At 42.2% G+C, this 53,086-nt stretch overlaps 2 protein-coding genes across 6 annotated transcripts; both read right to left on the minus strand.

Moving 5' to 3' along the window:
• Positions 1–1,396: 1,396 nt before the first annotated feature.
• ACTG2 (actin gamma 2, smooth muscle) lies at positions 1,397–28,686 on the minus strand. 5 transcript variants are annotated; one of them, XM_033838390.2, is made up of 9 exons: positions 28,576–28,686; positions 18,818–18,987; positions 18,302–18,430; positions 12,605–12,715; positions 10,015–10,099; positions 7,177–7,338; positions 6,176–6,367; positions 4,273–4,454; positions 1,397–1,618 (listed from the first exon to the last, which is right to left on the minus strand). In XM_033838390.2, exons 2-9 carry the CDS (start codon positions 18,941–18,943, stop codon positions 1,475–1,477), a joined length of 1,131 nt encoding a protein of 376 aa, XP_033694281.1. In that variant the 5' UTR covers positions 18,944–18,987; positions 28,576–28,686; the 3' UTR covers positions 1,397–1,474. The 5 variants fall into 5 exon arrangements, with proteins under 5 accessions (XP_033694281.1, XP_033694280.1, XP_073647334.1 ...); XM_033838389.2 differs by lacking the exon at positions 28,576–28,686 and adding an exon at positions 28,406–28,545; XM_073791233.1 differs by lacking the exon at positions 18,818–18,987 and having other exon boundaries at positions 28,576–28,648.
• Positions 28,687–37,289: 8,603 nt separating this feature from the next.
• Positions 37,290–37,683, minus strand: LOC117307855 (large ribosomal subunit protein eL42-like). The gene has a single exon (XM_033838379.2). The coding sequence runs from the start codon at positions 37,669–37,671 to the stop codon at positions 37,351–37,353; it is 321 nt and encodes a 106-aa protein (XP_033694270.1). The 5' UTR covers positions 37,672–37,683; the 3' UTR covers positions 37,290–37,350.
• Between the last annotated feature and the right edge of the window lie 15,403 nt (positions 37,684–53,086).

Raw genomic sequence — 53,086 nt, forward strand, 5'->3', positions numbered from 1 at the left:
GGCTCCACTGTCTCCAAATGGGTGTGTCTGGGAAGACCAGGTGGGTTCTGTTCAGGAGCATCAAGGATGGGACCTGGCCAGGTGGCAGGAGCAAAGGGCACACCAGGCAGAAGTAAGGACTTAGTTCTGCCAATAACTAGCTGGGAAATCTAGTTAACTAGTGAACTAGCTATAAAATGAGAATGACACTAGTACCTGCCTCATAGGGCTGTGGTGAGGATTAAATGAGAAAATCCATGGAAGCTCTTAACCTAGTGCCTGGCATATTATAAGCATTCAGTCAATGTTAGCTGTTATTATTATCCCGTATTTTCTCATAGTATTTTGTGAGGGCTTCTATTTCACCTCAAATCATTGTCTTATATGTATGTGTCTGTCTCCCCCTTTATGCAGTGTGACCTTGATGGGCAGGAATCATCTTTGTGGGGTACATAAATCCCATTTGGCCTCATCCAGTAATTGCAGATGCCAAAAATTCAGTAAATACTTGTGAAATTAAACAGACTTGACCAAGGGCAGGGAGTGGGTAGCAAGTAATGAGAGAGAGACAGAGACAGAGAGAAAAGGAGAAGAGAGAGGGGGAACAGGAGTGCAGGAAGAGAAAATATTCTTCCTTGGGATGCTGCTCCTTTCTTGATTAGCTTTTGGGACAAAATACAACTTAGTCCTCAATGACAAAGGACCTCATAGAGATTTTAAGCCCACTACGACCATCCTTCACCTAAGTTTAAATAACATTGTGTTTGAACCACTCACATGTTACAGCTTATAAGCCCTGCGTTTCCCTTTCTGTTCACAGTCTCTAGTGTATCACCCTTGAGTACAAGGACTTACATCTATGAAAGCCCTTGTTTCTTTCTTTCTTTTCTATTTTTTTTTTTTTTTTTTTTTGCGGTACGCGGGCCTCTCACTGCCGCGGCCTCTCCCGTCGCGGAGCACAGGCTCCGGACGCGCAGGCTCAGCGGCCATGGCTCACGGGCCCAGCTGCTCCGCGGTATGCAGGATCTTGCCGGACCGGGGCACGAACCCGTGTCCCCTGCATCGGCAGGCGGACTCTCAACCACTGCGCCACCAGGGAAGCCCAAAGCCCTTGTTTCTTAACCGTCCTCCCTCCAAGAGTCATCTAGTCCTCATTCTTACTAATGTTCAAGATAAAGGAAATAAGGTGGTATAGCAGAAGAAGCACTAGGTTTTAGCATCACATACACTTGGATTTCAACCCTGGCTCTGTGTGATCTTCAGCAAGGTGTTAACTTCTATAAGCCTCAATTTCCTCATCTGTAATAATAGAACCTACCTCTCAGGGTCATTGTGTGGACTAGAAATAGGTGTGAAAAGCCTTTAGCATTGTGTGTGAGAGTCAGCCCAGGAAAATAAAGAGTCCCACACAGAGAAGTAAGGCTTGTAGGTTTTACTGTTTCATGATTGTTAACAGAGCAGTCTCAAGGAGACCCCCAGAGAATCTGTTCTGACTTTAGAAGCACTTCCTGTGGACGATGGAGGGCCCTGCCTCATCATACTCTGGCTTGCTGATCCACATCTGCTGGAAGGTGGAGAGAGAGGCCAGGATGGAGCCTCCGATCCAGACTGAGTACTTCCGCTCTGGGGGAGCAATAATCTGCAAAGAGCAAATGTGGTGAATCATGATCGGTCGCCAAGGAATAGGGAAGGTGGTCCAGGAATCATCTCACCACACTGCCAGACTGTCCTGGAAAAGAACAGCCTCTGTGGTCAGAGAGGAACAGGAGAAACCTTGTGGTAGATTAGACTATTGCTCAGATTGTCACTCTTCCTCCCACCCCATCCCCCTGCCCCTCCATGAGAAGAGTTCAGTGTTCTACCCTGTGACTTCGGGCTGGGCCCTGTATTTGCTTTGGCCAGTGGGATGTCAGCAGACTTGACACAGGGGCTAGAAAAGTGTTTCAGGCATGAAGGTAGGCACACTCTCTTGTGTCTCTGCCGTCTTCATGAGAAGAATTTCCCTTGAAGAGCTACTGGACCTTCAGCCTGGGCCCCACAGTGAGAGATGTGCCCCTGACCTGAGTTGGCTGGGCCTGCAGAGCTATCTAGCCAAGCTTGACCTAGATCAGCTGACTCCCAGCTGACCTGCAGATACATGAGCAATAAATGCTTATTATTACGTGCCCTGAAATTTCATAGTTGCTGTTACCCAGCAATAGCTAACCAATACAAACATCTGTAAGGGGAGTGCTGTTCTGTTCTTGCCTAGAGTTTGGATGCGTGGGCAGCTTGGGCTGGGATTCCTCCATCCCTGAGTCTAAGCCAGTCTACTCAATAGTCTCTTGTATCTGAGAAGTTCTCAAATTCATACATGCCACTGGGATTCCTGAGCTTGGCCTTTAGAAATTGGTTGTCATGTCAGACAACTTTGAACTCCACCTAAAAGTATATCTCAAAGGACCATGACTCTTCAACTAATTCCTGTTTCTGAAGGGACTAAGAATTTAGTGCTAGAACAAACCAGACATGAAATAGATTTTTTTGTCTCCTAAGAATCTCCCTACATATTTCCTAAATTGCAGAGATCATGGAATAGCTAAATAAGTAGGGTCTTTAGAAGTTATCTTATTCAGGCAGACAAAAGTCACCCCATTGCTCCTTTGACAGATACCTCAGGGACTGGCACAGCCATTAAGCAGGTAACAGATTTTACTGCTGGGTAGTTCTAGTTGTGAGAAAACTCTGGGTTGTCTTGGGCTGGAGGCCCTAAATCTCAGCCCCATTCCCACCGTACTCCATATCCTTCCACACTTGCATATCCTGGAACTTGCCTCACCTCCCCTAGTCCAACATGGCTGGGGTGTTTGTACCTGCACACATCCCCGGCCATCTTTGCTTACTCACTCTGTTTCCCCTGCCTGCAGTGTGCTTTCCCCTCCTCTGGTCTTATTTAAGCTGTTCTTCCATTGATCATGTCTACAGATCAGATCTTAAACTCCTGGAAGGCCGGCAATGTTATTGAACTCAGGGCAGTGGCTCATAAATTGGAATATGCATCAAATCATTGGTGTCCATTTGTAAGTGTAAGTGGTGGGGGCACCCCAGACCTGCTGAATCAGAATCAGGTGTGGTATCCTGACACGTCATCCTAGTAAAAAGCCGCTGCCCCAGGCCTGGCACGTTGCCCCCCATGCGGCAGACCTCGGTAAGCGTGGCTGCTCCAATGGGCTCTGGGTGAGAAGAGCCCGCTGCTCACCTGTTTTCTGGTGGCCTGCTCTGCTTCCCTGTGCCAAGCACCATCTGCTAGGCAGGGGGAAAGCCTTTGTGAAGAAGGTTCTTAGAATACTGACATAGAGAATACACTTCCTCAGATCAGGCCTACTCCCCAGAGACCAACTTTATTGTGACTTTATTGTGACTTTCAACCTATCTGTTATCTCTATTTTACTCCTAACTCTTTCTAATCCTGTAGTAGCAAAGTTCCTAGAAGCCCTAAAAGTGTCTGTCTGATTGCTTGGGGACCAGAGGCTGGGGAGAAGTGGTAAGACAGGTGGGCTCCCGTTCTGTTGAGGCCTATGCAGTGAGAAGCATTGTGTGGGAGGACTGTGACCAAGATGAGACAGCACATCAGAGGCTGTCCAGGAATCAAGGAATGTTCCTGTGAGTTTGAACCAGCAGCCTGTCCTATAGCCAACATTCTCTCTTTGGAACTTTCACCCTCCTCTGGGGTGACACCCAAGTCCTTTTTTTTTTTTTTTTTTTGGCGGTACACGGGCCTCTCACTGTTGTGGCCTCTCCCGCTGCGGAGCACAGGCTCCGGACGCGCAGGCTCAACGGCCATGGCTCACGGGCCCAGCCACTCCGCGGCATGTGGGATCTTCCCGGACCGGGGCACGAACCCGCGTCCCCTGCATCGTCAGGCGGACTCTCAACCACTGCGCCACCAGGGAAGCCCCACCCAAGTCCTTTTTAAAGTTTAAAGATGGTGTGGCGTTGTCTCCTTCTTTTCTTTCCCTCTTTCCCTCCTCATTTCCTCCTCAAGCCCCTCAACTTCTCTCCATTCCAAATTCTTTCACCTCCTTCTCATATGGGGTCCATGAAATTGTGTTTGAGAGCCCAGGCTAAATGTGTCTCCTGCTTATGAGGGCCCAAAGAACATAATCCCCCAAGGTGAAATCTGTCTCGGGCCAGAATGATGGAGCACCCAGGAGGCCACCAAGCTGTAAGCCTGGCAGCCCGACTCGGAGCATCTCCCAAGTACACAGGTCTTTGTACAAAGAACAGGATGGAGGGAGCCAGGGCAGGACCCACCTTGATCTTCATGGTACTGGGGGCCAGGGCTGTGATCTCCTTCTGCATTCTGTCAGCAATGCCGGGGTACATGGTTGTACCCCCAGAGAGGACATTGTTGGCGTATAAATCCTTGCGGATGTCAATGTCACACTTCATGATGGAATTATAGGTTGTTTCATGAATTCCAGCTGACTCCATGCCTAGTAGAGATCGCAGTAGCTAGTCAGCATCCACCATGTCACACCTACAGCTCCTCAGGTGACCTTTCTGTTGATGCAGCTACCCTGGTTCGCCTCAGTCACCTCCCTAATGGATTATAAGATCAGACTCTCTAACTGGTCATCGCCCTGCCTTGAGTTTCCCCCAGTTCTGACTGATCTTTCACACTGTTCCCTGATGAATATTTCTAAAGGAATACTTTCATTGTATCACTTTTTTCACAGATTTATTGAGATATAATTCATGTACCATAATATTCACCCCTTTAAAGTGTATAGTTCACTAGTTTTTAGTGTATTCACAGAGTTGTGCAACCATCACCACAATCTAATTTTAGAACATGTTTAATCCTCCCCAAATAAACTCCATGCCCATCAGCAGACACTCTCCATTTTCCCCTGCACTCCTTCCCCAGCCTTAGGCAACCACTAATCTATTTTCTGTCTCTATAGATTTGCCTATTCTGGACATCTCATATAAATGGAACCATACAATATTTGTTCTTTTGTGTCTGGCTCCTTTCACGTAGCATAAGGTTTGCAAGGCCCATCCATGTTACAGTCTGTTATAGCCAAGTAATATTCCATTGTATGGATATACCCATCATATCATCTTTGCCTATTGGTTGACATCTAGCTACCTTAGTCTGGAACCAAGATCTTCCAGAGTAAAAGGCCCTGCCTGCCATACCAGCTCATGCCCACTTACCTGGGGTCCCCCATCTCCAGTCTTTTTTCCATGTGATATAATTCCACACTGTAGATAGAGGAATCTTCCTAAAGTGAAATACTGACTTTGCTACTCTGCTGTCTAAAAACTTCCAGGGGCTCTACATTGCTGATATGATTAACCCCCATGCTCTTTGTGTGGTCCAGTGGCTCTCTCGTTTCCTCTGTGTGCAAACACACAGACACACAGACACACACACCTCACCCATCATGGCCCAAATAGAATATGACTTGTCACTCCTCCACACTTTGCACATACCTTTCCATTTGCCTTGCACGCCATTCCCTACTCTGCACTCCTTCCATTCCCAGATACCATAAAATGACACTCATTCTTCAAGGTTCTATTCAAATATTCACCTTCTCTGAGAAGCCTTCCTTGATTTCTTAGGCCTATAGCGCTTTGTCCAGTTTGCTATTTACCACTACACTATATGTCAACATTTGCTTACAGGCCTTTCTCTTCTCTTTCTCTCTTCTCAAGAAAGTAGTTATCCTTGTATTAAATATTATCTTATTTCATCCTTGTGGCAACCCTATCTAGTAGGTACTATCATAATTTCCACTTTATAGATAAGAAAACTGAGTTTTGAAGAAGGTAACATGTCCAAGGTACAGCACTTGAACGAGCAGAATCAGGATTTAAAACCAGGTCTGATCCCCAAACTCACCCTGTTTACTGCTATAGGTTTCAGACCCCATGATTTAAATGTTGAGGGATCCAAGAAATATTTTATGTTTTAATCTTATTCTTAGTTTCATGTTTATATTCCCATCCCACTTTTCCTTTATTTTGATTTCCTTACCCTTATATTTAAAATTAGATTTTAATCTAGTTGTATTGTTTATGTATTTTTGGTCCTTCCTGGAAAAATATAGGCTAAGTATAAACAATAAACAGTGTGAGTGACTCCTGGTGTTTCTCTTTCCATCCCTGCCCTCCTAATTGGCCAGGACGACAGGCCGAGCCTCACCAATGAAGGAGGGTTGGAAGAGGGTCTCGGGGCAGCGGAAGCGCTCATTGCCAATAGTGATGACCTGCCCATCTGGCAGCTCGTAGCTCTTCTCCAGGGAGGAAGAGGAGGCTGCCGTGGCCATCTCATTCTCAAAGTCCAGGGCCACATAGCACAGCTTCTCCTTGATGTCTCGCACGATTTCTCGCTCGGCTAGAAAGAGTAGAAATGACGGAGAGTAGATACACAGCTCTGTTAGTTTGTTTGTCCTATTTTGATCTCCATGAAAACTTCTTCCTTCTCTTTTGGGTTCAGTCTCAAGATGAATGTTAATGTTTTCATTCCTCTTTCTAAAGTGAAAGTTCAAAATCTCGATTCCCAAGCAAAGCTTTTTATGTGCTTTTGTCTTGCTCTCATCACTCAGCCCTGACAAAGCTGCAGGCCTTCCTGAGGGCCTTTCAGGACACATTTCCCATCTAGATGGAGGCTTATATGCTGGGAGTGTACAGAATCTAGGAAGACTCCTACCCAAAACTTCTTCCTGCCCAGGGGGCCACTTTCCCTTAGAAATTCAGACCTTACTTATTCCATTTGTCCTCAGACAAACCATAAACCCCCTAGGTAATGAAATGTGCCACCAGATTCTTACCAACATTCTGCCGAATAAAAACTAGCTCTGATTCTGGTGTGGACATGGACAGAGGTAGCAGGTCCCTGGGGAGCGAAGGAGTGCTGTGAAAGCACACTTAAAAGAGGGAAAAGCCAAGCGCTTCTTAGGATGAGTAGGTCTAAGCCTTGTCTCCCTCCCCAAGGTGTCTTGGTTGGGAACATTCCTCCTTAAATAAGGCTGCCCTGACTATCTGGTCTGGTCTAGGGGCCCAGCCCCAGCCTAGGGCCTCCCTGTTTACCCTAAAAGAGTTTGAGGACACAGGGCCACTGACTTCTCATTAGTCATGAGAATTTCTGGTCCTAGATCAGATTTGGTTCTGAGCTCAAGTCAAGTCCAGAAAGAGGCTGGGTACCTGTGGTCACAAAAGAATAGCCTCTCTCTGTGAGGATCTTCATGAGGTAGTCTGTGAGGTCGCGGCCAGCCAGATCAAGGCGCATGATGGCATGGGGCAGTGCATAGCCCTCGTAGATCGGGACATTGTGGGTGACACCGTCCCCTGAATCCAGGACAATGCCTAAGGACAGAGAGGATAAGACCTATGAAAACCTTTAGTATTTTCTTTCATCTGTCTCTTTCTGGGACCTGTTACCAAAAGATCTTCAACTACCATATTTTTCTTTAGCAGCTAGAAAATTCACCCATGGTGAGAATTATCAATCATATGTTTTGTGTACATCAATTTTTGTGTATGTCGGTTTGTTTTCCCAAATGAGACTAGAAGGCAAGTAAAATGTCTCCTCTTCTTATATTCTTTGAAACACTTTCACAAAAATGCACACGTCAATTGGCATCTAGGCTGCACGTCCTTTAGTGAGACTGGATAATGTGCATATCCTTCAGGCATCAAACTAACACATGTGTAGTGCTAAAAGGACTATAGAAACCAGCTTGAAAAAAAATAATGTCCTTTACTGATGAAACTTTTAGTAAACCATGAAAGGAAATAAGTTTTCTCAATGTGATAAGAAATCTCTCCTGATCCAACAGCCACATAATTGATGGGGAAACACTACAATATTGCTACTATATTATTATTATTTAATATTGTCCTGGATGCTCTAGCCAATGCAGTATGACAGAAAATACACATAAGAGGTACTATCATCAAAAGGGAACAGAATCATCATTATTTGCAGATAACGTGGTTGTATACTTAGAAGACCTAAGAGAACCAACTGAGAAATGACTAGAGTTAATCAGATGATTCAGTAAGAGCCAGATCCAAAATAAATATCCAGGGATCAGCAGCTTACTCTTATACAAGGAGGTTGGTCACAACATATTTTATAATAAAAAATAAAAATTGGAGACAACCTAAAGGTCCTGCAATAGAGAAATGGTAAAATCAAGCAATCAATCATGGAACCATCACACAATGACTACCGTGTGGCCACTGAACATGACGTTCACAGCATAAAACCAAGCACAAAGCACGGGATACAGAACTGCATATACCTATATTTCCCCATCACCATCCTTATCACCTGCAGTGAAATTATCCTTTACTTTTATCTCTCCTCCACTAGGCTGTTAGCTCCATAATGGCTGGTCTGTCTTGTTTGACAGTGTGTGCCCATGGCCTGTAGTGTTTGGCACATGGTAGGGAGTAATGGAAAATATTTGAATGAATGAATAAATGGACAAATCAATGAATACATGAATGAATGTTTGAAAGATGTTCAGAAGCAACTGACAAAGGATTAATCTCCAAAATTTACAAGCAGCTCATGCAGCTCAATAACAAAAAAACAAACAACCCAATCCAAAAATGGGCAGAAGACCTAAATAGACATTTCTGCAAAGAAGATATGCAGACTGCCAACAAACACATGAAAGAATGCTCAACATCATTAATCATTAGAGAAAGGCAAATCAAAACTACAATGAGATATCATCTCACACTGGTCAGAATGGCCATCATCAAAAAATCTAGAAACAATAAATGCTGGAGAGGGTGTGGAGAAAAGGGAACCCTCTTGCACTGCTGGTGGGAATGTGAATTGGTTCAGCCACTATGGAGAACAGTATGGAGGTTCCTTAAAAAACTACAAATAGAACTACCATATGACCCAGCAATCCCACTACTGGGCATATACCCTGAGAAAACCATAATTCAAAAAGAGTCATGTACCAAAATGTTCATTGTAGCTCTATTTACAATAGTCTGGAGATGGAAACAACCTAAGTGTCCATCATCGGATGAATGGATAAAGAAGATGTGGCACATATATACAATGGAATATTACTCAGCCATAAAAAGAAACGAAATTGAGCTATTTGTAATGAGGTGAATAGACCTAGAGTCTGTCATGCAGAGTGAAGTAAGTCAGAAAGAGAAAGACAAATACTGTATGCTAACACATATATATGGAATTTAAGAAAAAAAATGTCATGAAGAACCTAGGGGTAAGATGGGAATAAAGACACAGACCTACTAGAGAATGGACTTGAGGATATGGGGAGGGGGAAGGGTAAGCTGTGACAAAGTGAGAGAGAGGCATGGACATATATACACTACCAAACGTAAGGTAGATAGCTAATGGGAAGCAGCCGCATAGCACAGGGAGATCAGCTCAGTGCTTTGTGACCACCTGGAGGGGTGGGATAGGGAGGGTGGGAGGGAGGGAGACGCAAGAGGGAAGAGATATGGGAACATATGTATATGTATAACTGATTCACTTTGTTATAAAGCAGAAACTAACACACCATTGTAAAGCAATTATACCCAAATAAAGATGTAAAAAAAGAAAGATGTTCATGCAAGCTGTCAAGCCCCTATTAAAAATCACTTTATTTTGAAGTTCCCTCTGTTTCCCTGAGCTCCTTTCTATACCAAGGCCACATCGTACTTACACATCCAACATCATTGGTTCTGCCATTGCTGCTTCATGAGCAGAAACATTCTAGCATTGTTGGAAAGAGTGTACAAGCTCCCAGACTAACTACTGGTGAGGGAAATGGCCCTTGCAGGTTGTACTAGTCATGGTTTGTTCATGTAAATTCTTTCCAGCTATACTGGGTACTCTCGCATTTGCATTTTACATGCGCTTCCCTTCTGTTATCCCCAACCAAGGTTTTCCTTGGACTTTGACTGTCCCACTGATTCTTCTGAACAGGAATCTCTGCAAGAGCCCAGCTTTCCCTTCCTCCCTCTCAAGTCAGAAAGGGAACGGGTTACAGGGCTACTCACCTGTCGTGCGGCCAGAAGCATAGAGGGAGAGCACAGCTTGAATGGCGACGTACATGGCAGGGACATTGAAGGTTTCAAACATGATCTGAAAGAACAATGCAGGATAGAAGACTATCTGGCAGAAATCACAGCACCTCTTGGTCCACAAAATGGTTTGTAATATTATTAAGGGTAGGAACTGTACTTATTTACCCCACTCCCACCTCCCTTACGTTCTGGCATGGACTACAAACAGAGCAATTCTCAAAAAAATTCTGTTGCCACTCTCACCACTGTTATTCAACATAGTTTTGGAAGTTTTAGCCACAGCAATCAGAGAAGAAAAGGAAATAAAAGGAATCCAAATCGGAAAAGAAGAAGTAAAGCTGTCACTGTTTGCAGATGACATGATACTATACATAGAGAATACTAAAGATGCTACCAGAAAACTACTAGAGCTAATCAAAGAATTTGGTAAAGTAGCAGGGTACAAAATCAATTCACAGAAATCTCTGGCATTCCTATACACTAATGATGAAAAATCTGAAATTGAAATCAAGAAAACATTCCCATTTACCATTGCAACAAAAAGAATAAAATATCTAGGAATAAACTTACCTAAGGAGACAAAAGACCTGTAAGCAGAAAATTATAAGACACTGATGAAAGAAATTAAAGATGATACAAATAGATGGAGAGATATACCATATTCTTGGGTTGGAAGAATCAACATTGTGAAAATGACTATACTACCCAAAGCAATCTACAGATTCAGTGCATTCCCTATCAAACTACCACTGGCATTTTTCACAGAACTAGAACAAAAAATTTTGCAAAAAAAAAAAAAAATTTTGCAATTTGTATGGAAACACAAAAGACCCCGAATAGCAAAAGCAATCTTGAGAACGAAAAAAGGAGCTGGAGGAATCAGGCTCCCTGACTTCAGACTATACTATAAAGCTACAGTAATCAAGACACTATGGTACTGGCACAAAAAAAGAAAGATAGATCAATGGAACAGAATAGAAAGCCCAGAGATAAACCCACGCACATATGGACACCTTATCTTTGATAAAGGTGGCAGGAATGTACAGTGGAGAAAGGACAGCCTCTTCAATAAGTGGTGCTGGGAAAACTGGACAGATACATGTAAAAGTATGAGATTAGATCACTCCCGAACACCATACACAAAAATAAGCTCAAAATGGATTAAAGACCTAAATGTAAGGCCAGAAACTATCAAACTCTTAGAGGAAAACATAGGCAGAACACTCTATGACATAAATCACAGCAAGATCCTTTCTGACCCACCTCCTAGAGTAATGGAAATAAAAACAAAAATAAACAAATGGGACCTAATGAAACTTCAAAGCTTTTGCACAGCAAAGGAAACCATAAACAAGACCTAAAGACAACCCTCAGAATGGGAGAAAATATTTGCAAATGAAGCAACTGACAAAGGATTAACCTCCAAAATTTAAAAGCAGCTCATGCAGCTCAATAACAAAAAAACAAACAACCCAATCCAAAAATGGGCAGAAGACCTAAATAGACATTTCTCCAAAGAAGATATACAGACTGCCAACAAACACATGAAAGAATGCTCAACATCATTAATCATTAGAGAAATGCAAATCAAAACTACAATGAGATATCATCTCACACTGGTCAGAATGGCCATCATCAAAAAATCTAGAAACAATAAATGCTGGAGAGGGTGTGGAGAAAAGGGAACCCTCTTGCACTGCTGGTGGGAATGTGAATTGGTTCAGCCACTATGGAGAACAGTATGGAGGTTCCTTAAAAAACTACAAATAGAACTACCATATGACCCAGCAATCCCACTACTGGGCATATACCCTGAGAAAACCATAATTCAAAAAGAGTCATGTACCAAAATGTTCATTGTAGCTCTATTTACAATAGTCCGGAGATGGAAACAACCTAAGTGTCCATCATCGGATGAATGGATAAAGAAGATGTGGCACATATATACAATGGAATATTACTCAGCCATAAAAAGAAACATAATTGAGCTATTTGTAATGAGGTGGATGGACCTACAGTCTGTCATACAGAGTGAAGTAAGTCAGAAAGAAAAAGACAAAAACCGTATGCTAACACATATATATGGAATTTAAGAAGAAAAAAAATGTCATGAAGAACCTAGGGGTAAGACTGGAATAAAGACACAGTCCTACTGGAGAATGGACTTGAGGATATGGGGAGGGGGAAGGATGAGCTGTGACAGGGTGAGAGAGAGTCATGGACATATACACACTAACAAACGTAAGGTAGATAGCTAGTGGGAAGCAGCCACGTGGCACAGGGATATCGACTCGGTGCTTTGTGACCACCTGGAGGGGTGGGATAGGGAGGGTGGGAGGGAGAGAGACGCAAGAGGGAAGAGATATGGGAACATATGTATATGTATAACTGATTCACTTTGTTATAAAGCAGAAACTAACACACCATTGTAAAGCAATTATACCCCAATAAAGATGTTAAAAAAAAAAAATCTGTTTCATTGATGCATGAATGGGAGGAAGAATCTGGCCAAGCAGCCATGTTGTGTTCTTGTGCCAGTGCTCAAGTCTTCCTGGCCTCTTACCTGGGTCATCTTCTCCCTGTTGGCCTTGGGATTTAGCGGGGCCTCCGTGAGCAAGGTGGGGTGCTCCTCAGGTGCTACCCGCAGCTCATTGTAGAAGGAGTGGTGCCAGATCTGGTTGGGACAAAATTCAGATGAGTCCAGCAGACTCCCAGTGGGCTGGAGACTTCCTATGGACATGCCCATGCTGGGGGAGGATGGCACAATGTTCTCAGAATGGACTGGATCTGGAGGCCTGTCAGCCATGGGAATTGATTGCTCTTTAGAGGTTATATTCCCTCTCAATAAGGCCCCAGACAGGACTCAGACCTGGGGCCAATATACTTAGTGTGTTGATTATTTCTGTCTGACCTTGGCTCCTATTTACACCTCTCCCTTGTCTCCCCTGCTTTGTGCCCTGAGGGACAAGGCCCTCTGCAGCTCTCTGGCTTCTGGCTGTGCTTGGCTGAGAGAAGATACCAGCAAGAGGTTGGAGAGTGGGAGGGGGGAGAAGGGCAGGGTGATTTTCCGGCAACACTGTGGCCTCCCTGAGCACAGCTCCTGTTGCGCAGCCCCTCCTCAGGCTCCAGCTCTCACTGAGCTCTAGTCACGCTGCTCTTGCTCTTCAGCCTTCCAGCTGGAAGAGCTTCCCTCTGTTGCTGGTACTTGAGCGCCTCTGCATCCCTTTCCGGTTCCCTAACCCTGCTCACATCTGTAAGTAGTCCTTCCTTAAATTAATTTCAGAACCCCAGCTGAGTGTATACTGTCTCCTGCTGAAGGCTGACAGATATGCATTAACTGTCAATGTCTATTATTGACCAGGCTGTTCTTTAAAGCAGGGTTTCTCAACCTCAGCGCTTTGACATTTTAAGTTCAATAATTCTTTATTGTGGGGGGCTGAAGTTTAGCAGCATCTCTGTGTTCCACCCACTAGATGCCAGTAGCACTTCTCCAGCTGTGAGGGGCAAAAATGTCTCCAGACATTGCCAAATGCCCCTGGGAGACAAAATCGCCCCGGTTGAGAATCACTGATTTAGAGGAAGTTACTTCTTCCCGCTGTGCACTGTTCCCTCTTTAGTGATCCAGGACAGCAAACAGGAGGCTTTATTTCAGAGGAATTTGGCAAAGAGTGGCAGGGACACAGGGCTTTGATTTCTTCAGAGGTGAGGCACAGGGTCCTCTGATTCCATTGTACCCATGTATTTAGGGACCCCTGGCTTTGTACTAGGATGGTGCTAAATGTGATCTTAGTTTCAAAGTCTGGAAGGGAGAAAGGCAGTCAAAAAGACAAAATACAAGACACGTCCATATTTTAATGAAGGAAGAGGCAGGAGAAGTTCGTTTTCCAGGAGATTTGAGAAGGCCCTGAAAGCAAAGGAAGGTCTCCAGAGACTGAGCAGGGCATCTGAGGCAGAGCAAATGGCACAAGCAGAGGCCCTGGGCTATAGAGGTGTCACAGGAGACATGAAGGAGATGGCAATTAGGCTTAATAATGTGATGTCAGTATTTCCTCAAATGTGGGCCCCGGATGCTTTGGGATAATTGTTATAGGTGCAGGTTCCTAGGCTGTATCCCAGGCTCACACGTCAGAATCTTTGGGTGGGAAGGGAAAGCTGGGAAGAAGTGAGAGAGTGGCATGGACATATATACACTACCAAATGTGAAATAGATAGCTAGTGGGAAGCAGCCGCATAGCACAGGGAGATCAGCTCGGTGCTTTGTGACCACCGAGAGGGGTAAGATAGGGAGGGTGGGAGGGAGACTCAAAAGGGAGGGGATATGGGGCTATATGTATATTTATAGCTGCTTCAGTTTGGTGTACAGCAGAAACTAACACACCATTGTAAAGCAATTATACTCCAATAAATATGTAAAAAAAAAAAAAGAATCTTTGGGTGTTGGGCCCAAGCATCTGCACTTCATCTTACTTCATTTTCGGAAGCTTTTATAAAGTGCTTTAAAAGTTAAGGATGTTGACAATTTTTAAATTAGGAAAGTATTTTTAAGAGAAATTAAAATTTCTCATATTTCCATTACTTAATAATAAATAGTTAACACTTTGGCTTTTTTCTTCTCCCTGATCTTTCATCTTTATGTATTTTAAATTTTATTACTACTACCATTTATTTACTTCATACGCTTTCATTTATTTATTATTTACTACTCTTACACTTCTATGTTCAATTTTGTTTCCTGTCACTTTTCAGTTAATGTAACATAAATAATTTTCTTTTCCATAGTAAACATTTATTTTCAATAAATTGAACTAAAATTTTTTTAATGTTTACAAAACATTTCATCATATACCATCATCATCATATATTTAATCACATTACTATTCATGGTATCTTTGATTTTTGTTTATAAATAATCTTGTGAAAACTATCTTTGTACATATTACATTTTATTTTTTCTATTCAGGATGTTTTCCAAAGAAAAAAATTCTAAGAATGGAATTACTGAACTAAAGAGTATGGCAATTGGAAAACTTTTTGGTTTCTATCACCCACAAAGAGGCTAAGTTTGTCTTTACTTCAGAATAGAAATTGCCTGTTTCACTCTTAAGTGCATTCAGTGTTCTCACTCTTAATATGAAATAATTTGATAGATAAAATTAATACCTAGTTGTTTTACTTTGAATTTTTAAATAAGTTTTTAAATAATTTTTCAAATATGTTTAAACTTCTTCAGATTTTCAACTTTTGATAATTTCTATTTGGCCAATTATCTGGTCATGTCCCTTGATTATTTGTCTGGTGGAGACTGTGTTTTTAATTATCAATTTACATTAGTTGTTTGTATTAATCCTCTTTTGCACTTGTGAATATTTTTTGCAATTTGTTGTTTGCCTTTTAAATTTGGTTTTGTTTTTCACACACTAGAAGTTATGATTTTTAAGAAGTCACATTTGTCATTCTTGGGATTTTTTTTTTTTTTTTTTTTTTTTTTTTTTTTTTTTTTTTTGCGGTACGCGGGCCTCTCACTGTTGTGGCCTCTCCCGTTGTGGAGCACAGGCTCCAGAGGCGCAGGCTCAGCGGCCATGGCTCACGGGCCTAGCCACTCCACGGCATGTGGGATCTTCCCAGACCTGGGCACGAACCCGTGTCCCCTGCATCAGCAGGCGGACTCTCAACCACTGCGCCACCAGGGAAGCCCTTACATTTGTCATTCTTTTTCTCTTCTTTCACCAGAAATTTGATAAATACTCACACTTACTATACTGTATTTTTTATCATTTGAATTTTTATATTTAACTTTCATATTCAATTGATATGTGTTTGATGAAATTGTATGAAGTAATGGCCATAAACAGATTCCCTATGCCCCAAATAATGAATTGGTTGTCACAGAATAATTCATTGAATTATTGAATCCTTCTCTACCCTCTGGTCTTGGAAGTTTCATTTACCATGTATTTCTTTTTTACCTCTGTATTGGTACCAAATTGTTTTAATTTTTATAACTTTATATTATATTTTACTATTTGGATATAGCAAGTCTCCTCTCATAGTTTTTCTTATTCATTTTATTCTCATAAATTTTGTCTTATTTATTTTTCCACACTTTATGATCTTGCATAATTAAAATTCGTGATATTTCTAGCCAAACTCATAGAAGCAGAGAGTAAAACGGTAGCTACTAGGAGCTGGGGGAAGGGAAAAGAGAGGCTATCTTAGTCAAGGCATACGAAGTGTCAATTATGTGGGATGAGTAAATTCTGGAGATCTAACTTAATATATTAGCATGGTGACTAAAGATAGCAATGCTGTCCTGTATACTTGAAATTTGCTAAGAGGGTAAATCCTAAATGTTCTCACTGCAAGGGAAAAAAAAAAAAACACAAACTATGTGAGGTAGTAGATATGTTAATTAGCTTGAATATGGTGACTATTACATAATGTATACACATATCAAATCATCAAGTTGTATACCTTAAATATATACAATTTTTAAAATTGTGAGATTTTTGTTAGAATGGCAATGAGCCTATAAATTAATTTGAGAAGATTTGACAGCTTTATCCTATTCAGTTTTTCTTTTAAGGCACAGAATATATTTTAGGGGTTTCTTTAAAGAGTTCATATTACTACTGTGAATAAAATATTTTGTCTATTATGTTTTCAAATTAGATATCATTAGAAATATAATAATATGTGCCACGTATGGAGCATTAAGTATGTTCCATGCCTTGGGATTATACTAAATATTTGCCTAGTTCAACCTCCAAAGCAACCTAATGAAGAAAGTATTTTTATTTCCACAAATAAGGAAGTTGAGGCTTAGAGGGAGGGATTTGCTCCTAGATCTCCCTGCCACTGACTCCAGTGTCTGTGCTCTTAACCATCCCACGGAGTGAAGCAAGAGCTATTGTATTTTTATCTATTTATGTCACATTCAGAGTGACTGAATCTAGGGTTTAGAGAAATTGAATCTAGGGTTTAGAGAAAAGTATATGTGTATTACAGATTTCAAATCAGCTTTCTTTATTCCCAGTTGCAGTCTGCTCAATAAGCCCTCTATTACATTTCAAAAGACAGTCATTGCAGAAACAAGAATTCTCAGACAACTGTCAGTGGAATTTATCAAAAGAATATTCGAAATATTATACAGCAACTATACTTCAATTAAAAAAAGAATATTAGAAAGGCTCTATTAGCATTTTGCACGTGATTTTGTGGAACACAAACTACCATTTAAAAATTACCCCCCGGGCTTCCCTGGTGGCACAGTGGTTGGGAATCCGCCTGCCGATGCAGGGGACACAGGTTTGTGCCCCGGTCCAGGAGGATCCCGCATGCCGCAGAGCGGCTAGACCCGTGAGCCATGGCTGCTGAGCCTGCACGTCCGGAGCCTGTGCTCTGCAACGGGAGAGGCCACAACAGTGAGAGGCCCATGTACCGCAAAAAAAAAAAAAAAAAATTACCCCCCACGTCTTCTTTTTTTAAAGTATTTTATTTTCATTTATCATTTACAGGTGGTTTGTTCCTGATATTAATATTTCCTAGGTATCTAGTGAGAGTTTGATCTTTTTTGGGGGGGGCACGTGGCACGCGGGATCTTAGTTCCCAGACCAGGGATCGAACTCCCGTCCCCTGCAGCAGAAGTGCGGAGTCCTAACCACTGGGCTGCCAGGGAAGGCGACCCCTCAACATCTTCTGACATGAAAAAAGCTTCTAGAAACCGGTAGAGATTCCTATTTAAATTTTTCACTAGAGAAGCATCATACTAATATAGCATCAATGCACCTATCTGAGGTCATGACGGAAAATAAAGGGGAGAAAGCTATTTGCCTTTCTGGAAGCAGCAACGCATTTTAAAGAAGGATAAGCACTGCGCTGGAGTGAAAGCTGGAAAGGATAAAGCTGGGACTTAGGCGGGACCAGGTCCTCAAACGCCAGACAGTGAGTTAGGAACCTACTGTTGGTTAGTGAAGAGTCTGAGGAGATGAGTGACATGATCTGGTCTGTTTTTAGAAAGACAAGCTTTGCAGAAGTGCAGAGAATGAATTAGGTGAGTGAGGCAGGAGACAAAGAAATCAGTCAGGAAGCCATTGGAATCGTCTAGTGAGAGATGTTGGCAGCTGAGGCTGGGGAATGCCCAGGGGGATGGACAGGAAGGAAAGAAGGATGTGAGAAACATTGCAGAGGAAGAGTTGACAGGGCAGAGGGTGGGTCTTGATGATGTTAAAATGAGCACACTAAAGGGGGTGTCCACCAATACCTTCTCCATGTCATCCCAGTTGGTGATGATGCCGTGTTCAATGGGGTATTTGAGAGTTAGGATCCCTCGCTTGCTCTGAGCCTCATCCCCCACGTAGCTGTCTTTCTGGCCCATTCCCACCATTACACCCTGCAATGCAAAAGAGAAGGAAGGAGAACAGAATTGGCCGAGAGCTCCACTTAGAGGAATTCAGGTATTGGAGGGTCTCTGAAGAAGGTTAAAGATAGGGAAAATGTCCTTCTTCCCCTGGAAACCGGACTGAAGGAGACAGGGTGAGGCAGATACCAATGAATGTGGAGATGGCAGGAGGGAAGGCAGAGAATTTCTTGTCTCTCTTCTCTGTCCTAAAACAATGTCATTTTCTGAGAGAACAGGGCCAATCCATACACGTCTTCCTCTTACCTTACCTTACTTAGCACCCACACACACGCACACACGCGTGCAGCTCAGCATAGACTCCACAGTGCAGTGCGTCCTCCTACTAACTCAAAGCCTTGGGTCCAGATGAACATATACCTGGTGGCGAGGACGACCCACAATGGAAGGAAAGACAGCCCGGGGGGCGTCATCTCCTGCAAAGCCAGCCTTGCACAGGCCAGAGCCATTGTCACACACGAGCGCAGTGGTCTCCTCTTCACACATGGTGAGTCTGGCCGAGTGAACCAGGGGCTAGAGCACCTAGGGAACTGGGGAGAAGAGAGGTAATTGGCCACTTGTCAAAATCACGTTGGAGACAGTATTCTTGGCTGTCTTGGGGCCTGACCCCATCGGCAACCAGGACCTAGTTCCAGGAGGGAAGGTATGGGCCTGGCCCCTTACTCTCTGGCATTTGGGCTTCTTCCCTCTACCCTACTGTTTTGGGCTGAACTGTTTACTCCCCAATTTCTATGTTGAAGTCCTAACCCTAGTACCTCAGAGTGTGACTGTATTTGGGGATAAGGCCTTTAAAGGGGTAATTAAAGTAAAATGAGGTCATTAATCCAATATGACTGGTGTCAGGTATGCCTAATTCAATAGAACAGGTATCTTTATAAGAGGAAATTGGAACACAGACACACACAGAGGGAAGATCATGTGAAGACACAGCAAGAAGACAAATCATCTACAAGCCAAGTTGAGAGGCCTCAGGAGAAACCAGCCCTGCTGATACCTTGACTTCAGACTTCTAACCTCCAGAACTGTGAAAAAATAAATTTCCCTTGTTTAAGCCAATCTGTGGTACTTTATTATGGCAGCCCTAGCAAATTAATCCACCTGCCTCTCGAAGACCTGAAATGACTACAAAGCATTAATCCAATGGAAAGAATCTCTAAAGACTTGAAGTTTAGAAAAGGAATTGAAAAAATTTGCAGTAAACATAATTAAGGGTTACTATTTGCTATATAAAAGAACTCCTACAAATCAATAAGAAAGAAGTAAATAGCCCAAAAGAGAAAAATAAAAAGACTATGAATAGATAATTGACAAAATGAAATGCAAACACCCAACAATTACATGAAAAGATGTTCCGCCTCACTAGCTATCAGGAAATGCAAATGAAATAAGACCATTTTCACCCATCGTATTGTTAAGATTCAAAGTTTTATTATAAGTGTTGGCAAAGTTGTGGGAACACTGGCACTCTTTAATCAGAGAAACACACCAACACACAATCTGGTACTATCCAAAAGTTCCTTGTGGGATACTGTACTGAGGTTAAGAGAAGGGCCAGGCAGATCGACGTCGACTAATGTGGATAGATTTCGAAACCATTCTGCTGAGTGAACAAAGCAAGTTGCAGAATAGAATGTCCAGCATAAAACCATTTATGAGTTCTTTTAAGAGCACAAAACAATATTGTGCATTTTCCGTAATTTTCTTTTTGTGTGGATGTGAACACATAGCAAAAAGTTCTGGAAAAAAAAAGTCTAAGACTGATCATAGTGGTTACCTGGAAGTGGGAAGGGGAGAGGAGAGGAGAGGAGAAGTGCTGTAATGTTTTAATTGTTAACAAGGAGACTGTATCCATGTATAGTTTATAATTAAAATCAGGAGAAGTGCTGTAATGTTTTAATTGTTAACAAGGAGACTGTATCCATGTATAGTTTATAATTAAAATCAATCATACATATCATTAAGGAAAAAAAGATGCAGGTGAAAATGTACAATCCTAAGGGTAGGAGCCCCTTGAGGAGGACAGGGCAACCTGAGAGGAGAGAGGAAAGTGAGAGAATTCGTGATGGGACTCACTGTCTCTGTTGCTTCAGATGGAGAAAAACAGAGAAGTCCTTCCTCCAATGCTGATATCTGAATTGGGACGACTGCAAAGTGATGAGGGAATGAATTTTTCTAATATCTGTTGCAGGTTTTCTTTCTTTGGGTGAGGGGCAGTGTAAAAAGACCACACCTGACAAATTCTTGGCACTTGGTGAAGCAAGAGAAGCAATGGCAGCTCAGGAGATGGTGTGTGGATTGCCTTCCAGCCTGAGAAGCCCCTCAGTGGGGCAGAGTGGAAGTGGGGAGGGTCCCAGCTCCGGGGGAGGTGGGAGTCCAGAGAAGAGAGGCATGGAGAGAGAAGGTGGCTGCAGAGGACAGCCCACCAAGCTTCATTTGGAACGAGCGGCAGGAGGGGAAGAAGAGAGCTGCCCTAGACACCTGGGATGCTGGTCCTCCAACACCCTTACGTGGAAGGAGGACAGCAAATACCATGACCAAAGCAAAGAGGAGACAGAATCACAGCCTGAGAACGGGAGGTCAGAAAGGCTACCTAGAGACTGAGCAGAAGCTTATTCACACAGTTTGCAGGCTAAAAGGAAGCCCTTGCCTGTTATATTCAAAGCAGCATGCACACTAGGGGACAGGCCCACTGTGACTTCTTGAATCCAGCTCTGCTTGTCCTTGCTGATCCTCACGATCACCCATGTTCAAAGTGATAAAGTCCCAGTTCTCGCCCTTGGCCTACAAGGCCCAACAGGGTCTGGCCCCTGCCTATGTCTCCAGGCTTATCTCCCCCCTGACCCCCCCTTGGCCTTCTCACTCTGGCTATGTGGAGTTCCTTTCCATTCTCTGAATATGTCATCTTGTCTCCCTTCTGGCCCTTTAGACACAGGGTCTAGAACACCCTTCCCCCAACCTATTTGCTACTGACTCCCATCCCCTGTCAGGCCTCTGCATCAACACTGCATTTTCAGTCTCTCTGGCCCACCGGTCTCAGTTAGTGGCCCTTCGTCTTTGCCCCACAGCACCTTGAACTTGTCCCAGCAATGATCAACTCTGCACATCTGGGCTCATCTGTAGCTCTGTAAAGGCAGGAGCTGGGCCTGTCCTGTTCTCCAGCGATTCTTCTGTAAGCCTAGCACAATGTCTGGCACAGGGTGGGCTCTTAAACCTTTTTTTACCCAGATGAATGAGTGAATGAATCAATGGATGTCAAGGAGAAGGATTTTCAGAATAACAAAGGTAGAACAAACACTGGTGAGAGGACACTGGTCTGAGATGAGGTGGAGATTGAAGGAAAGTACTTAGTTGTTCAAAACAATGTTGTCTCTGGTCTGAACAGTTTCTGGATTGCAGGGAAGATCCTTAACCTTCTGCCATGTTAGACCAATGGAGAAATGGAGAGATGTCAGGAGATGGAGATGGCAAATGTTGTTCCAATATTCAAAAAGGGAAAGAAGGCAGATATCTAAAACCTCAGATAATCTTGATATGCAAATTAGGCAGGTTTCCAGAAGGTGTTATTAAAGAAAGCACTATTAAAGAAGCAGTGGGCTTCCCTGGTGGCGCAGTGGTTAAGAATCTGCCTGCCCAGAAATAGAGACACAGATGTAGAGAACAAACATGTGCACACCAAGGGGGGAAAGTGGCGGGGGTGGGGGGGTGGGGATGGAGTGATGAATTGGGCTATTGGGATTGACATGTATACACTGATGGGTATAAAATTGATGACTAATAAGAACCTGCTGTATAAAAAATAAATAAAATAAAATTCAAAAAAAAAGTAAGCTTCTTCCAAGCAATTCAGAGGGAAATAGAATATAAAATTTTAGAATTTTAAAACATTTTTTCCCCCTTCTGTTGTTTTCAAAGGCTTTGGGGGTGGCAGGGGGAGGTGGTGGTAGTGGGATATTGGAGTTAGACTAGCCATAACATAAAAACAGTGAATTTTACTAAGGAAAGTGAATCCCAGGAATTTTGTTCAAATAGGATAGACTCTTGTTGTGCTAGAGGTGTCCTGTGTTGAAGTTAGTAGGCTATATGGGAGTATTTGTCTAGAAAAGAAAAAAAATATTAATTGGTATTTTATTGATGACAATAAAGTTGGAATATGATAACTAAAAAAATTAAAGAAAAGAAGAATCCACCTGCCAATGCAGGGGACACAGGTTCAATCCCTGGTCTGGGAAGATCCCACATGCGGCGGAGCAACTAAGCCCGTGCGCCGCAACTACTGAGCCTGCGCTCTAGAACCCGCGAGCCACAACTACTGAAGCCCGTGCGACTAGAGCCCGTGCTCCTCAGTAAGCGAAGCCATCACAACGAGAAGCCCGCACACCGCAACGATGACCCAATACAGCCAAAACTAAATAAAATAAAAATAACTAAATTAAAAAACAGAAGCAGTGATTTCTTGAAATTGATTAGGGTTTACCAAGAACAAGTGTTGGCAGACTGCCAGCCTCCCTTTTTCTACAGGACCCCCGGCTGGAAATGCAGGAGAAGGCGGGAGACATTGAGCTTCACTTGATCTTGGCATCTGACAAATTCTCCCATGATATCCCTATTGATAAAGCCATGTGGGCTGAACAATAAATCAGTTAGGCATATTTACAGCTGCCTGAGTTATTGTCGCTGAAAGGTGTTAATTGATACGTCACTGTCAACCTGGAGGCAATGATATGCCTCAGAGCTCCACTCTTGATCCTTTCTCATGTGACATGTTTATAAATGAGTTGGATGAAAATATAGAGTACATGCTGATCAAATGTCCAGATAAAACACACACGTTGGCTGGAAGAATCGAAATCCGAAAGATCTCAAAAAGCAGAGAAAATGAACTGAGTCCACTAAGATTAAATTTAATAGGATAAATATGAGGGTGCGGATGTGAGTCTAGATAACCAAACTGTGAAAGCTCTCGTTCAGCCTCTGTGAGCAGGACCTGGGGTCTTGTCGACAGTCTGCAGTGTCCTGGAGCCATGATAAAAGCTAGCCCCACCTTCGGCCAGAGCGCTGTGTCCGGTTCTTAGGGCCACCCTTGCCAGCAGAGCTGTGGGAAGGTGGGCCCCCGTTCACGGCTGACAGGGCAAACTGTACTACTTTTCTAAAGGGGAATTCAAAACTACTTATCAAAAGCCTTAGAAGTGTACATATCTTTTAACTCCACAAAGACACTTCTAGGAATTTATCCTTGGGAAACACTCATGGGTGAGTGCAAAGATTTGGCCAACTTTAATGCGAAAAAAAGTTATTGAGTAATAAATAAAATGGTTTCTAAACTAGGTTCCAGAAACCTTACGACAGAGAGAGCGGAATATTTAATATCCTGGGAAAAGTGCAAGCTGCTCTGTTAGGTGAAACACAACATGTTCTGTGCTTCCATTTTTGGTAAAAATGTATTTTTAATTTTTAAAAATTGGGAGCCTTTCACATACATTATCTATTTAATCCTCACAAAAGCCCTGAGGGAAGATATTTTTAGTTCCATTTTACAGATAAGGAAACCAAGTCTCAGAGAAGTGAAAGGACTTAGCTCTCCGGCTCCTCACTGGGAGAGGCAGGGCTGGCCTCAGCCCAGGACAGGCTTCGAAGCCTGGGCTTGCACCTTCCCCACCACCTCAGTGAAACCCTCACAACTTCTCCATGTTTGGTGTTTTTGCTTCTGCCTCTCTGTCTCTCTAGCACCGTTGGCAGCAAAAGCCCTAAAACAAAAGGGCCTGTGTTCTTTTCTCTCTCTGAGCCTCTGAGCCCCTCCTATGCCATGCCTAGGTCTAGATTTATGTTTACAGCCCCTGCATCGGTGTTTAGCACGTAGTAGGTGCTCAGTGTATGTTGGATGGCGATCCCACCACCTTCCTGGCCTTCCCCTGACGATCTGCTCTGCCCCTGTCCCTGCAAGCTGAGCTCGAGTCCCCACAGGCCAGTCTCAGGGCTGCTCGGTCATGTGGGCGTGATTTAGAACCACACAGGGACAGTCTTCTTCACAAGCTGGTCACAAAGAGTTGTGTTTCCTTGTTCTAGCAGGTGGTCCACCTTGAGGAGAAAACAACCTCGAAAGCTAGAAGGTGGCCAAGAGGCAAAGCTGCACCTCTGTGACTGTCTCCCTCTGGGGTCCCCTCTCTCTTGTGACTTATAGTTCAAGCCTGTCTGGCTTTTCAGTGAACCCTTTTGTCTCCCCTTGAAGTTCCCCACCCATAGTAAGAAAGAACGTTGGACTTTGTTTCCCAGCAGCTGAGACAGCTGGCCTGGAGTGGAGCTTGGCGTGGCCTGTGCTGTGCTGCCCGGGGAGAAGACTTGGGCCCTGGAGCCAGGCTCTCCTGGAATGTCTCTGCCAGGGGAAATTCTAAACTTCACTCAGCCACTTGCTGGTAATTTGTGGCTAGACTTGAGCGTGTCAACTGAACCAGAGCCAACGTCACTGTGGTTTCCTGGGTCACACCACTTTGCACTCGCAGAAAGCCGAGTGCACTGTTCTGGCTCTTTCAGCACGTACTACATCTGGGCTTCATTGAGGATTTCACAGAGTTAGAAACACAGCTCCCCGCTCCTCTCTGAAAAGTGGCCAAAATCCAAAGACATAATGAGCACAAAGAATTTGCTCACCCACGCATCCCCCTGGCCACCCCCAAGCAAACATGAGGACAAGATGAGAGCCCCCTACCCTCACTCTGAAGGAGAAGGGTTTCGCTTCAGAGTTCTCTCCTGCCCTTCCTTCTTTGCTCTCCTCCCTCTGGGCACCCCTTCCCATGGCGAAGTCCCACGGCTCCCTCTTTGGCCTCCAGTTTCCTCAACTGTAAAATGGAAATGGTGACATTCGTTTCCCACGATAATGGATCAAATGAAATAATGGAAATGAAGTGCTTTATAAATTGGAAATCAATTTAAATCAGGGTCAGCAAACCTACGCCTGTTTTTGTGAGGTCCGCGAACTAAGAATGGTTTTGACATTTTTTAATGGTTGCAAAAAAGCCAAAGAATAAGATTCTATGACCCAAGAAAATTATATGAAAATCAAATAATAAATAAAGTTCTATTGGAACGCAGCCACACCCATTCACTACATACTGTCCATGGCTGCTCCGGTACAATGGCAGAGTTGAGTAGCTGTGACAGAGACCTTTAGACTCACAAAGTCTAAAATATTTACTATCTTGCCTCTACAGAAAAAGTTTGCCAGCCCCTTTTGTAAAGGGCTGCAAAAATAATAATTCTTATGATCTCTCTTACTCTTCTCCATTAGAGCTTGCCCCCCGGATGAAGCCTACCATACCGGAAGGAGATGAATTGATCCACTTCACCAATCAACGATTATTGAAGGGAAGGTTGAATTTATGCCAGCTCCCAAGGACGTTTTCATTTTAGGGGAAAGTCTGAGTCCTAAAAGGAGGGCCTCTCAGATAGTGAGATTTCAAATATTAGTTGGGGAAACATCTTGGAGTGAGGGCTTCAAATGACAAGTAAGTGCTGCCTATTATAATCTGCAAACACATATATCCATACAATGACTTCACAAGAAACACTCCTATGGTGGAAAATTCTAGCAGCACATCTTATTAACTTCGGGGTATCTCGACTTGGTTAATATACACTAATTAAATTAAAAATGGCTTCTGGGGCTTCCCTGGTGGCGCAGTGGTTGGGAGTCCGCCTGCCGATGCGGGGGGCGCAGGTTCGTGCCCCGGTCCGGGAAGATCCCACATGCCGCGGACCGGCTGGGCCCGTGGGCCGTGGCCGCTGGGCCTGCGCGTCCGGAGCCTGTGCTCCGCGGCGGGGGAGGCCGCGGCAGTGAGAGGCCCGCGTACTGCAAAGAGCAAAAACAAATGGCTTCTGGCTAGCAATATTTCTGATCCTCAGGAATCTGCCGTTTGGAACTGCTCTTTTGGCTTTTACCTCGGCCACTCACTCTCTCCCCCTGCTCAGCTCTAGTCCCAACCCCTCTCCTGAGCTCCAGAGCCCATGGGGCATCTACACCCCATGCCCTGGCACCTCAACTCCACCTCTGAGACTGCTGTCCTCATCACCGTCCTTTGACTGGAATGGCCCCTCAGAGATCTGCACCACCCACCCGGGATGGAACCCAAGCCCAACACCCTGACTGCTTCCTCCTCCCTCCCAACCAATCCCCAGGCCCTCTTATTTCTGCCTCCATGCAGCTCCAGCCACCAACTTGGGGCCACTGCACTGCTGTAGCACTCTTGCCCTGCCCAGTCCACTCCCCTCACAGCTGCCCGAGCAGTCCCTTTAGAGGGCAGACCTCTTGCTATCATCCTTCTGTTGTGCCCCATTGCCCAATCCCTAGTAATCTGGCCCTGCCTGCCCCTCTGACCTTAGCTTTCCCTGCTTCCTGCCTTGAAATCTATATTCAGTGGAGTTGAGCTCCTTAAAAAGTCCCAAAGACCATGCTCCCTCTGTCCTGGAACTACCCCTACTTCAGGACCCAGCTCAGGTACCCCTTCCTCCAGAAAGCCTTCCCTGATAACTTCTGGGCTGGGTGAGGGACTCCTCCTGTGCTTTACCCCTTTCATATATTTATCTTCTCCATGGTTCTCATCTATCTCTCCCAGTGATTGCAGAAGCCCCTACACTGTCCCTAAGGAGCAGAGACAGTGCCTGGTACATAACAAGTGCTCAATAAATGTTGTCAGAATGAACAAAGGGAAGGAAGAAAGAAATCTAGCTTCAAGGTCATGATATCATTCTGCCCATCTTGGTTTCCCAGGCGTAACATGTAGAATCTCTGCTCATTAGAGTTTCTCTAGTGCCCATGCATCTCTGTCACAGGAATCTCTGTCTTGCTGCAGCCCAAGGGCTAACCTCAAGGTCTAAACCCATTCAAATAATAAAAGCAAGTGCTACAGCTTCCCTATGCAAAGTGTGGTCCCAGACCAGCAGCCTCAGCATCCCCTGAAGTTTATCAGGAATGGAAATTATCAGGCCCCACCCCAGTCTACTGAGTCAAAATCTGGGGTGGGAGGCAACAAAGCAATCTGTGTTTTAACAAGTTGTCCAGGTGATTTTTAAAGTTTGAGCACTCAGGGCCAGGCCCTGATAGTGTTGACCTGAGCACTGTATACATATATTATCTCATTTAATCCTCACAACAGCACTGCCAGATAGGTATTATTACCATTACACCCATTTTACAGGTGAGGAAATTGAGGTAACTTTGGTAGCTGGGGAGTCTGCCTCCAAGGCCTGCATCACTACCCCAGCCAGCCTCAGCTGTAAATCACTACCCCAGCCAGCCTCAGCTGTAATGTTAGCAGACTCTGTTTGCAAAAGCGGACACAGCCCCTTTGTCTATTTTCCTCTTAATTATTTATGCTCTTGTGTCTGTGTGTGTGTCGTTGGGGGAAGATGATGGCATTGATGGGTGGTTTCACAGCCAGGTGTGGGTCTTTTGTACAAGTTGCTTAACTTCTCTAAGGTCTCAGTGTCCTCATCAGAGAACGAATTAGATGGTTCCACTTCCTTCCAGCCCTAAAACCTCATGATGCCCCAGGACACTTACTCCACTCCACTCCACCTTTTGCATCCTCCAATGACCCTGGAGCTTTCAAGGGTGAGAAAACGCTTAGCCAAGTATGAATCAGAGAGACCCGTGGGGGTCTGAAGAAAATACTCACCCATCCCCAGTAGACACAGACACAGGGGCCATAACTGGTTTGGATTTAAATGTCCCGAGCAGAAGTCATTTCTCTGAAAAGCGTCTGTTCCCCTAAAACAGCCTCCCAGGCATTCTGAGCCACGACAAAGCACACCTCATGGGTGTAGATCTGCGCTGGCTCTGATGAGCAGTGAGAGCAGAGACCGCAGGTGACACATCCCACCCACCACCCAGTTAGGAGGGCAGGGAGTCCCGTTCCAGGCTGTTCCTGCCCCAGGATGCCCCATGGCCAGAAATACCTTTTCCTGGCAGGCAGCAGTGTGCTTGTAGGCAGAGTTGCACACCGAGGGTCTTGACGTGTGACCTGGGCCAGCGTCACAGAAGCCAGGCCAATCTGGAGGCGCCTCCTGCACCCAGGGGTCCGGCAGCCCCAGAAAGACAGAGACGGCAGAAGCTGTACAGTACTCACCGAGTGTATGAGAGGTCCTTCTCCCAGTGACTGAGGGCTGGTGTGTCTTTGGCATAAATACCAGAGCAATATAAAACCCCAGAGGCGGATCTTCTTTAAGCAGAGTCCCTAAAAAGGCCAGCTGACGGTGTGTTAGCAGTATTACCATATAAGGTGCTTTTTTCAATAAATCGGCCTTGTGGGGGGGTGGGAAGGGGGTTGGGTAGAGTGAATTATCATTTGAAAAATGTATGCAAAAGGACTCGAGAGGCAGCAGCCTCGGTGCTGGCAGATTTGTTCCTTTTATGCTGCACTTGCATAAACAAAACTCACACCAGGCCTTATAAGCTGCCCAGAGTGAGGCCAGATGGAGCTCTGTTCCTGGAGAGAGAACCATACCAAGAATGGCAGTGGGCCTCCTCCCTCCACACCTCCCTACTCAGGCCCTGATGCCCGCCACCCCTTGGCAGTGTCCCCAAAATGGATACAATTGTGCCTGGTCTGGTGCAAGCCCAGGACAGCTAAAAGCCAAAGGGAAAAGCCATCCATACCTGGGAAAGCAATCCTGCGTGCCCTCCTCACCTGCTGCCCCCACCCACCGCGAGCTCCTAACCCCTGGGCTGAGTCACCTGGGGACCCAGGAAAGCGGAAGCCTCCCCTGGAACCTCATTGTCTCCTTCCTTTCTCCTTTCCTTCCTGGATTCCCTCTGCCAGTCCCTGAACATTGGGAATACAGCCCAAGGTAGCTGCTTCAGTGTGGAGGCACACCTAATAAGACTCGCAAGCTTGTAGGCTTGTCCACAGTCCTGAGGTTCCTGCTCTTCTTCTCATGTCCTCTTCCTGAGTAGCTGCTTCATTTCCCAAGCTAGCCGCTACCAGCTCTATGGCAATTACTCTCACCTCCACATTCCCACAGTCCCAATGCCTCCTGCCTGATCCAGACTAAAATTACGGATTGCTTATTGGACATCCCCACCCAGATGACCCTCCAAAACAGAATCCTCGTCCCCTACCCTCGATGCTGCTGTGCCTCCTGGGTTCCCTACTTCAGAGTCCTTCCCCTCGGTCCTTCAAGCTAGAAACCTGAGTTGTCTAGACCCCTTGCTCTCGCTCATGCCCACACCGACCTGGACACCTTTCTGGTGCCCCTCCCCTCAGAAATGCTCTGCATCCTCCCTGCTATCCCTGCTGGCCCTGCTCTGCTTCTGGCTCTGGTCCTGTCGAGCACAGCTTCCTGACTGGTCTTCCTGACTCCACCCCATCTTCAAACCCAGCAGTTCCCAAAGTATGGTCCCCAGGCCAACTGGAAGGCAGCGACTGCATGATCTGGAACGTGTTAGAAATGCAGATCCTTAGGTTTCACCCAGATGGGCTGAATCAGAAACCCTGGGGGTAGGACTCAGCCGTCTGTGTTTTACAAACCTCTCCCCTCCCACCCAGGTGTCCAGGATACCTACCCTACCTACCCTTCACCAGAAGAATTGAATACCTGCTTACGCTGTCCTGGGCCCCCAGGTGACTCAGGCCAGGGGTTAGAAGCTTGTGTGAGGGGAAACAGGTGAGGAGGGCACATGGGATTGCTTTCCCAGGTATGGATGGCATTTCCCTTCGGCTTTTAGCTGTCCTGGGCTTGCACCAGACCAGGCTCAATTGCACCCACTTTGGAGACACTGCATGGAGTTCTCAGTGGGCTTGGGTGTCATGACACAATGGCTCGGTGTAGGTCTGTCTTGCCCATTAACTAAGGACTGAGGCAGGCAAAGGTATGGGTAAGGAGCGGCCACTGCTTAGAGAACCCAGAGGAAAGAAGTAGGGAAGGCTTTTCATGGAGGCTTGTGACTGCCCCTGTAGAGAAGGGACACCGTAGCCATCATGAGGTATACTTACTAATCTTTTGACCATTGGCCTCAGTGCTCAGTACCAAGTCTAAATTCCAGGCCCCCTGGGAAGCTTCCCTGAGTCTTTCTGGTCCCTAAAAAAGCCCTCGCTGTGGATGGTGAGGGGCATGCAGGGCAACAGATGAGGTGGGAAATGTCCAGCAGGGACACAGTGCTGTCAGTCCTGACTGGGCGGGGCAGCTAAGAGGCAGTGCCCAGGTCGTGTGCTACCCGCTAGTCTCCCTCCTTGGGAGACTCCATTCTCTTCTAATCATTCTGCACTGTGGCCAGGGTGAATGTTCACACCTTGGTTGGCACAATCCGCTTATAAACAATAAAGAGCCTATAATCAAAGGGAACTGGTTGTGGTTCAGGGTCCAAACAGTCCAGAGATCACAGAGGAAGGCTATCTGAATAAACTGAAGCCCTTAGGAAATGCTTAGGGAGGTGGAGTCTGCCTTGACTTTGATAGAGAGAAAAGAGGTGGAGGAGACCAGAGGTTAAACCAGGTGCCAGAGGTACTCAGTTTTTTATAGTATGAGGAATCCCACCCTTAAACAGTTATTTCTTTATTTTTTCTCCTGGTTTCAAAAATAATGCAAAAAATTCAAAGAATACAAAATTGTGTATCGTTTCCAACAATTTCATACAGACCTGAGTCAGAGATGGCTCAGACATGCTTTCAGTATGATGTGTATTCTTTCAGATTTTTCCTAGATTTTTTGAACTAATTTTTATATTATTTTATAAAAACAGGATTATGTTATAACATATGTTTTTACAACTGTTCTGAAACTTCCCATGTTCTCTTAATAATACTCTTGGATGGCTGTCCAAATCAGTTCATATAATTTTTTAAACCCTAACATAGTTTTCCATAGTAGGGATATACCATAATATATATTTTTTAACATAAAATTTTTAACCAATATTCTATTGATGGGCTCTTGAGTCATTTCCAATTTTTCACTTATGCAAACATTGCTGCAGTTAATAAAACTTTATAAATTGTGCCCTTCTGTGTGTGTGTGAGTATATCTACATGGTAACTTTCCAAAGTGGAATTGTCTGATCAAGCACGAACATTTGAAATATTGATGGAAATGGCCAAACTGTCCTCCAAAAAGGTTGTACTAGTTTACACTCTTGCCAATAGTGTATGAGAACATTTCCTTCTTCATACTCTTTCAGACCCTGAGTGTCAATGGTTTTTTTTGGTCCATTACATTTGTTTATTACCTTTGGAAACATGCTAATTTTCATGTGACTCACCACATAAGAATTGGTTTAGTTTTTTCTTCCCGATTATAAAAGAAATTCATTCAATGGTTTGTTTGTTTGTTTTTTTTAAAGGAAAATGTGGAAACAGGTGTTTGGATCTTAAGATGTTTGTTTTGGTGGACAGTTGGTCAACTGAGCATCTTTGCTTCTCTGGCTCTCTTTGTGCCCAAAAGAACCATGTGGTAATTAGCCATCTTTTAAACATTTCCTAATCCAAAAGGAGAAATTTAGCATCTTCTTGTTTTAAAATTAAAATTCTAAATTATTTGATAACTCATGAGAATGAACATGTTTGGCAGTTATTAAACCTTTTTGGGGTGGGGTCCTTCTCTGAGAATGGCTGGTTCATGTCTTTATCTATTTTTCTATTGGATGTTTTGCCTTTATCTTCTTGAGTTTTAAGAGTTCTTGGTATATTTCATTAGTGATACCATTAACCTTTTGTTTATCACAAGGGTTGCAATTATTTTCCTGCCAGTTTAACATTTATTTGCCTTTTGGTTTTGTCTGGTAGCATTTGCCTTATTGGAGTTTAATCAAATGTTTTCCCTTTTTGGTGTCTGTGTTTCATAACATCTTTAGTTCTTTTATTTTCTATTTTATTTTTAATTGTGGTAAAATACACATAACATAAAATTTACCATCTTAACAATTTTAAGTGTTCATTTCAGTATTAATAAGTATATTCACTTTGTGTGCAATCTTCAGAACGATTTCATCTTGCAGAACTGAAACTCTGTACCCATTAAACTACAACTCCCTATTCCTCTTTACAGCCACCATTCTGCTTTCTGTCTGGATTTGACAATCCTGGGTACCTCATATAATTGGAATCATACAGTATATGTCTTTTTGTGACTGGCTTATTTCACTTAGCATAATGTCCTCAAGGTTCATCCATGGTGTAGCACATGTCAGAATGTCCTTTCTTTTAAAGGCTGAGTAATATTCCATTGTATGTATGTACCACATTTTGTATATCCATTCATCCGTTGAAAGACAGTTGGGTTTTTTCCACTTCTTGGCTACTGTGAATAATGCTGCCATAAACATGCATGTACGAACACCTCTTCAAGACCCTGCTTTCAATTCTTTTGGGTATATACTCAGAAGTGAAATTGCTGGACCACATGGTAATTCCATTTTTAACTTTTTCAGGAACTGCCACACCGTTTTCCACAGCGGCTGCGCCATTTTATATTCCCACCAACTGCTCACAAGTGTTCCAATTTCTCCACTTCCTTCACCAACACTTTTTGATAGTTGCCGTCCTAATGGATGTGAAGTGGCATATCATTGTGTATGTGTTTTTTAAACTAAACAGACTTTATTTATTTTTATTTATTTTTATTTTCCGGTACGCGGGCCTCTCACTGCTGTGGACCCTCCCGTTGCGGAGCACAGGCTCCGGACGCGCAGGCTCAGTGGCCATGGCTCACAGGCCCAGCTGCTCCCCGGCATGTGGGATCCCCCCAGACCGGGACATGAACCGGTGTCCCCTGCACCGGCAGGCAGACTCTCAACCACTGCGCCACCAGGGAAGCCCCAGACTTTATTTTTTAGAGTAGTTTAGGTTTACAGAAAAATTGAGCAGAATGTACAGAGGGTTCCGTATATCCCCTACAACTACTCATGCATAGCTTTCCCCGCTAGCACACTCCCAACTAGAGTGGCACACGTGTGAAAACTGATGAACCTATTGATACAATGACATATCATTAACCCCCAAGTTTACATTAGAGTTCACTTTTGGTGTCGTACGTTCTCTAAGTTTAGAAAATATATAATGTCGTGTATCCATCATTATAGTATCATACAGGACAGAATCATTGTCCTAAAAATCCTCTGTGCTCCACTTACTCATCCCTCCCCACTCTCCAAACCCTGCCAATCACTGATCTTTTTATTGCCCCCATAGTTTTGCCTTTTCCAGAATGTCATATAGTTTACATTGTATAGTATGTAACCTTTTAAAACTGGCTTCTTTCACTTAGTCACATGCATTTAAGGTTCCTTCATGTCTTTTTATGGTTTGATAGCTGATTTCTTCTTTTTTTAAATTAATTAATTAATTTTTGGCTGCATTGGGTCTTCACTGCTGCGCACGGGCTTTTCTCTAGTTGCGTCGAGCGGGGTCTACTCTTTGCTGCGGTGTGCAGGCTTCTCATTGCGGTGGCTTCTCTTGTTGTGAAGCACAGGCTCTAGGCACGTGGGCTTCAGCAGTTGTGGCACATGGGCTCAGTAGTTGTGGCTCACGGGCTCTAGAGTGCAGGCTTAGTAGTTGTGGCACACGGGCTTAGGTGCTCCGCGGCATGTGGGATCTTCCCGGACCAGGGATCAAACCCATGTCCCTTGCACTGGCAGGCGGATTCTGAACCACTGTGCCACCAGGGAAGCCCCTGCTTTCTTTTTAGTAGTGAATAATATTCTTTGCTCTGGATGTACCACAGTTTATTTATCCATTCACCTACTGAAGGACATCTTGATGCTTCCAAGTTTTGTTAATTATGAATAAAGCTGCTCTAAACATCCTCGAGCAGGTTTTTGTGTGTACATAACATTTTCAACTCATTTGAGTAGATCCCAGGAGTGTGATTTCTGGATCATATGGTGAGAGTATGTTTAGTTTCGTAAGAAACTTCAAACTGCCTTCCAAAGTGGCTGTACCATTTTGCATTCTCACCACCAATGAATGAGAGTTCCTACTGCTCTGCATCATTGTGGTTTCGATTTACATTTGAGCACTTATTATTTTTTTTTGATTTTATTTATTTATTTTTTACATCTTTATTGGAGTATAATTACTTTACAATGGTATGTTAGTTTCTGCTTTATAACAAAGTGAATCAGTTATACATATACATATGTTCCCATATCTCTTCCCTCTTGCGTCTCCCTCCCTCCCACACTCCCTATCCCACCCCTCTAGGTGGTCAAAAAGCACCGAGCTGATCTCCCTGTGCTATGCGGCTGCTTCCCCCTAGCTATCTATTTTACGTTTGGTAGTGTATATATGTCCATGCCACTCTCTCGCTTTGTCACAGCTTACCCTTCCCCCTCTCCATGTCCTCAAGTCCATGCTCTAGTAGGTCTGTGTCTTTATTCCCATCTTACCCCTAGCTTCTTCATGACCTTTTTTTTTTTTCTTAGATTCCATATATATGTGATAGCATACAGTATTTGTCTTTCTCTTTCTGACTTACTTCACTCTGTATGACAGACTCTAGGTCCATCCACCTCATTACAAATAGCTCAATTTCGTTTCTTTGTATGGCTGAGTAATATTCCATTGTATATATGTGCCACATCTTCTTTATCCATTCATCCGATGATGGACACTTAGGTTGTTTCCATCTCCAGGCTATTGTAAATAGAGCTGCAATGAACATTTTGGTACATGACTCTTTTTGAATTATGGTTTTCTCAGGGTATATGCCCAGTAGTGGGATTGCTGGGTCATATGGTAGTTCTATTTGTAGTTTTTTAAGGAACCTCCAAACTGTTCTCCATAGTGGCTGTACCAATTCACATTCCCACCAGCAGTGCAAGAGTGTCCCCTTTTCTCCACACCCTCTCCAGCATTTATTGTTTCTAGATTTTTTGTTGATGGCCATCTGACTGGTGTGAGATGATATCTCATTGTAGTTTTGATTTGCATTTCTCTAATGATTAATGATGCTGAGCATTCTTTCATGTGTTTGTTGGCAATCTGTATATCTTCTTTGGAGAAATGTCTATTTAGGTCTTCAGCCCATTTTTGGATTGGGTTGTTTGTTCTTTCGATATTAGGCTGCATGAGTTGCTTGTATGTTTTGAAGATTAATCCTTTGTCAGTTGCATCATTTGCAAATATTTTCTCCCATTCTGAGGGTTGTCTTTTGGTCTTGTTTGTGGTTTCCTTTGCTATGCAAAAGCTTTGAATTTACATTAGGTCCCATTTGTTTATTTTTGTTTTTATTTCCATTTCTCTAGGAGGTGGATCAAAAAGGATCTTGCTGTGATTTATGTCACAGAATGTTCTGCCTATGTTTTCCTCTAAGAGTTTGATAGTTTCTGGCCTTACATTTAGGTCTTTAATCCATTTTGAGCCTATTTTTGTGTTTGGTGTTAGGGAGTGATCTAATCTCATACTTTTACATGTACCTGTCCAGTTTTCCCAGCACCACTTATTGAAGAGGCTGTCCTTTCTCCACTGTACATTCCTGCCTCCTTTATCAAAGATAAGGTGACCATATGTATGTGGGTTTATGTCTGGGCTTTCTATCCTGTTCCATTGATCTATCTTTCTCTTTTTGTGCCAGTACCATAGTGTCTTGATTACTGTAGCCTTGAAGTATAGTCTGAAGTCAGGGAGCCTGAATCCTCCAGTTCCATTTTTCATTCTCAAGATTACTTTGGCCATTCGGAGTCTTTTGTGTTTCCATACAAATTGTGAAATTTTTTTGTTCTAGTTCTGTGAAAAATGCCAGTGATAGTTTGATAGGGATTGCATTGAATCTGTAGATTGCTTTGGGTAGTAGAGTCATTTTCACAATGTTGATTCTTCCAACCCAAGAGCATGGTATATCTGTCCATCTATTTGTATCACCTTTAATTTCTTTCATCAGTGTCTTATAATTTTCTGCATACAGGTCTTTTGTCTCCTTAGGTAGATTTATTCCTAGATATTTTATTCTTTTTGTTGCAATGGTAAACGGGAGTGTTTTCTTGATTTCACTTTCAGATTTTTCATCATTAGTGTATAGGAATGCCAGAGATTTCTGTTCATTAATTTTCTATCCTGATACTTTACCAAATTCATTGATTAGCTCTAGTAGTTTTCTGGTCGCATCTTTAGGATTCTCTATGTATAGTATCATGTCATCTGCAAACAGTGACAGCTTTACTTCTTCTTTTCCGATTTGGATTGCTTTTATTTCTTTTCCTTCTCTGATTGCTGTGGCTAAAACTTCCAAAACTATGTTGAATAAGAGGGGTGAGAGTGGGCAACCTTGTCATGTTCCTGATCTTAGAGGAAATGCTTTCAGCTTTTCACCATCGTGGACGATGTTGGCTGTGGGTTTGTCATATATGGCCTTTATTATGTGGAGGAAAGTTCCCCCTATGCCTACTTTCTGGAGGGTTTTTATCATAAATAGGTGTTGAATTTTGTCGAAAGCTTTCTCTGCATCTATTGAGATGATCACATGGTTTTTCTCCTTCAGTTTATTAATATGGTGTATCACGTAGATTGATTTGCGTATATTGAAGAATCCTTGCATTCCTGGAATAAACCCCACTTGATCATGGTGTATGATCCATTTAATGTGCTGTTGGATTCTGTTTGCTAGTATTTTGTTGAGGATTTTTGCATCTATGTTCATCAGTGATATTGGCCTGTAGTTTTCTTTCTTTGTGACATCCTTGTCTGGTTTTGATATCAGGGTGATGGTGGCCTCGTAGAATGAGTTTGGGAGTGTTCCTCCCTCTGCTATATTTTGGAAGAGTTTGAGAAGGATAGGTGTTAGCTCTTCTCTAAATGTTTGATAGAATTCGCCTGTGAAGCCATCTGGTCCTGGACTTTTGTTTGTTGGAAGATTTTTTTTTTTTTAACAATCTCAAATGTTTATTGCCTTCATAACAAAACAAAATATGAAGCTCAGAACTGGATCACTTGGCCCTTTCTCTTCTTATCTCCTCCCAGCTCAAAATGCTTGCATCTCTTAATTGCCAGCATTTTCTTAAATCTGCAGTTAGGTTCAACACATTCAAGCCTCAGCACAATCTTCTTTGTAGTTTTAGCCTTTTTCCGGAAAATCGGCTTAGTCCGCCCACCATAGCCACTCTTCTTTCTGTCATAACGCCGCTTTCCCTGGGCATACAGAGAATCCTTTCCCTTCTTGTACTGTGTCACTTTGTGGGGTTGGTGCTTGCCACACTTCTTACAGAAAGTCCGGCGGGTTTTAGGAACGTTCACCATGTTTTCGACAGCGCTATCAGCACGGCTGTTGGAAGATTTTTAATCACAGTTTCAATTTCAGTGCTTGTGATTGGTCTGTTCATATTTTCTATTTTTTTCTGATTCAGTCTTGTCAGGTTGTGCATTTCTAAGAATTTGTCCATTTCTTCCAGATTGTCCATTTTATTGGCATAGAGTTGCTTGTAGTAATCTCTCATGATCCTTTGTGTTTCTGCAGTGTCAGTTGTTACTTCTCCTTTTTCATTTCTAATTCTATGATTTGAGTCTTCTCCCTTTTTTTCTTGATGAGTCTGGCTAATGGTTTATCAATTTGGTTTATCTTCTCAAAGAACCAGCTTTAGTTTTATTGATCTTTGCTATCCTTCATTTCTTTTTCATTTATTTCTGATCTGATCTTTATGATTTCTTTCCTTCTGCTAACTTTGGGGTTCTTCTTGTTCTTCTTTCTCTAATTGCTTTAGGTGCAAGGTTAGGTTGTTTATTCGAGATGTTTCCTGTTTCTTAAGGTACGATTGTATTGCTATAAACTTCCCTCTTAGAACTGCTTTTGCTGCATTCCATAGGTTTTGGGTTGTCGTGTCTCCATTGTCATTTGTTTCTAGGTATCTTTTTATTTCCTCTTTAATTTCTTCAGTGATCACTTCGTTATTAAGTAGTGTATTATTTAGCCTCCATGTGTTTGTATTTTGTAGAGATCTTTTCCTGTAATTGATATCTAGTCTCATAGCATTGTGGTCGGAAAAGATACTTGATACAATTTCAATTTTCTTAAATTTACCATGGCTTTATTTGTGACCCAAGATATGAACTATCCTGGGGAATGTTCCGTGAGCACTTGAGATAAATGTGTATTCTGTTGTTTTTGATGGAATGTCCTATAAATATCAATTAAGTCCATCTTGTTTAATGTATCATTTAAAGCTTGTGTTTCCTTATTTATTTTCATTTTGGATGATCTGTCCATTGGTGAAAGTGGGGTGTTAAAGTCCCCTACTATGAATGTGTTACTGTCGATTTTCCCTTTTATGGCTGTTAGTATTTGCCTTATGTATTGAGGTGAGCACTTATTTATAATGTCAAAAAATTTCTCCCATTTCACAGTTGTTGATGTTTCAATTTCTCTGAAGGAAGGAAACAGCATATCTCATTTATCCAGACACTCTTTAAAATAAAATTTTGTCTTTTTATGTTTTGTCAAAATAGAAATTCATTGATGTCTTCTGCTTTAAAAGGAGTTCAAAACATTTCAAGAAAAAAAAAGAAAATGTATGAAATGGAAGATAAAAATCCCCACCATCCAGACAACCATTATGAACAGATATTTTTCAATACAAATACACATTTATAGTACTGTACACACTGCTTTATATGCTGCATAATTTATTTCACTTTTTATTATCTTTCATTTGCCACTAGAATATCAACTCTAGAAAGGCAACAAGTTCTTTGCTTTTTTGCTCATTGCTGTATCCCCCATGACTACAGGAGGGCCTGACACATGTGGGCCCTCAAGAAACATCTGTTAAATGAAGAAATAAATAAATCCCACTTTTAATCACTTAACAAAATGTCTTGGAATTTCTTATTTTTTCTGTGTCCATAAACATAGATTTTCATCATTATCCACTTTATTAGCTGCATATATTTCAATGTATTTATCAAACTAACCTTTACTGATTGACTGTAATAAGTAGTTTCCACTTTGTCACTATTATAAACAATACTGTGATGAATATGCTTTTACTTATGTGTGGGTACCTATGGGATTATATCCTTAGATCATTCCAAAAGGAGAAATTTCTTGGTTAAGTAGAATACACATTTAAAAATGTATATGGGCTTCCCTGGTGGCGCTGTGGTTGAGAGTCTGCCTGCCAAGGAAGGGACACAGGTTCGAGCCCTGGTCTGGGAGGATCCCACATGCTGTGGAGCAACTGGGCCCGTGGGCCACGGTTGCTGAGCCTGCGCGTCTGGAGCCTGTGCTCTGCAACAAGAGAGGCCGCGATAGTGAGAGGCCCGCACACCGCGATGAAGAGTGGCCCCCACTAGAGTGGCCACAACTAGAGAAAGCCCTAGAGAAAGCCCTAGAGAAAGCCCTCGCACAGAAACGAAGACCCAACACAGCCATAAATAAATAAATTAATTAATTAAAAAAAAGAAAACACAAATAGTTACAAAAAAATAAGATAATAAACTAAAGATGAAACATATTAAAAATCATAATTGTAAAAAAATATATATATATATATATTTATTTATTTGGTTGTACTGGGTCTTAGTTGCAGCATGCCTGCAACTCTTTTAGTTGTGGCATGCAGGATTTAGTTACCCGACCAGTGATTGAACCCGGGCCCCCACATTGGGAGTGGAGTCTTAACCACTGGACCACCAGGGAAGTCCCTAGAATACACATTTTAATTAGAAATAATTTTGCTAAGCCAGACCTCCAGAAAGTCATTGCAATTTATTCTCCCACTAAGGTATGAGAGTGCTTATTTTCCTGGAACCTAACTAGAGTGCATCAAACCTTTTTTTTTTTTTTTAAATGCTTTACCCAGTTTAAATTATGTCAGAGATTGCATCATCTTCTGCTTGTTTACAGCTAAGAGCTTCAATGAGCCAAACCACCAAGGGAAGCCAAACAGCTTTTACTCCTATTCTTAGAGCATACTCTTTACTGTAATTATTATCCAATGTATTTCTTTTTTTTAATTAATTAATTAATTTATTTATTTATTTATTTTTGGCTGTGTTGGTTCTTCGTCACTGAGCGTGGGCTTTCTCTAGTTGTGGCGAGTGGGGGCTACTCTTTGTTGTGGTATGTGGGCTTCTCATTGCGGTGGCTTCTCTTGTTGCAGAGCACAGGCTCTAGGCGTGCAGGTTTCAGTAGTTGTGGCACACGGGCTCAGTAGTTGTGGCACACAGGCTTAGTAATTGTGGCTTGCGGGCTCTAGAGCGCAGGCTCAGTAGCTGTGGCACACGGACTTAGTTGCTCCATGGCATGTGGGATCTTCCCGGGCCAGGGCTCGAACCCGTGTCCCCTGCAGGTGGAATCTTAGCCACCGCACCACCAGGCAAGTTCAGCCAATGTACTTCTTTAAGTTTAATTTTTAAAAAACCCTATCTTTACTTTTGTTTTTACATATAAATATTCATTTTTAAATACTGAGTCACAAATCTAAGCATTTTTGAGCACCCTAATTACATACTCCTACCATATCTAGTCCACAATCTGGAAGTATTATTTTCTGTTAATTATTCACTTTGTACAGTTAGAAAGAGGAAGGACAAGTAAAGAGATGGTCTAGAAAGGCCAGTCAATCCAGTTGCTATTTTCCCTGGTCTTTAAATTTATAGTAAAGGCTCAGAGAAGTCCTAGAGTACAGTAAACACTCAGAATTTCCCAACTGATTTGCCTATCGAACATTTTGCAGAATAGAGTTCTACAGATGATCCGCTTGAAAACACAATTAGTTGTAGAGTCCTGGTCTGGGTTTGAATTACAGCTCTGCCCCCTACTATTAACTTTAGGCAAGTTAACATCTCTAAGCTTTAATTTTCTCATCCATAAATAATATTTCTTCATATGACTATTGGGAGGAATAAATGAAATCATGTGTGTAAAGCTTCTGGCATGTAGTAAGTGTTCTGTAGCAAGTAAGTGGAAGCTGCACTCTTACCATATCAGGGCTCTCACCTAATCAGGTCATTTTATCAGGCTCTACCATTGATTTCATCAAGAACTATGTCCTACACCCTGAGAAAACCATAATTCAAAAAGAGTCATGTACCACAATGTTCATTGCAGCTCTATTTACAATAGCCAGCACATGGGAGCAACCTAAGTGTCCATCGACAGATGAATGGATAAAGAAGATGTGGCACATATATACAATGGAATGTTAGTCAGCCATAAAAAGAAACGAAATTGAGTTATTTGCAGTGAGGTGGATGGACCTAGAGTCTGTCATACAGAGTGAAGTAAGTCAGAAAGAGAAAAACAAATACCGTATGTTAACACATATATATGGAATCTAAAGTAAATAAATAAATAAAAAGGTTCTGAAGAACCTAGAGGCAGGACAGGAATAAAGACGCAGACGTAGAGAATGGACTTGAGGACACGGGGAGGGGTAAGGGTAAGCTGAGACGAAGTGAGATAGTGGCATGTACATATATACACTACCAAATGTAAAATAAATAGCTGGTGGGAAGCAGCCACATAGCACAGGGAGAGCAGCTTGGTGCTTTGTGACCACCTAGAGGGGTGGGATAGGGAGGGTGGGAGAGAGATGCAAGAGGGAGGAGATATGAGGATATATGTATATGTATAGCTGATTCACTTTGTTATGAAGCAGAAACTAACACACCATTGTAAAGCAATTATACTCCAATAAAGATGTTTAAAAAAAAAAAAAGAAAACTATGTCCCACTCACTGTCTAGATCACCTGGGTTAGATTTGGATTATTCCTAAAACTGATACCATACATTTCTTGGTTTGTATCATTTCTGTAGATGGCTGATCTAATTAATGTTATGATTCTTAACTGCACTTTGGGAGTTAGCTTGCAGTTACCCTCTTGTGACTATCAATACCTTCCATACCTTTCATTAAACTGAGGGACAAATTATACTAATGCCCTCACATTTTATTTCACCATTTTATTTTAATCATTAGTTTCTAGAATTAGTATTAAGGCCTCTTTGGGGACCAGAATTTGGTTTGCCACTTCTTATACTTGATATCTTTCTTCTACAAACATGTTATTGAATTTTTGTCACCACCCATTAGAGGATTTTACTGATTGTTGGGATGATTTTGTACTGACTGACATTCCCTCAATTTTTATTCCAAACTGCCATTTTTTTAGTGGTGCCAATATGGTGACTTCTGGGTTCGTAGAGCTCATTCTTACATCTACTCGGTTGTAGCCATAGGATCTCAGATAGGGAGGTATACTGGCTGCCCACCTTGGGCCTCTTGTAGGTGCTGTGAGGATCAAAATCCAGAATTCTGTCTACTCACACTGAATTGACTGGTTCGCTGATCACATTAGCAGTTGGGTGATTGATGTTCTGTTCTATGTATTACTTGGTAATAAGTATAAACTACTGTTGATATTGTTGATAAACCCAAATTCTCTTTAAAATGAAAGGAATATTGTTCCCCATCTAGACCACAGGTTGGCAAACTACAGCCCTCAGGCTGGCCACCTGTTTTTGCAAATAACGTCTTCTTGGAATTCTGCCATTCCCATGTTTATGCACTGTCTCTGGCTGCTTTGTGCTACAACAGTAGAGTTGATTGGCTGTGACAGAGACCAAGTGGCCTGCAAGCCTAGAATATTTACTATCTGGCCCTTTAAGAAACAGTTTGCCAACCAACCCTTGATCCAGACTATCAGAAGTTGCCAGATAATCATTGTTTCACAGCAAGGGGAGTTGGATGTGTTTAAGGGATAGTTTAATCAAACTATGCCTGAAACCTCCTTCACCACTTTAGAGTTATACCTGAATTCATTAGAATTCTTGAGTCCTGTTAGATCTTGGTTTGGAGCTCTCTTTTTTTTAAATCTTTTTATGGCCTTTGTTTTAAAGTCTGTTTTGTCTGATATGAGTATTGTGACCTCTGCTTCCTTGTCATTTCCACTTGCATGAAATATCTTTTTCCATCCCCCCACTTTCAATCTATGTGTGTCCTTTGCCCTAAAGTGGGTTTCTTGTAGGCAGCATACTGTAGGCTCTTGTTTTTTAATCCAATCTGCCACTCTGTGTCTTTTGATTGGAGTATTTAGTCCATTGACATTTAAGGTAATTATTGATAGATATGTATTTATTGTCATTTTAAACCTTGTTTTCCAGTTGATTTTTTATTTCTTCTTTGCTCCTTTCGTTATCTTTCTGTTTTTCCTTTTGGTTTGGTTTGATTTGGTTTTGGTTTGATGATTTTCTTTTGTATTATGCTTGCGTTCTCTTCTTTTTGGTTTTTGTGAATCTATTGTGTTTTTGATTTGTGGTTACCTTGTTTTTCAAGTATGTTAACCCACTACTATATCTACTTGATTTAGACTGATAGTCATATAGGCTCAAACACATTCTAAAAAAAAAAAATCATCTACATTTTCTTACTGTCATCCCTTACATTTTATGATTTTGATGTCCTCTTTTACATTTTCATGTTTATCCTTTTGCTATTCATTTTGGTTATTGCTTTCACAAAAATTTATCTTATATATTTTTTTAATCTGTATACTGGCTTATTTAAGTGATTAACTTTCCAATTGTGATATTCTCTAACCTATAGACTCTTGATTCTTTTCTATTTTTTTAAATAGATCTTTATTGGAGTATAATTGCTTCACAATACTGTGTTAGTTTCTGTTGCACAACAAAGCGAATCAGTCATATGCATACACATGTCCCCATATCCCCTCCCCCTTGAGCCTCCCTCCCACCCTCCCTATCCCACCCCTCTAGAAGACTTTTCATTACTTCTTTTATGATAGGTTTAGTATTGCTGTATTCTTTTAGTTTTTGCTTGTCTTAGAAATTCTTTATCTCTCCTTCTATTCTAAATGATAATCTTGCTGGGTAGAGTATCCTAGGTTGTAGATTTTTCCCTTTCAGGACTTTGAATATACCTTGCCACTCCCTTCTGGTCTGCCACATTTCTGTAGCGAAATCAGCTGATAGCTTTATGGGGGTTCCCCTGTAATTAACTCTTTGTTTTTCTCTTGCAGCCTTTAGAATCCTCTCTTTAACTTTGGCCATTTTAATTATAATATATCTTGGTAGGTCTGTTTAGGTTCATCTTGTTTGGGACCCTCTGTGCTTCCTGTACCTGAATATCTGTTTCGTTCTTTAGGTTTGGGAAGTTTTCAGCCATAATTCCTTCAAATACATTTTTGATCCCTTTCCTCTTTGTTCTCCTTTTGGGATCCCTATTATGCATAGTTTGTCACACTTTACATTATCCCATAGGTCTCTTAGACTGTTTTCATTTTTTTCTTTTGTCTTTGTGTTCTGATTGGTTGATTTCCATAATTCTATCTTCCAGATCACTTATTCATTCTTCTGCATTATTCAATCTGCTATTTATTGCCTTTAGCTCAGGTTTTGTCTTGGCAAATGAGTTTTCTACTTTTTTTGGCTCCTCTTTACAGTTTCTAGTTCCTTTTTTTACAGGAATCTGCATTTCTGTCAATAGCTTTTCTTAATTCCTTCAGTATTTTTATTATCTCCTTTTTGAACTCATGTCTATTAGACTGAAGAGGTCTGTTTCATTTTTTATTCTTTCAGGGAATTCTCTTGATTTTTTAATTGGGAGTGGTTCCTCTGCTTCTTCATTTTGCTTATATTTCTCTTATTCTATGAGTTTAGGAGAAACAATTATCTCCTGTGGTCTTGGAGGGCTATTTTTATGTGGGAGCATCCCTGTGTAGCCTGCGTGGGTTTTAATATTTTTGGTGAGAGGACTGTTTTATGGATAGCTGTTGCCTCTTTCTTCAGTGTGGAGCATCAAACCTTTTAACCTTCACAATCTAATAGGTGAAAAATAGTGCTGTACTGGGTTTAAATTTGCATTTATTTGGTTATTAGTGAGTTATACATATTTTCTTGTTTATTGTCAATTTGTATTTCTTCTTTTGTAAATTGCCTGTGAGTTTTTTTTGCATTTTTATTAGCGTGCCTAATTGTTTCTTATTGATTTATAATAATTCTTTATATACTTAAGATATTAATTAACATTTTGTATGCCGTGAATGTTACAAATAGTTATTCCTAGTTTGTCGTTTCTTTTAAAATTATTTTCATGGTATCTTTTTAAAAAAGGAAGTTTTACTTAAAGTGTTTTTAAATTGAAGGATAACATACATTTAGAAAAGTACACAAATTTTAAGTGCTCAGTGAGTCTTTATACCCGTATAATCATTACCCACATCAGGTTTCCATGTAACCTCTCCCAGTTGATAATCCTCCCAAGGTAGACGCTACTCTGATAAAGCTTTAACTTTTGATGTAATAATATCTGTTTATCCTTCATGGTATGTATCTTGGGGCTACGTTTAAAAAAATTCCTCTACTCATAATTATATATTCACCTACATTTTATTCTGGCACTTTCATTATTTCATTATTATATTGAAATCTTTATTTAATCCAGCTGAAATCTATTCTAATGTAAACAAGAGATAGGGATCAAACTCCCCTGTCTTCTCTCTTCCTTCAAAGCTATTACCAGCATTTTGTTAACTAGGCAACATCATTTATAAACTAGTCAACACCATCTCCATGATTTAAAATATTCTCTCTTTCTATATTCTACTGTCTTCCTTTATTTGCCCATTTCTGCATCAGTATCTCAGCATTTTAAATATAGCTCTAGGTTTTAATATCTGCTGAAGTAAATATTGCACTGTTATTCTCTTTCAAATATTTCTGTTATTATTGCTTATTTATTCTCCAGAAAAACTTTAAAGTCATTTTGTGAAATTCTCTCACCATATCCCCTGAAAGAGTTGAGATCCTAATTGGTTATATTGAATTTACATATTAATTAATTAATTAACGTATTTATGTATTTTTGGCTGCACAGCATGTGGGATCTTAATTCCCCAACAAGGGATTGGATTGAACCCATGCCCCCTGCTGTGGAAGCATGAAGCCTGACGCCCTAACCAATGGACCACCAGGGAATTCCCTACATATTAATTTAGAAAACATCTATACCTTTACATAATTGTATGTATTTCCATTTATTCAAAACTTTCTTTATGTCCCTTAATAACATCTCAAGGTTTTCCTCATATAGACCTTGCACAGTTCTGTTTTTCAAACTAGGTTTTTATGTTTTTTGATGCTACTATATTAACATTTTTGTTATATTTTCTATCTGATTACTGACATATAGGAAACTTGCATTTTATTATATACATATATAATATATTATTATACACACATATCTAGTCATCTTGCTAAACTATCTCATTAGTTTGATGGGTTTTTTTTTTTTTGAGTAGATAGCATATCATCTGAAAATTGTATTTATTTAAACCAATATTTCTACATTTTATTTAGTTTCTTATTTTTATTACACTATTTAGAACTTTCAGAACAATGTTTAATGTGTTGCTCTTACAACTGGCATCCTTGTCTTTAATGAGAATGCCTCTAGCTCAGTGTTCTTAACCATCCCTACAACCCTCACAAGTTCTAATTCATTAAATCTGAGGTGGCACCCAGGCAACTGTGTTCTGTTAATTATACAGGTAATACTGAAGCATGTTCCCAATGTGTCATTGAGGATCATGATCTAGCATTTCCCCATTAAATAGAATTCAATATAATATGCATTATTTTACATATTATGGAAGTATTGTTCCACCAAACGTTTATTAAGAGTTATTAATTGGGAGTTGGATTTAGTAAAATGTCTTCTCAGCATCTCAATGATCCTCCCCCTAGGATAAAACCTGAAAACACCTGTTTGAAGGCACCAGCCAACTACCAAAATAGGACATAAGAGGCCAGGTTTCTGGAGAGAGAAAACTCATTCTGGTGAACTTGATATTCTATGCCATTTTCCTCTTGAGACATCTTTCAGTGTTTAAGCAGCATAGGGCAGAGACAAAGAAGTTGAGCAAGAAGCAGTAACTGAGAGAATGGGAAGCTTATCAGTACTTTTGGCAGACTTATGAGGCTAGGGAGAAAAACACTGGAGTTCAGAGCCCACTGTGGAGGAGGGGCACTGTCAAACGCTCCAGGCTTTCCACTGGGACCTGTGATGGTTAACTTTATGTATTAACTAGGCTAGGCCACAGTACCCAGATAATTGGTCAAATATTAATTGAGGTATTTCCGTGAAGGTATATTTTAGATGAGATTAACATTTAAATCAGTAGATTTTGGGTAATGCAGATTATCCTCCACAATGTGGGTGGGTTTCATCCAATCAGTAGATGACCTTAATAGAAGAAGACTGATCTTCCTGGAAGAAGAAATTCTGTCAGCAGACCACCTTTGGACTCAAACTGCAATTCTTCCCTGGATCTGCAGCCTGCTGGCTGTATGCGCGCTCTCTCTCTCTCTCTCTCTCTCTCTCTCTTTTTGGTTCTATTTCTTTGGACAACCCTAACTAATACTGTCCCATAAAAAAACTATGCTCTAGAGAATAAGGGCAAGCCAGAAATAGACCAGGCCTCACAAAGACTGAACCCAGCTTAAAATAAGTTCAATTCCAAAGCTTCCCTGGTGGCGCAGTGGTTGAGAGTCCGCCTGCCAATGCAGGGGACACGGGTTCGTGCCCCAGTCTGGGAAGATCCCACATGCCGTGGAGCAGCTGGGCCCGTGAGCCATGGCCGCTGAGCCTGCATGTCCAGAGCCTGTGCTCCGCAACGGGAGAGACCACAACCGTGAGAGGCCCACGTACCGCAATAAATAAATAAATAAATAAGTTCAATTCCAGATTGGAATAAGGTGATTTCTAACTACCTGTGAAAATTTAGAGTAAATTCTCTTTAGAGGAAGATAATACTATTAAAGAGCCTGTACAAATATTTGTCCACAGTATCTGGCATTCAATTGAAAAATTATCAGGAATACCAGGAAGTAAGACTGAAACAGAAAAAGCAAACAATAGAAACAGATCACAGATGATCTATATTTTGGAAAAATACAAAAAAGAGAAATTTGGAATATGGTGAAAAGGTTTAACATGTGTAATTGCAGTCCTAGAAGGAGAGGAAAGAATGAGACAAGAAGAATATTTGAAAAATAATGGACAAGAAATTTCCAACAACACAGGTGAAATACATTAAGCTACAGATTCAAGAAGTACTGTGTATCCCAAGTAGGATAAATACAAAGAAAATCATTCCTAGACACATCATAGTGGAACCATGGTATGCAGGGTGGTGGTGGAGGTGGGGTGTGGAATATTAAGATAAAGAGAACAATTTAAAAGCAATTGGGTGGGGATTTCCCTGGTGGCGCAGTGGTTAAGAATACGCCTGCCAATGCAGGGGACACAGGTTCGAGCCGTGGTTAGGGAAGATCCCACATGCCGGGGAGCAACTAAGCCTGCGAGCCACAACTACTGAAGCCCGGGTCCCTAGAGCCCGAGCTCTGCAACGAGAAGCCACTGCAATGAGAAGGCTGCACACTGCAATGAAGAGTAGTCCCCCTTTGCTGCCACCAGAGAAAGCTCACAAGCAGCAACAAAGACCCAATGCAGCCAAAAATAAAATAAAGATAAAAAAATTTTGGGGCTTCCCTGGTGGCGCAGTGGTTGAGAGTCCGCCCGCCGATGCAGGGGACAAGGGTTCGTGCCCCGGTCCGGGAAGATCCCACATGCCGCGGAGCGGCGAGGCCCGTGAGCCATGGCCGCTGAGCCTGCGTGCCCGAAGCCTGTGCTCCGCAACGGGAGAGGCCACGGCAGTGAGAGGCCCGTGTACCGAAAAAAAAAATTTTTTTTGGACTGCATATTTGATGATATTAAATCAACAATAATCAACACTGCTTATAAGAGATACGCCTTAAATGCAAGGATTCAGTAAAACTGAAAGCAGCACTAATCAAAAGAAAGTTGTACTAACATCAAAGGTTTTAAGGCAAGGAACAGTCCTAAAGATAAAGAAATGTTTTATAATAAAAAAGAGTCAGTCCACCAGAGGATATAGCAATTCCACATTTATATGCACCTAACACACACACACACACACACACACACACACACACAGCAAGGGCAAAAACTGACCAAACAAAAAAGAGAAAGACACAAATTTGCAATCACGTTGATAGATTTTTAACACTGAGAAAATTCTCAGTAACTGATAGGACAAGGAGGCAAAAAAATCAGGAAGGATTTAGAGGATCTGAACAACAGGATTAACTCTTATCTGTGTACAGAATGTTGAGTGAACATTTTTGTTTCCCTGAATCGTTGCTATGGCCCCAACTCAAACAACAAGCTATAGGAGATGGCCAAAAAACGGAGCCTAATGCCTTCCCCAAGGCTTACTGAGGGGCAGCTTAACCCCCTACTTTCTGGGAGCAGCGTCCCTGCCCCCCACTTGGAGTCCCCAGACACCTATGTGAGAAAGCTAGAGAGAGAAGGAGACTGAGTCTTCCCAGTTGGAGCCCTCAGCCTTGGAAGGAGAGCAGTGTTATGGTGAGAGGGAATTTTCTCCTTTCTCTGTGGGGAGGGGAGGGCTTGCTAATAAGTAACCCCTGCCAAGTGAGTGGGGATTCCAAGAGGACCTTTGGAAGATCCAGGTGCAATAGTTCTCATTCTCCTTTTGGGTGTCTGCCAGTGCAGAGGCTGTATTGATCTGCCCTGAGCCCACCTGAAGGGGTTTGGAGGAAGGCAATGAGACAGGGCAGACAGTGGGGAAGTCTGTGGAGCAGACTGGACAACCCCATTTGGGGTGTCCTCACAGGTCCAGTGGGCACAGGGAAGGTGGGTGGGCTTCAGCCTTCTTGCCAATATCTAAGCCAAGAGCAAGTCTGTGGGTGCACCCCTGGAGGGTATATCCCTAGAGTGGGGCTAAGGGAGGGTAAAAGCGTTTGAACTAGACCAGATTTCCCATATCAAGGAAGTGTGCAGTTTAGGTGGGGGGCACTGTTTGCACAGAATATACCAAAAACCCCACGTGTGGTCGCTATGAGATAGCCAGCACTTGGACAGTCAGTGCTAAATGGAGAAGTGACAGCCAAAGGAAGAACTCTGAAACCTATCAGCCAGCTAACTAAAAAGACACATGCCCTTTTCCTGCCTGCCCTCAGGGATGACCCCAACTCTGGAGGAGCTCGAAATGTCCATCACACCCCTTTCCTCTTTCTAGGAGTCCTGGGTCTTGGGCTGACCTGGAAGGTGTCCCAGGATCCCCGTTCCCTCCCTTACTTATTATCAGGCAGTTCCCTCCCCCATTCCTGCCTGCATCCTTCCTGGCAAGCCTTTGTGATGTAGTGCCCCAGGTGGCTATTTTCAGCCTGGGAGACCGGAGAAGCTAGAGGGGAGGGATGGGGGAAGGGGGACTAGAGGGCTTTAAAAGTAGGGTTGGTAGCCTCCCTGCTGGATGGTTCTTTTTTTTTTTTTATAAATTTATTTATATTTTTATGTATTATTTTTGGTTGTGTTGGGTCTTCGTTGCTGTGCGCAGGCTTTCTCTAGTTGCAGTGAGCAGGGGCTACTCTTCTTCGTTGCGGTGCGCGGGCTTCTCGTTGCAGTGGCTTCTCTTGTTGCAGAGCTCGGGCTCTAGGCGTACAGGCTTTAGTAGTTGTGGCGCACGGGCTTAGTTGCTCCGCGGTTATGTCTTCCCGGACCAGGGCTCGAACCCGTGTCCCCTGCATTGGCAGGCAGATTCTTAACCACTGCGCCACCAGGGAAGCCCTGCTGGATAGTCATCTAAAGGTAAAGCTTTATCTGACACTTCAGGCCTGCCCACAGAAGGGTGGCTTTTAATGAAAGGCACGCCCCCCCCACCTTCATTTTGTGATTAAGTGCTCTGGTTTCCCTGGGAAAGGCCTCAGCGTATAGGGACTCAGCTGAGCCTGGGCTGTTAGGATCCTCTGTCCATCTCTCTAGAAAGGCAAGGATGCTCCTCTGAAAGATGAGAGCCCGCAAAGTGTGATTTGGAGCAAACTACTGGCCTTGGGCCTTATTATTATTATTATTACTATTATTGATAGCTGCTACTTATTGACTTGGGTCTATGTGCTACAAACTGTATGCATTCCCTTATCTAAATGTGGTATTTTCCACATTTTAGAGAGTTGAGGACTTTGAAGCTGGGGAGGGTAAGGCACTTATTGAAGTGACACAGTCAGCCAGTGAGGGAGCCAGGAATCCACCCCAGGTCAGTTTAGCTTTGGAGCTGGCTCTTAACTGCAGCATTACGTCCTCCCCTAGCGCTGAGGGAAAAGATATATTTGCAATTTGGTATTAGCTGAGAACTAGTAGTGTTCTGAAAGTGAGGTTCTCCCATAACATAATGCAAATAACTTAGAATCAGCCTTAATTTTCAAAATGTTCTTGGGTAGCCAAAATAACCTTTAACAAGTCAAATGAAAAAGTTGTGAAAAATCAAAATAGTAAGAGACCACTCAGGACTTCACAAAAGTTAAGGTTTAGGATACATTTTTTCACTGTCTTAAAATATTTTACTTTGAAGGGGAGGAGAAAAATAGGTGAGGGAAGGTAGAGGTACAAACTTTCAGTTACAAAATAAGTGAGTCAAGGTATGAAATGTACAATGTGGGAAATATAGTCAATAATTATTTAATATCTTTGTATGGTGCCAGATGATAACTAGACTTATCATGGTGATCATTTTGAAATGTATAGAAATATCGAATCACTATGTTGTATACCAGGAACTGTTATAGGTCGCTTATTCTTCAAAAGTAAACAAATGAACAGACTCATAGAAAAAGAGATTAGATTTGAGGTTACCAGAGGGTGGGGAGGGGGGGAATCGAATGAAAGTGATCAGAAGGTACAGACTTCCAGTTATAAGATAAATAAGTACTGCAGAAGTAATGTACAACATAATAAAGATAATTAACACTGTTCTATGTTATAAATGAAAGCTGTTAAGAGTAACAACTCTCCAAAGTAACTCCTAAGAATTCTCATGACAAGGAAAAGAATTTTTTCTATTTCTTCAGTCTAACACTCTCCCAAGTGAGTTATTTCATCTGCCTATATGAGATGACGGATGTTCACTAAACCTACTGTGGTCATCTTTTCACGTACATAAGTCAAATCATTATGTTATACACCTTAAACTTATATTGTGCCATACGTCAATTATATCTCAATAAAACGAAAACATATATTTTACTTCAATAATATCTTGTGGTGAGAATGGAATCTGGCAACAAGGGCAGACTCCAGAAGAGTTTTTTGAGTGGTTACCCTGGAAAGCGAGTTCGTGTGGGACGAAACGCTGAATAACACCTAGGAAGTTCATGGGCCAGAATGGGGGGAATTTCCTGAGGGCTGATCCAGGCTGAGTTCTGACACCAGTACTTTTCCACTCATTAAAAAAAAAAAAACAAAAAAACCTGATAGTATCTTTGGATGAGTTAGTTGCATAGCCCCTTGCTATAAAAAAAAGAAATGGAGATACCCTTTTTTATTCTGATGATATGGCTTTATATATTTTTTTGGAAAAGGAATGGTCTGTATACAAAACAGTCTTTATTAGTAAACTATGGACAGAAAAGGGCTACAGATCAAAATTATTACCTAGGTAGGTAGTCCCATGTTATTCCCAAGTTCATAAATGAGGAGACAACCATATTGTTCAAAATTTGATTCCCCAAATTTGCTGTACAAAATCCCTTTGCGGTTACTGCAAGTACCTTTTCTGCTGTAAAGTGGGAATCAATGTACTAAGTGGGCCCGTGGG

Source organism: Tursiops truncatus, chromosome 14 (genome assembly GCF_011762595.2).
Source record: "Tursiops truncatus isolate mTurTru1 chromosome 14, mTurTru1.mat.Y, whole genome shotgun sequence".
Taxonomy (NCBI): domain Eukaryota; kingdom Metazoa; phylum Chordata; class Mammalia; order Artiodactyla; family Delphinidae; genus Tursiops; species Tursiops truncatus.

Coding starts and splice junctions, on each gene's coding strand:
- ACTG2 (XM_073791232.1), bottom strand. CDS start 28,630: ATGCCAAAGACACACCAGCCCTCAGTCACTGGGAGAAGGACCTCTCAT. Junction 10,100..12,604: donor ACAGGGAGAAGATGACCCAG/GTAAGAGGCCAG, acceptor TTGTTCTTTCAG/ATCATGTTTGAAACCTTCAA. Junction 4,455..6,175: donor CTTCCAACCCTCCTTCATTG/GTGAGGCTCGGC, acceptor GATCTCTACTAG/GCATGGAGTCAGCTGGAATT.
- LOC117307855 (XM_033838379.2), bottom strand. CDS start 37,671: ATGGTGAACGTTCCTAAAACCCGCCGGACTTTCTGTAAGAAGTGTGGC.